The sequence below is a fragment of the Xenopus laevis genome, chromosome 4S (assembly GCF_017654675.1).
Source record: "Xenopus laevis strain J_2021 chromosome 4S, Xenopus_laevis_v10.1, whole genome shotgun sequence".
NCBI lineage: Eukaryota > Metazoa > Chordata > Amphibia > Anura > Pipidae > Xenopus > Xenopus laevis.
Window position 1 is genome coordinate 110,342,512 of NC_054378.1, and position 72,089 is coordinate 110,414,600.

General features: G+C 41.9%; 1 protein-coding gene across 1 annotated transcript; it reads right to left on the reverse strand.

Moving 5' to 3' along the window:
• Positions 1–7,708: 7,708 nt before the first annotated feature.
• On the reverse strand, positions 7,709–46,995 carry oxtr.S (oxytocin receptor S homeolog). Its single transcript, XM_018261350.2, has 2 exons — positions 45,349–46,995; positions 7,709–8,093 (listed from the first exon to the last, which is right to left on the reverse strand). The coding sequence occupies exons 1-2, from the start codon at positions 46,265–46,267 to the stop codon at positions 7,843–7,845; spliced, it is 1,170 nt and encodes a 389-aa protein (XP_018116839.1). The 5' UTR covers positions 46,268–46,995; the 3' UTR covers positions 7,709–7,842.
• Positions 46,996–72,089: the final 25,094 nt, after the last annotated feature.

Sequence of the window (72,089 nt, forward strand, 5' to 3'; positions counted from 1 at the left end):
GTTTGTTAGTGAATTTGCAAAGTAACGAAAATGACCAACGCTAGCGAATTGACGCTAGCGTTAGGCGCTTCGGCGCTTAGTGAATTTGCCCCTTAATGTTTACATTTTCTAGGCAATGGGAACTCACACCAATAAATTTGACCTAACTGTCAATCAGATTTTTGTCTCCTGCATGTAGAGAGACAGATTGCCGAGAGGGGGAAAGTGAAGAATACCTAAGGTATTTCTGAAAAGGCACAGCATTATTTATTGATTGTATTTGGACAGTTTCCATGAGAAGAAGCTCATATCTAATTACCATATGAAGTTTTGCTCTACTGCATTCAATATTTCTCTGCCATCTCTGCATTTCTATTCCTTCCCACTTTCAGCCTCATTCTGCATCCCCCATCTAATTATCACTTTTACTTGTGTGTGTTTGTTCTCCATTACCTGCATGAGAACCAGTGATCAAGCACATCATACAAGAAAGTCATGCTGGGATTGGTTAAACTTTACTGTTTTAATTTCCTCCTCATTTACAATTGTGGTGCAGCCCCCGTGTCTTCTGTTGCACTATAGGAACACTCTATAATGGCCTTAGAGCAGGTCCAACTGGTGGCCTGTTCTTGTGTGCCCCCCCCCCACATGAAAGCCTGCCTGCTGTGTCTGTTTACCATGTATAAATTTTAAAAGGTATCACTACAGAGATTAACTGGCCCCTGCATAGTTTAAACCTCAAATTCAGACTGTAATCCCCTGTATTGTTCACACATGTTATCCGCCTGCATTGTTCATACCTCAATTGTTTATATCCTAAAGGCCTGTACTGTTCACACCTGAGACCCAGACTGAAACTGCCCACATTGTTCACCTGTTCACACACCATACAAACTGCTGAAGGGACACCAGCACTGTATCACTGTATGTAGTACATATTAGAGTGGCCCTGATAGGTTTCCCTGTCTCCTGCTCTGTTCTGTCTTCCCTATGCTCCCAGTGTGTGCCATACTTTGCCTGCTCTATGCTTCTTGTGTGTGCCATAATTTGCCTGCCCTATGTTCCCTGTGTGCACCATACTCTGCCTGCCCTATGATTCTTGTGTGTGCCATAATTTGCCTGCCCTATGCTCCCTGTGTGCCATACTCTGCCTGAAATATGCTCCCGGTGTGTCCCATACTTTGCCTGCCCTATGCTCACTGTGTGTGCCATGCTCTGACTGAAATATGCTCCCCGTGTGTGCCATACTTTGCCTGCACTATGCTCTCTGTGTGTGCCATACTATGCTCCCTCTGTCTGCCCCATGCTCTCTGGGTGTGTTGTGTGTGTGTGTTTGGGGGGGGGGGGTGCTGTGTTATCCACAGGGGAGGAGGAGGCATATGGATTTAACTTTTTTTCACATATGAGTGAAGAGTGATATCCCTGCAGTGAGCACCAACCAGTTGTTTTTTTGGTGTGCTACCACCATTAATGTGGACATGGTCTTGTGGTAACATGGGTGTGGTTTAAAGTAGGTGTGGTTTATATCAGGGTGTGGTTAACACTGGCCAGAAAAATTCTGGCCCTCGGTACAGCAGAAGTGGGACAGCACTGCCTTAGAGTATGAATCAATTGCTAGGGGAAGGAGGTCCCAGTGGAACAGTGACCCACAAGAATATCCCCTTGGTCCAGTCGCATTAACTCACTCATTAGGCTGATCACAACCGCACTAGGTTGGCCACACTGACTTGATATCTAAGCCTATCCCTTCATAGCTTCTTTTATTTTAGATAAGTAAGCTTGTGGCCAGCAATGTTTCAGTCTTTGGCTGTGCAACTAATGATAGTATTTTTTTATTGGTTGATAAGGATTTGTACTAATACTACAGAGCAATACTTACAGATTTTTTCCCCAGAAAAAAATATACAGTGTCTGTGTGCTCTACAAATATTCTATATTCGAAATTTATATTTTTACCCTTTTCTTGCCAATCACCCAGAACCAGGACCACCATCAGAAATCACAGGGCCCCATACAACACAATTTCCTGGGCCCCCTGGGCTGCACCCATCGCCAGCCCTAACTACAGGTTCCCCCCCCCCAACAGGTCCAACCCCGACCACACTGTAAAAAAACAAAAAACATATTGGTGGCTAGGGTTCCCACATGTTAATAAAAAATAAAAAGATATTGGTGGTCAGGGCCCCCCCATTAAAAAATATTGGTGGCTAGGACCCCACATGAGAAAAAATGTTATAAGAAAATTGGTGGCCAGGGCCCCTTAAACGTCCATGCCTTCCCAAATTTAGCAGCTCTAAATTTGGAGGATGGGGGGCTGGCTAATAAAGTAAGTGTGGCGTAGCCGGGCCCCCCTTACCCTCGGGCCCCCTACAACTCTCCCCCCTGTCCCCCCTTGATGGCTGCCCTGCCCAGAACACACACAGTTTGAGAAGCCAAATTATACTTTCAAGGAGGTGAGTTTATTAAAGGTTTTCTTTAAATGACTTTTTTACTTTCATTAACAAGAAATAAAATAAAGCTTTTACATTTACAAATAAAACCGTAAATATTTAAAGTTTCCCGGCGCAAAACATAATATCAAAAAATATATCTATGCGGTGGTGATTTATAAAATGGACCTTATCAGATGGATGGCATGAATTAGTCAAGTTAATTAATTCTCCATAGTTTGACAGGTACGCAAAGTTAAAGGACCGGTAACACCAGTTATTCGTTGAAGTGACATAATGGACATGAAAGCTACAGTATTTCTAGGCTTTACTTGTGAAAACACATTCATGGTAGTGTGTTTGCTGTTGTGAAGCCTGGAGACGTGTGTTGCTGATTTTAGCTCAGTTTTACTACTTGGGTCAAGAAGCTCTGCAGAATGAAATAAAGGTGCTGCTGTGTAATTCTATGCTTTCTTGTTTCACAAGTACTACCTATCGAAAACCTACATGCCAGTACATATATATATATATATATATATATATATACACATGCATTATCTGTTGTTTCCAGTCCTTTAAGTTACATAATAATAATATAATCGCTATGAAACATGCACTAGTGCTCACGGTTTCAATGGTAAAATAAAAACCGACTTCTTGGCAGAAGGTGAGATTCCATATATTTACTTTATGGATTGAGATAAAGCAGTTCATGCCAACTTGCCCAGATGAATTAACTAGGTTTCCCTGCCCTGAAAGCCTTACATACTGCTCCGGTGCCTGATATAACTAAGTGCAACACCTAGCAGTAGGCTTGGTCTGCTAACAGAAAGAAGATCTCGGCCCTTGTACTATTCATCTTTAAATAAACCATTGATTTTTAAATGAATACCTTGAATTAATCCCATCGGAAAATGTCAGTGGTTAAGCAATAATACATCCTGCTAGAATTGATATTGTACTATAACAAATATTATTTGTCTCATTATACACAGGTCTGTGAAAGGACAGCCATGCTGTTTGACCAGGGGGTAAAGCTGAATATCAGTGATTACTGCAGACATCTTGTTTAAATTCAGCTTTCAGATTTAGATTTCAAAATAGTTCTTCTGAAGAGCTGAAGATAGTTGTCAGGTTCATAACTTTAGCACAGGTATATTTAATATATCCCCCTGCATCCCATGACAAGCACTAGCTTTGCCTTTATTTCAGCAGCTCAAGAGCTACTAAAGAGAAGTAATAACCAAGTTACAAATTCCCATAGTAAGTATATTTTCCTGCATATATTCATCCAAAACTATAGCTTTCATTAAATAATAGGTTTATTTTACAGATATTTTATATACATATATATCTATAGAGACATACAAATATACATTTTATAGCTACATTTTCTGGCTGTTTCATTCCTTATGGTAGGGAGTATGAAAATAATGTGCGAGTGCTGCTCTTTTTCAGGCCTATTTCACTGTCTCTGCTTTCTCACACCCACAGTTGCCATAAGTTGAATAAAATTCCCAGAGCATCCAATCAACACGCAGAACTTTCAGCAGTCCGAAAGCAAATATCGGATTGGTTGATATTGGTTACTAGACCCCCGAGCAAACTTTGTATTATTACATCTTGAGGCTGGTGGGACATTTTCAAAAGACAAGCACACTGTTTTTTCAAATATCCAAAGTGTTTTTATTTTTCACATCACAGTGCCTCCAACGCTTCGGCCCGCCTTGGGGCCTTTATCAAGGATAAAGTATATATATATATATGTATATATATATATATATATTCTATTTTAAAAATCTACCTTTGTCATTTCTATAAGGTTTCATAAATAGAACCCTTCATTAAAGGTGACTAAATTTAGTATAAAATAAGAGTGCTTCCATACTTTAATTTACTAAGTTTTTTTTTTTTACATGAATCATTTTAAGGAAAAAGAGCCTATTTCTCTGTGTCCTAGAGCTTTTAACATTGCACAGGCTGGGAGATGGGCTCCAACATGTTCCTAAACTCCTGCTTAAGCTACGGCACAGAAAATTATTTAAAAGCGCTTTTTTACTTTAAAATGCCATATAAATAAGTAGCAAAAGTTTTTTTCCCCGCCATTTAAAGATAGGCATTTGAAGTACAGGTATGGATTCTGTTGTTCAAAAACAGAAAGCCTGTCTCCCATAGACTGCATTTTATCCAAATAATCCAAATAATCCAAATATTTAGCATTGATTTCCTTTTTCTCTGTAATAATAAAACAGCACCTTGTACTTGATCCAAACTAAGATATAATGAATCCTTATTGGAAGCAAAACCAGCCTATTGGGTTTATTTGATGTTTACATGATTTTCTAGTAGACCTATGGTCTGAAGATTCAAATTACAGAGAGTTCCATTATCCAGAAAACCCCTTGAGCATTCTGAATAACAGATCCCATACCTGTATTTAAGAAAAATGAAAAACACTAATGCCTTGATTCTCAGTTGTTTATATTGAGACATGAGAGTTCTGAACCCAAGAAAAAGAGACTTATCAGAAAGCGGGAATGAACCCAAGGAGATGGTCTTGCTGAATCTTGCTGTGGCCAGGGCAGATTAACAATTTTTTATTTTAAATTTTGGGAGGTACACAGTGGTTTCCATTCCGTCACATCCCCCCTCACTCAAGTAGAGACCCTCTTTAGATGTTGAGGATGCCGATAGTTGTAATCTGTCAACAACTCAATACAAAGGTAATCGACCAATTGATATCATGTACTGAAACATGTACATAACTTATATATAACTTATGATATAACTTCAGTTATAGCTTTTGCCCAACTATCTAGATCCAAAAAATTGGATAAAGGAACCCTATCCCAACAATGTGAAAGGCAGCCTAAAGAAGGCAACACTGAAAAGCAAAATGTCGTGATACTATGGCCCCTAACTCTGGATGACTGGAAGCTGCTCAGGATCTCCCTGTCTATCTGCACCTTCTGTACCCATCTGAGTCCATTCCCTTCAAATCCAGTGGCAGCACTCAGTCAATGGGAGAAGCAATTTCAGTTAAAACTCCCCACTGGAACAGAAGTTACTGCTGGTTGGAGTGGGCAACCAGTTGTCTGTCTCTAGGGATGAGCACATTTTTTCGCCTTGTTTTGCCGCATAAATGACACACTTTGGGGCAGATGTATTAAGGGTCGAATATCGAGGGTTAATTAACCCTCGATATTCGACTAGGAACTAAAATCCTTCGACTTCGAATATCGAAGTCGAAGGATTTAGTGCAAATGCTGCGATCGAACGATCGAAGGATTATTCCTTCGATCGAACGATTAAATCCTTCGATCGAACGATTAAATCCTTCGATTCGAAGGATTTTAATACAACGATCGAAGGAATATCCTTCGATCAAAAAAACTTAGGCAAGCCTATGGGGACCTTCCCCATAGGCTAACATTGACTTCGGTAGCTTTTAGCTGCCGAAGTAGGGGGTCGAAGTTTTTTTTAAAGAGGCAGTACTTCGACTATCGAATGGTCGAATAGTCGAACGATTTTTAGTTCGAATCGTTCGATTCGTAGTCGTAGTCGAAGGTCGAAGTAGCCCATTCGATGGTCGAAGTAGCCCAAAAAACACTTCGAAATTCGAAGTTTTTTTACTTCGAATCCTTCACTCGAGCTTCATGAATCGGCCCCATAGACTTGTATGGTGTCAAAAAAAAAAATCACTGCGCGTCAAAAACTTTTTGACTTTAATGGGCGAAGGCAACATTTCGCCGGCGGCAAATTTTATGCCAAACGAATCTGGTCAAATTCGCCCATGCCTAAACTGTCTCCTGAATACTGAGTGCCATGCATGTGACTGATATATGTTATTCTGAATTATACTAAATATACCTCTCTGCTTTAAATAAGATGAACAAAATTTTTTTCTGTCTGCCTAGAAACCAGTGTCACCTTCTGCCTTTCTATTCAATCATTGCAGGCATAAGCAACTTGCAGATCTCGGACAAGGTGTGTATCTTTGAGGCTATTAGGGGCAATTATAAATATTAATATGCCTCAGTTACATGACAATGTCTAATTTGGGAGGGTTGTTGGAATAAACACAGTAGTGCAGCTGGTCAATAGAACACTGTAGTGTCCTGACATGTCCTTGCTAGGAGACCAGCTCAGGTTCTCTTGTTTTGAGAACCTTCTATTCATGTATATTTTTATGGAATTTAAGCTCTGAATATCATATCTGGGTTAATTACAGTGCATTACAGCAGGCAAATCATGTCATGGTTACTAAGGCCTCACACTTTAAACCACTTTTGATGCAGCTCTTTGTCTAAATCAGTGGAATGCAACTGATTCAGATACCAGTCATACCTAATAATATTGTATGGCAGCCACATGGTTGGACAAACGTTGAGCTAGAAAATGAAAGGTGACTCCTAGCTGGGTGAGCGGTAACAAATCATGGCCACTTCAAAGTCAATGCTCATTTTTAACGCATCAACACACAAAAATAACCAATGAGGTTGATATCTTAACATTTTGATGTTATTCATGTAAAACCAGGAAACCCATATTTATTCCACTAATAGTCTATGGTTGGGATGTAACATAGCAGGGGTTGGAATGTAATAGATGGTGGCCAGGTTTCAATTGGGCATGGTAGGGGCATACTTGAGGCCAAAGATCATCTGGATTTAATTCTATAATTGCATCAGCTGTATTATATATACACATCTCTCTCTCTCTCTCTCTCTCTCTCTCTCTCTCTCTCTATATATATTTTGGAAGTGATCCCAACTTGGCTCAGAGATGCAAGGCAATGACCAGAACGTTAGTGACCTGGTACCACAAAGGTAGAAGCATTTGCTCACAGTTGTTAAATAGGATGTTTGAGGGGGGTCAAACTTTTGTTCTGGGACCAAAGATCTGAATACAAGTATTCCCACTCACACAAATTCATAAGGATGACTAAAGACATTAAGTCCCTCAAAGGATAAACTTCACACCATTATCAATGAACTTTTCAACCGACTCTCTAGCATCTGATTTCCAGAATCCTTTCTGCACATTCTGCATAACAGGAGCTGCCCCACAAAGATTGTGGAAGGGCCACAGGTTAAAAAACATCCCCTATCAGTTTTTCCATATCTAAACAGGAGTGTGTGTATAGCTGGCCCATAGTAGGAGCAATAAGCTTGTTATTATAGGTGAATGACAAATCTGCTATACAGTAAGTGATATAGTAGCTTCAGTTACAGGTAGGGTTGCCACCTTTTCTGGAAAAAAAATACCGGCCTTCCTATATATTTATCTTTTTTTCCTATTAATAACATTAGGATCAGCGACCATTTTTATTGGCCAGGCCGGTAAAATATCAGCCAGTTGGCAACCCTAGTTACAGTCCACTGCCAGTCTCAGAGAGAGAGACCTATAAGTCCTCAGGCCTTGTTTGTCGTTCTCAGGCAATAGAGGGCTGAGTGATGCTCTTCTGGCTGGAACTCTTACGGCTGAGCACAAAGGTGGAAGAGTTGCTTTTCCTGCTGGTGCTCATGTCATTGCCCTGCTGGCTGGACTTCAGGTAGTGAGCGGAGCAGCACAGAAAGCGCTGCAGAAGGTCATGGAAGAGATGCCCAGTGAAGAGCATGTAGATCCATGGGTTGCAGCAGCTGTTCAGACTCCCCAGGAGCATGGCGATGATAAACAAAGAGGCTGTGGAGAACAGAGAGAAGACAAGAGAATTACAGTTCTTCGAAATCATCATTACCTTTACATAACACTAAGCACAATAATACTGGGTTTAAAAAAAATGCATTCCTAAAAGAAAAGTAGAAGAGGTAAAAAACCAAACAGGGGCATATGATTGGATGTAAAGCAGTGGTTAACAATGCAGACAATGACTACTGTGTCAATGGCAAAGTTAAATTTTGAATCCAGTGAACTAAATATTAGGGTTGGCTTTCAAGTTTAAATAAAATCATGTTTTTCAGTTGATATCATCTTTTACTAATGCATTCCAAAGTTATTTCATGGTTTTGCTATTGCCAGGAACATTATTAGGAATTTAAAAAAAACTTTCGGTCTGTCATTTGTTATTAGTCGGTCGATGTAACTTGGCCGGGTACCTAGCTGCCCACTGATATGGAGATAACATGAGAATTAATTGGAGATCAGCATTCAGCTAATTACTGCACTTCACATTGGTGTGGGAAAAGGAGGGCTATTAAAAGAGAGAGAAACAAGTTATTTTAATTAAGGGCTGTTAACTGTATGTGCTGCACTCTCATTAAAGGAACCGTTACACCAAAAAGTATAAAGGAATGATAATATAAATCCTGTTGCCCTGCACTGGTAAAACTGGTGTGATTGCATGAGAATCACTACTATAGTTTATATAAACAAGCTGCTGTGTAGCCATGGGGGCAGCCATTCAAGCACAGGATACACAGTAGATAACAGATAAGTTCTGAAGAATCCCATTGTATACTACAGAGTTTATCTGTTATCTGCTGTGTGACCTGTGCCCCTCATGTTGCAAGACTCCCATACTATGGTATAAAGAGCCAATTAACCTGCCATCCAGTGACGTTTGATTAGTTAGTTAGGAATTACTACTATTTGATTGGTGTTTAGGTGTAGATGGATCAGTGGGGTACAGGGGCATGAAGAAAAGGCAATGGATGCTGTAGTAAATAATATAACAAATACAATGCAGTTACAACCTATAAATACAATAAAATATGATTCATTGATAGGGTTGCCACCTGCTTGGTAACTTATTGGGCAGTAAAAATGACTGCTGATGCTAATATTAATAAAAGGGAAGAAAGATAAGACTACGGTTAACATTTCAGTCCCTAAAGGTGGCAACCGTGGCTTTAGGGGTGCCTGAAATTTGATCTAAAAGAGTACAAATTCCCTACCTTTCAAAAGCTTCTCTGTTCTGCCGGCAACAGGCTGCAGCAAAATAAAAATTCCTTCTGAGCCCTGTAGGTGGCAGTGTGCTCCAATTTAATGTTTAGCAGTTCATTCTATAGATTAATCCAATTTAGATAATGACGCATTAACAATGAAACATTTATTATTCCCAGTACTTATTCCATAGTGATAGAGAGAGAGATGCTGGTAAAAATTATTTTAACACACAAACACACAGAAATTTGAGACGGTGCAAGTAAGCTTGCCACCTTTTCTGGAAAAAAATACCGGCCTTTCTATATTCTTGGCGTTTTTTTTCTAACAACATTGGCATCAAGCATCATTTTTACCGGCCAGGTGACAACCCTAGGTGCAAGCCAGGGACTATATATATCACAGATAATTGCTTTTTTTTTCTTCTAGGAAGGAGGATATTAAGAGCCAGTAAAACAATGATGTTTCAAATATGTGTGTTGGACTCTTCAGCCGACACTTTCTCTGGCCAGAGACTGTGCATTCCAGGACCATATGTTCTCCAGGATCTGTGGCTTTAACCATTTTCCCTTCCTGATTTTTTTTTTTTTTGCCATTTGGCCTTATGGTGTCACTGACATAGAGGAGCACCGTAACCATGTCCTTTGCGTGTGTTTGGGAGATGTTAACATGGTTTCTGGTGAAAGGAATATAAATCATATATGGAACGGGCATCACTAGAGAAATATCATTTGTAGGATCTAGAGCCTGTTTGTTCAGATCCTGTTAAACACTGTTAGTGGGTTTAGTTGGGTAGGAGGTTACAATAAACAAGGAAACCACCAGACCAGAGACCCTTTATGTGACTAGGAACCAACCTGCAGAATGGGAGCAGTGCTATATCTGTGTGTTGTGAAAACAGATCCTGTCACATCACTTTTTTGTACCCTAGAGCTTACCTCTCAACATTTGAAAAAGTTTAATAAAACTGCTGAGCTGTTAAAATCAGGACTGTCCCACACAAATTGGGATAGTTGGGAAGTTTGTACATATAGGGGGTTATTTATCAAGGTCAGAATTTATCTCAGTATTTCTAATATCGAACTCCGAGCAACTCCAAATCCCTGAATGGACCTTATTTATGAAGAAAAAAGCCAGAAAAAATAGGTTCGGGCAAATCTTCGAAGCTTTCCCTGAAAACTCCGAATTGTTCCAAGTTTTCCACAAAAACAAAGTTTTTTTCGGAGTTTTCCACAAAAACAATGTTTTTTTCGGGGTTTTCCACAAAAACTAGCGTCAAAACCCAGTAATCATCGGATATCGGTATCAGCACAGACACTGAGACCTTCCCCATTGACTTATACAGAACCTCCAGAGCTTTTAGATGCTGGGGACTTTAATAAATATCAGAAAAATTCTTAGCTTTTTTTTTTTTGCTCAGAAAACGACAAATTATTAGAGGTTCAGATATTCGGAGCTTGATAAATAACCCCCATAGTGTCTACTGCAGCTCTCATGCAGGCCTGTGTGTGACAAGAACCTGAAGTTCTGCTGCAGTGTGGCAACACGGTCAGAGCTAGGTGCCCAAACAGTGGCGGAACTACCGTGGGAGCAGGGGATGCGAGCAGGCCAGGGCTCGCACCCTCTAGCAGCCCGACCGCCACTGAAATGCGGGCCGTACGGAGGGGGGGCGGGGGCCCGGCTGTGCATCACGCACCAGGGCCCGCCCCCCTCTAATTACGATACTGTGCCCAAAGCAATACTGCTTGCCCCATTGTCACACACCTCCCCAATCAGTTGGTCTCACCCTCCCTAATGACACTCACCTCCTTCCTGCCAGTAGCTCACTTCTGCACTCAGAACAGCACCCCAACCCAAACAAATCTGCCTACCTATATAGTTCCTTCACTCCCTGGGCACAGTCACTAGAAGTAACTAAAAATTGGCAGATATTTTGCTCAGGGAGACAAATAACCATACACACACATTTAGATTCAAATGAATATTTTTTTGGTATTTGGTCATATGGATCCAGTGCTTCCCTAGTAATATGCACTGAGGCCTGATTTGGAAGCAATCTGTTTTCCCAGCCTCTGTGATATAAAGGCAATGTAGACCCTGCTGTGTCCCCCACACAATGGAGATACTAACATTGGAGATAAATATCTGGAGAGATTTCCGTGAGGCAACTTCGGGCGACTACGGAAAACGCATTGCCGCGTGTGCTTTAGCGCAGGCGACTTTTCATTATAGCCTATGGGAAGACACGATGAGGCAGTTCGGGGAGATTGTCGCTCAGAAGACAAGGCGACAAAATCTCCCCGAATCTCCTCGTGTGGACTAACCCTAAGTTAGAAAACAAAACCAAAGATCTGATTGATCTCTCCAGATATTTATCTCCAATGTTAGTAAACATGCCCCTTAATCTCTGTTATTGTTCTGCTCATTGTCCCTGACCCGGCACCATAAGGGCAGAGACACGTGCTCAGATTCGGGGAGATCAGTCGCCCGGCTCGCGTGCGCATGCCTAAATTGAAGTTTGCGCGAACGCGCAAAAGGCATGAAAAAATGCATTGAGTCGGGCAGAAAAGGAACCGGACTTGGGGTAGGCGACAGAGGAGGTACATGCCTGGCACCCTCCCAGCTTTGCGCCCTAGGCACATGCCTATTCTGCCTATCCCTAGTTCCGGCCCTGCCTGCTGGCTAGAATGTAAATCGCCAGAAGGGTGGCGATCGGATCGCATTGTTTTCCGAAGTCGCCCGAAGTTGCCTCATGAGGAAACTCAGGCAACTTTGGAAAATAAAGCACTCCAAGTGCCATCCCGCCAGGAAGGCAGGGGTAGGCAGTTGGGGCAACTAATCTCCCCGAATCTGAGCGTGTCTCTGCCCTTAAGCCACACTGGGATCTCTGTGCCTTTCTAGCCTGAATAGAACAGGGCAGACTGGATCAGACAGAACCACGTTTCATGTCCCTCCTCTGTTCAGAGCCAGGCACTGTGTCTATATGCCGCATCCCCAGCACTAATTTAGTATCAGCTTTCACTAGGGAAACATATCACATCCATCCAACGGCCAACTCCAAACATCCTACAATAACTCAGCCAGCAAGCTTGTATTAACACCTTTTTCCAGAGTGATCTCAGTGGTTAATCAGTGGGCGACTGTTTTTATATTTGTTTTTAGGGCACCTGGCTTATACCCTTACATAAGACTGAGTCGTTATTATAAAGAGGAAACTAAAATAAAGTGAAAATGCTGCTATGTGGGTTCATTAGAGCTTTACAAATATTTCCTTAAATGTTAAAAGATTGAGCCTTTTGTTCTTCTCTGTGTATTATTTTAAACAGCACCAAAGCATCAGCACCCCTAGCACCCAGCAGCAAGACTCCCTCACGCTCATTTTTACAAACATTCCATCTGATATTTAGGGATGTAGCGAACGTCGGAAAAAATGTTCGCGAACATGTTCGCGAACTTCCGGACAAAAATGCGAACGGTTCGCGAACGTCGCGAACCCCATAGACTTCAATGGGAAGGCGAATTTTAAAAGCTAGAAAAGACATTTCTGGCCAGAAAAATGATTTTAAAGTTGTTTAAAGGGTGCAACGACCTGGACTGTGGCATGCCAGAGGGGGATGAAGGGCAAAAATGTTTCTGAAAAATACATTGTTGACACAGCGCTGCGTTTTGTGCTGTAAAGGGCAGAAATCACACTACGTCACTCAGGTGATGTTTCTGGACACGGAATGTGAAAAAGCTCACACAGCTAGGTGGCACTTGGTTAAAGACTGGGCAAATAATGCCTGCAAAGGCAACGTATACAGTAGTGGATACGGAATATATTATTGCTGCTGTAAAAACATCACTCAGGTGATGTTTACGGACACGGAATTATTATTGTTATTATTTAGACAGAATGTGAAAAAGCTCACACAGCTAGGTGGCCGTTGTTTGAAAATGAAGAACACACTGGGCAAACAAATTGAAACAATGCCTGCAAGGTCAACGTATACACTACAGCAGTGGATACGGAATATATTATTGCTGCTTGAAAAACGTCACTCAGGTGGTGTTTCTGGAGACGGTATTATTATTGATATTTAGACAGAATGTGAACAAGCTCACACAGCTAGGTGGCCATTGTTTGAAAATGAAGAACACACTGGGCAAACAAATTGAAACAATGCCTGCAAGGTCAACGTATACACTACAGCAGTGGATACGGAATATATTATTGCTGCTTGAAAAACGTCACTCAGGTGGTGTTTCTGGAGATGGTATTATTATTGATATTTAGACAGAATGTGAACAAGCTCACACAGCTAGGTGGCAGTTGTTTGAAGAACACACTGGGCAAATAATGCCTGCAAGTGCACTACTATTGGTGCACTACTATGAAGAACAGCAAACAGCACTGGACACGTTAAAGAACAGTGAGATAAGTAAAATAAAAAAAATATATATATATTAAAAAAAAAAATTACTCTGGTTGGTGCTGAACTACTAGGAGCAGCACACCAGTCCCACTCCCCAACACAGCTAGACTAATAGCACTGGGCTCTTATAGTAGCAAAGTAAAAAAAGAAAAAAGAAAATAAAAGCAGTCCTTACAAGGACTATTGGGTTACAGGCAGCAGTCAGCAGATGAGAGATCAGCAGCAGTGCCCACAGCAGCTACATACAGAGCACTGCAGTAGAAGGTAGATTACTAGCCAGCAAAGCTACCTAACCTAAAATGTCCCTCAAATCCCTGCAGAGTTCTGTCCCTACAATACAGAGCAGTATCAAGTAGATTACTAGCCAGCAAAGTTACTATCAACTGTCCCTCAAATCACTAAACAGCTCTCTCCCTACACTAGCTCTTCCAAGCACACACAGGCAGAATGAAAAAACGCTGCAGGGCTTCAGTTTATATATGGAAGGGGAGTGGTCCAGGGGGTGTGGGGGTGGTCCAGGAGGGAGAGCTTCCTGATTGGCTGCCATGTATCTGCTGGTCTGGGGTGAGAGGTCAAAAATAAGCACCAGCTAAGGCGAACCCAAATTGGCGAACGTCGCGCGACGTTCGCGAACATTCGACGGACGCGAACACCCGATGTTCGCGCGAACTAGTTCGCGGGCGAACAGTCCGCGACATCCCTACTGATATCAGAGCTCCATGGTGGTTTATAGTATTATAGCATGGAGGTTGTGGGAGTTCTATTTGAAATTCCAGCTGGGATAGATCTGCACTGTATACATTGCTCACCCTCTGTTGGATAATAGCATCACCCACTGCTCTATGCACGGTTTTATCTGCAGCAGAAGTCTCCATATATTGCAACTTGGGAACATTGTTGGTCGAGCTTGTCTCATGTGTATTACACCATAGCCCAACATATGATTATTTGGGACCTTTTAGTTGCATTTATGCTATGGCCTAAACAAGTTTCCTAGATACTAGATACTAGAACTTTGTGATCTATTCTGCTAAAATTGAATTAAAGGAAGCCAAAGGGGCATGGCATAATATCACAGGAGGCGTGGCTAACTAAATTAGTCATTAAAGGAACAGTAACACCAAAAAATTATAGTGTTTTAAAGAAATAGCAATATAATGTACTGTTGCTCTCCAATGGTAAAATTGGTGTGTTTTAGAAACACATATAAAGTTTATACAGTCATACAGTGTTTTTATATTTCGTGCCCAAGCAGCACTTAAAAAGAGGCTTCAGAAATCATGGTATAAATTAGTGATCCCCAATCAGTGGTTTGTGAGCAACATGATGTTCACAAACCCCTTGGATGTTGCTCCCAGTGGCCTCAAAGCAGGTGCTTCTTTTTGAATTCCTGGCTTGGAGGTAAGTTTTGGTTCAATAGAATCAAGGTGTACTGCCAAACAGAGCCTCCTGTAGGCTGCCAGTCCACATAGGGCTACTAATTAACCAATATATTATATATAAATGTAGTCCAATTGCCTCTTTTCTGCCTCTTTTCTGTGTGTGCTGATCTGTGCTTCCTCTTCTCTTCTGCAGAGTGCTGTGTGCAAATAAGAAGCTGTATAAATAAATCCAATTACATCTGAACGCTACTGATTCTGGAAAGAGCCCAGCTGTCCCCTAATGCAGAGGAACCTTCTTACGTCTGATCCCATCTACTGAGCAGAACAGGCTCCACTGATTAATCCTCGGAAACACCACCATTCAAAGCAGCAGAAATGTTTTAGCTGATTCGTGTTTGGCTGCCATATTTAAATATGGCCTCAGTGTGTGCAAAGCAGAGCCTCAATATGAGTCATTTGGTATGATGGCTTTTACAGGGATTATTTAGCTCCTCACTTCCAGCTTGTCAGAAATTCAGCTAATTATTACACTAATTACAATTTTTCCTCTTTGCAGAAACTTGTCTGAGAAAAATACTCCCATTAGGGATTAAGAAAATATAATGCTATTTAGTGTTTTCCAGATTTTTTGAGCTCAATCCTCCCCATCCCACATAGTACAGGACAACTTGTTAGAGTTCCTCATATATCACAGCAAATATGAGTCAACACCCTTAGTGGCCATCAGGTTCCACTCTCAGGATTATCCAATAAAGCAAATAAGCATTTATCTCTAATAAAACCCTAACTTCCCAAGTCAATACAGTAGGCCACCTAAAAAAGGACAGCCCTGTTATGATCTATAACTAGCAATGGGCGAATTCCTCCCTTTCGCTTCACCGAAAGCAACGAAAAATTTGAGAAATGCGAATTTTGCTGCCAGCGTCCAATTTTTTCCGACACCGGCGACAATTCCGCCGACGGGGGCAATTCGATGTGCATTACAGTCAATGGGCGCCTTTGTCTAGTGTCTAAATTGTCACCGACGTCGGAATTGTTGTCTGCGTCCAAAAAAATTTGCCTCCGGCGAAACGCGTAAATTCGCCACAAATTAGCGTCTGGCAAATAAAAAATTCGCCCATCACTATCTATAACCTTTTACAAACTTCAATAGGGTTTTGTATTTTGCCTTCCACTCCCCAACCACAATGGCATAGCCTTTAAATACACAGTCTTTAAATCAATTTCCCCATACAGGTATATGATCAGTTATCCGGAAACACATTATCTAGAAAGCTCCAAATTACAGCTGTCTCCCATAGACTCAATTATATCTAAAAAATCCAATATTTTTAAAAGTGATTTCCTTTTTCTCTATAATAATAAAACAGAATATTGTCCCTAATCCCAACTAAGATATAATTAATCCATATTGGAAGCAAAGCCAGCCTATTGGGTTTATTTAATGTTTACATGATTTTCTTGTAGACTTAAGATATGAAGATCCAAATTATGGAAAGTTCCCTTAACAGCCATGCCAAGGTGGAGAAAAAGCAGTGATACATACCTGTGCATCCAATCAGCTTGTACAACAGTAGCACAGTGATATAGGCCCTATGAGTCCAGTTGTGGAGACCCATGAACTGCTACAGTTTCTCCTTCTTCAAATGGATCAATCTAATGTATTTCCAAAGAGCCATGTACAGGTTATACCAGGTTACCCAATCTCTCTTCTACAGGTAAGGGTGCCCAGAAAACACCTAGAACTAACCTAAACTTCACTGTTCACTTACAGTTCTAAAGAGGAGCAAAACTCTTGCCCATGTGTAACAGTAAGGGGGTTCTGATGCTGCATTAAATGCATTCTGTTTTGCTGCTCTTGGTACAAGCTGTGTTTATTTGGTTGGGATGTGCATCAGAACCAGTGTCGAACTGGCCCACCTGGATACCAGGAAAACGCCCGGTGGGCCCAGGTGTCAATGGACCCTCTTGCAGTTTGGCCTATTGAGAGAGGAGAGGAGGAATAATAGTTTGGAAAGTGGGCCCATGATCTAAGGTTTTCTGGTGGGCCCCTGGCATCCCAGTGTGACACTGATCAGAACACGGGGATGGAGGTTACACATACATGTATTGTCCTCTGCCTCACTTCCCCTGGTTGCGGTTCTGCAGTTTCACAACAGACTCATTAACGTAATGAATCTAAAGCCAGCGGTGGAGCACATTGATAGTTATTCACATGAACTGCATGTTTCTCCACCTAAATACAGCTTTTGCTTGACTGGCCTGTGACTAAGGGCCCTTTTTTTATTTCACTCTTATAAACACTGTAAACACTTATAAACACTATAAACAGTGAGGAGGAAACGGATGCGGAATTTGCAAAGAACTTGTGCAAACTTGATGTTTATGGAGAACTTCAACTTTAACCCTCTAATGCCTGCATACGTAGGTAAAGCAGAAATGCCCATGTTGCCTCATTCAGAACCATGGAGAGAAGGCAGAGTGTCTGCATTTCTTCTGCTGTTTTATATCAGGAAATTCCTCTTGACAAGTCCCTTTTGGTTCCCAGTTGATGAACAACTACAACTCCTAGCATGATTTCACCCTTAATTATATATTGAGAGTTGTAGTAACAATTATGACCCCAAGGTTAAGGTCTGAACTCCATGAGCATTTTCCGTCGGATAATGTCAGAACAACAAAACGCAGGCGACAAATCGGATGTAGTGGCACACGCAAAAAAGCAATGGGACTGAACGTGAAATCGCAGGTATAAACTAGATTCCATCCGACATGACATGACTGTTGGATGTGAATGCAGCAAGCTGCGTTTTCATCTGACAGTCTTATCGTGTGTAGTTTATACCTGCGATTTTTCGTTCAGTCCCATTATATTTTGACGAGTGCCACTACATCCGATTTGTCGCCTGCGTTTCATCGTTCAACATGATTTGAGGGTAAACACTCGTGGAGTTCAGCCCTAAGGAACAGGAATCTTGAATTATTTATGCAATAGGTTTTCGTTTGATAGAGGTCCTTTTTTCAACCACAGCAGCTATTTTAGTGAAGAGTGATAATTTATAATCATACTCGTGTGCTCTAAAATGAATGCAATGGAGTGCTGGCATTAGAGTTGCATCAATAGACAAATTGCACCCTATGATTCAAACGCCCTTTTTGAACATGTGCTCCAAAAATGGTCCAACTCCCACTGTAAAAATTATAGATACACCAGATTTGTGTCACAACACAATGGGTTGTTTTCTCTGGAAAAAAGGCGCTTGCGAGGGGACATGATTACACTTTACAAGTACATTAGAGGACATTATAGACAAATAGCAGGGGACCTTTTTACCCATAAAGTGGATCACCGTACCAGAGGCCACCCCCTTTAGACTATAAGAAAAGAACTTTCATTTGAAGCAACATAGGGGGTTCTTCACAGTCAGGACAGTGAGGTTGTGGAATGCACTGCCGGGTGATGTTGTTATGAATGATTCTGTTAATGACTTGCTTGGATGATTTCAAGCATAATATCAAAGACTATTGTGATATTAAACTCTATAGTTAGTATAGATATCGGTATATAGAATTTATGTGAGTGTATGGAGGGGTGTGTGTATGGATGCTGGGTTTCAACTGGGGATGGACTTTGGCCTTTTTTCAACCTGATTTAACTATGTGACTATGTAACAGAAGTGCAATTACATCTGTTTTGATGCACAAATATGGTGTGCAATGATGAAATGGCAAAAAATTATGAAAATTAGAGCATAGCTGCAATCACAATGGAATTATGGAAAAAAGCTACATAATTGGTTAAAAAATAAATTGTGATTGGCATTCAAAATTGCACCTGGCACACTGCCCTTGCAGTCATAAATTACCCCTAAGGTTATCTTTATTTGTAGAGGTAGAGGGCCATACTATCCATATAAAGTAGGCACTGCCCTAGACAACCCAGCTGGCCACCTTGCCCCTACCCAAATGAGCACACATACGAGGGGTAGGCGGCAGAAATGGTACTGCCCCCCCCTCACTGTTGCACCATAGACACGTGCCTCTTCTGCCTACTACTAGTTCCGGACCTGAAAGTAGGTCTAACGTCATCTATGGCTCTTGTTAAACTACAGCTCTCTGGCAGTCCCTATGAGTGCTACTGGATTACAAGTGTTTGCAGGTTGGACAACAGTGATACAAAGTATAACCATAACTTGCTCTACTGCTGCCATTTACTGTATACCTACTCTAACCCCACTTTTCTCACCTACCAGTTCTAAGCCCTGTGCAACACTATGTTCTAAGGTGTAACATAAAACATTTGCAGCATTGTGCATCTGTGCAAGTGCCTCACTGTGCTAATCCCAAAGGACAACACACAAAGAATCTACCCAATTTCACCCAATGTGGTAAGTCGGCTCTGCCATCCTGCTGACCAGGTTGGTGCTGGAGTAACACGACCATCAGACTTTAATTTGCAGTATAATATACTCAACTGCTGACTGACAAATTAATTTCTCTGCTGAACAGAACCAACTCCAGCAGTTGATCTATTTTATACTATTTAATGCTAATGTAGGCAGCTCCAGTGTCAGAAGCAGCAGGAGATGCCATCAAACCAGGATCTTGGTGATTGTCCACCTTAGGAGCCCTGTGAAATAATTAATCTAAGGCACAGAAAATAATCTTGCTATGAGTAAGCAGGCACTGAGAAGCCAAGTGACACCAGCATTTGTATGCATCATCACACCTTGCATGTTGGTGCTGTCTGACCTTGTTGCGAGAGTGTCCTGCAGACAGTACCATTCCCTTCTGTAAATAGCATCCCAGCGCTATTACAATCCCTTACACCTCTGCCAGCCAAGAGAGTCCCAGGGGTGTTTCAGGTACAATGAGCTTGTTAAAATGCAGGATTCGGGAAGATGGGACACGAGTATTCACTGAGTACACACGTTAATGTTACACTCTAGAGAGAGGATCAATGTCAGACCCTTATTACCCTTAATTGCTGCATAAATTCACTAACACGCATTAGGCACGCTCTCACACATATCTAATTTACTGTGAAGCTCAAAGAAAACAAACACATGACTACAGCTTTGACACTTGGAACACATTACATTACTTCACTGACACAAAGATCCCACTGACTGACAGTTACTTCCCTGACACACAAATCACATTTACTGACAGTTACATTCACAAGAACACAGATCCTAGTGACTGGCAGTTACTTTTCCCGGATAACACTATTATTTCATTGACACAAGGATCATATTAACTGACAGTTACTTCTCTTGACACCCAAATCACTGACAGTTGCTTAATTAGCAAAAACATCACACCAACTGACAGTTACCTCATTAGCAGAAACATCACACTGACTGACAGTTGCTTCTGTAGGGATGTGAAGATTTAGATACCCTTATTATTGACAGGCACATCCCTAGTAATATGGACACCTAAACACATTATTGACAGGCACATCCCTAGTAATATGGACACCTAAATGGGTCCTGATGGGGACCTTGTGCTTATGTAACCCCTGTAGTTCTCACAGTGTACACTAGATGGCACTGTGCAGTAGCATAAAGGTTTTGAGAACCATGAGGTCTGGGTCCATTACTTTAGCTTTAGCCCAACCAAGCAGGCTGGAAGGGAATGGGCATTGTGATCCTATGAGCATTGGCCCTAGTTAATAGAATAGCAGTGTCATAGATCACTCTAGGAGTGATAGATAGCTTCGGTAGTTGAGCAGCTCAAAGCTCCAACGACGAGACATTAGAGGGATTAAGATCCTGGGTACTAATAGACCAGAAGTAGGGACAAAGTGCTGAGACTAGGGATGAAAGGAATTCCCGTAGATGCCAACTAAAGAGATCCTGAAAGCTGGTTGTACTTTTTACATTACTGATACCTCTGCTCACATGAACCCTTGCCTGCAGGGATCCAGCCCAATGCATGGTGCTGTGAGTATTTGCTTCCTTTATGCTATCTGATTGTTCTGAATACTCCTTTGGGGATCTGTGCTATCTTTAAATACATATACAGTTCTGGTTAAGCATTAAATAACTATTGCCCCATTTATTATGCGATTGCACATGGTTACAGTTGCGCTACACCCTGTCTCCACCCTGTTGCGAGGGCTTACCCCTGAGAGAGAGGGCCTCATTTGTGGTATTACCCCACACTGAAAGTAGCTAAAACTGACCACAGTAAAGTCAGTTTACTATAGCACTACACTTCATTAGCAGAAACATCACATTGACTGACAAACTCACACCGTTACACACTGACCGTTACTTTGCTCACTTTTACTGACAGGTACTTGTCAGGTACTCAGATAACATGGTTAATTCACTGACAAAAAGGACATACTAACTGACAATTACATCAGTGATATACAGATCAAACTTACAGTTACTTCTTAAGCACAAATCAAAGTGAGACAGACCACACTAACTGACTTCAATAGCACACAGATTTTACTGCCCGACAGTTGCTTTACTGAGTCCACACTGACTGACAGTTACTTCTCTGCAGCAAATAACACACTGACAGTTACTTGTATGCACCAAAGTGAAACACATCATTCTGTTATGTTGTAAATGTAGTGAGCACCACACTGTTTTTTCCCCTGGATCCCACACACAACTAAGAACAGTCCTGAAACAAGGAATATCATTTGTCCCTGGCCTGTGATCAATGTCTGTTTTTACAGCCCACAGGACCCTGCAACACTCCGACTGTGAAAGGGCAGCAATTAAATGGGCAAAGTCTGCGGAAACCAAAAGCACAAGGGAGACATTATTGGCCTGAGAGGTTACTGAGACCCCACTGTCATTTTGCACAGGCCACTCTGCTATTCAGATACCATTTGGGAGGGGTGGGCAGTTTTAATCTGCCCTAAGTATTTTAATTGCAGACTGCTGATTGCACAGTAATGTGGTTTGATCAGTATAAAGACAGGAGAACAAGTTTGTTGATGAAATACTGTTGGAAACAGATCCCGTGGGTAAAGAAGCAGGAAGGGGTTTATATATCTTGCCTTTCCAGGCCTAATGGATCAGCAAAGAGGCTGCCAATTTCCTTATACCCAAGTAGTGTCAGATCCACAGATATCCTGCTGGGGAATAACAACAGAGACAGCAGCCCCAGTGGCTGCCAAATGGCTCTGGTACACTGAGGGACCAGTAGGAATTTTGATTGATGCAACATTTCAGCCTAAGTTTTTAACAAGAAAAGTTTAAACCAACCCCTTCGATGGGAAATACCTGTTCAAGTTGTTTCATGGGCAATTGATATTTCCTATTGGCTCAGGGGCATCAGGTGGTATTACCTGTAGTATATAAAGAAGGAAATCTAGGTTTAGGAATTGTTGGACTCTGCTTAATGTAGGAATGGGAAGGGACTACATCAAGAACATATGAAGTAGGGGTTGATAGAAAATATTATAGCAGAGGGGCAGTAGTCTCTGGGAAGGGACTGTGACTGTGAGATAGCAGATATAGTAGGGAGAGATGATGTCTATAGTAACAGTGGGATAATAGTCTCTGGGAAGGGAGTGTGACTGTGGGATAGCAGGTATAGTAGGGAGAGATGGTGCCTATAGTAACAGTGGGATAATAGTCTCTGGAAAGGGAGTGTGACTGTGGGATAGCAGGTATAGTAGGGAGAGATGGTGCCTATAGTAACAGTGGGATAATAGTCTCTGGGAAGGGACTGTGACTGTGGGATAGCAGGTATAGTAGGGAGAGATGGTGTCTATAGTAACAGTGGGATAATAGTCTCTGGGAAGGGAGTGTGACTGTGGGATAGCAGGTATAGTAGGGAGAGATGGTGCCTATAGTAACAGAGGGATAAGAGTATCTTGGAAGGGAGTGTGACTGTGGGATAGCAGGTATAGTAGGGAGAGATGGTGCCTATAGTAACAGTGGATAATAGTCTCTGGGAAGGGAGTGTGACTGTGAGATAGCAGGTATAGTAGGGAGATATAGTGCCTATAGTAGTAGTGGGATAACAGACACATTGGGAAGGATGATTCACACCACAGTCACTAAAGCTTGAGCTTAACCAATGGATCATGAGCATCATATTGTTCACCAATCCCTTGGATCCTGTTCTCAGTGGCCTCAAAGCAGCTGCTCACTTTTGAATTCTTGGCTTGGAGGCACGTTTTGGTTGCATAAAAACCATGTGGACTGCCAAACAGAGTGTCCTGTAGGTGCCAGATGGCGAATCACAGCACTTACTGTATTTTACACCACCTAGGAACATGTTTCATGCTTGTGTTGCTCCCCAACTCTTTTTACATTTGAATGTTCCTCATGGGTGAAAAAAGTTTGTGGACCTTCAGCTCTAAAAATATATGTTAATTAATAAATGATAAGGGACTGGGGATTTTCTGACTAGTTTACTATGATAGAAAAAAAATAGTCAAAAGGTCAAATTTAGCCTTTTTTAAGTTCAGATTTAGCTGTGAGGACAGTGTCAAATTCTCATGTGACTCAGTAGAAAAGTGCTTAGCCGAGGAACAATAACAATGAAAAATGATGGTGTGAAACCATCTTTGCTGTTCCATGTGATATCATAACATGCATAGTGTTTTTAACCAATTTCTGTTTAAAAGAGGAAATGTTCTATCCTCCTGGACTGATTTTAAGGTAACCCTATTGAGCCATATCCTGAGTGATTTAACAGAATGTAGGATATGGAAGGCTCTTATGTGATATACTCATTATAGGGAAACTGTTTGTTCATTATTCCCATTCCCAGGTTGTGATTGTACAATCGAAATATTACAAGATGAATAAATTAAATTTGTTTAGCTCATTCATGGTAAGTAGATAGGTCCCCCCAGCAACTATGCAAAGAATTATCTAAAAAATATGGAATGCACAACAGATGGCCACTAGCTGTAGCTGAATTGACCAAAAGCAGCTTGAGGTCACAGGTTGGACATTCCTAAGTTACATATCCCAACAGCCCCCTCACCCCTCTGCAATTAGGGTCCTACACTGTATACATTGCCAAGTGTCCCCATCTTCTGCAGCCCTGATCTTATTGCATTATTATTTATGTAATAACCAAAGTATGTCACTATTCTTTGGCACAGCCCTTATCAAGATGCATATCCGTATATGAGAGCCTTATTGGCTGATCTGGGTTATTGTAGTAACTGCATATTAATTCTGCTGGTTGTTAATGAATCTTACTGTTTTGTGACACACTGACTCTATTATTATAAGGATATTAAAGGCCAGTTCATAAGAAATGGCCTTTTAATATCTTCTGTGTCTAAACTGCTTAAATATGTTGGCAATGAAATCACTGCTGCCGAGAATTACTATTTTGACACCCGCCTTTAAGTGCCATAAGAATTTCCAAAAGAACACAAAATCACCCTTCATTGGCCCATATAAGATTTGCCTGAAAGTGCAAGCTCTACCGCCAGCAATTGTCCTCTACTGCCCCATATCCAATCGCACAAGCAAAACTTTCATGCAAGGTTTGGTCTGTGTGTTTTCTGTTGATTCTCATAGGGAGGGCAATTTCGGGGATTTGCCTTTTCCATAGAGAACATAATGTATGTCTCAGCAAATATGTGGTTTGTTTTCTAAAGCAGCCTTGTGGTTGGAGCATGCCAAGGAAACACCAACATGTGAAAGATAGGATAATCCAAACATAATTTAAATATTACACGTAATGAGCTTACCCCCGGCACAAGCCACTTCACAGCAAAAAGGGCACAATGTTTCCTGGTTACATTCCCAAATCCTAGAACCTGTGCCCAGAGTTTGGAGACGTTGGATCTAGATAATGTATCTTGTTGCAGCTTGAAGCTCAGTGCGGTTACACTACTAATACTCAATGAATGTGGGGAACTTCCGTGGTTTCCAGAACAGCCGTTTAAACCAGTTTTTTACTTACTCAAGTCATGTTGTGTCCTGGCCTTAACCTGTTTGGTGAGCAATAAGTTTTGGATTTGTTCTGTGATTAGTCTTGAAGTAGTTGACATTATTCATGTAAGCATTGAGAGTTATGACTGCTGTTACTTTGGGTGAGTTTGATATATTTTTGTGAAGAATTAGGTTAAAGTAATTTTCTTCTTTATAGATTGCAGGGTAATTGGTGCTATAAATATTACTGAAAATATATCATGACAAAAACCAAAGAGAATCCCAAACAAAAGGAACACGTTGAGTACAATATAAGCATTATTTGCAATATGCACCATAAAACATACACCAACGTCAGACTGGGCCAGCGAGACACTGGGAAAAAACCCAGTGGGCGCAGCCCTTATGGGCTCCATCGGCCTAGGCCCACTCCCCTGATCAGCCATTAAGGAGAAAAGGAGATCGCTGTACACAACATTGCTTGTCATGTTGTGGCATGTGTGTATGGGGGCAATTTTTGGACATCAGGGGAAGGGCCATGGTGTCTGCAAGGAGGGCCCTTGGTGTCAGAGCCCCAGTAGGCCCCAATGCCCCAGTCTGATGCTGTATAGCACAATGCTGCCAAATGCAATATTATACTATTGTAGGGGACTGATAAATGTATTCACCAACGTTTGGCCACTAAGGGGCCCTTTAGTTATACAGGAGATAAACTCCATTTCCTGAGTCAAAGCATAAGCCCTAATTATCCCAAGTTTTGCCACTAGATGGCATTGTGTTCTAATAAAAGCTGAGCACACATGTCCTCAGGCTCCATTTTGTGAGTCCCCTTACTTGAGCAGACAGGAAGGATGAAGTGGAACCTAGACAAGGTCAGGTCTAGTAAGTGATAGGCTAGTTCACTTTTATCTTGCTAGGAGTGATAGATAGGGTATTTAGCAAGCAGCTGCTGAGTGTGTGAGTGGGATTATGATCCTGGGTACCAATCACCCAGAATAGGGATTAAGCTTTAGAGTTGGCTCTGTTTTGGGAAAAGCTGGGTGTACCTTCATAGACGCTATAGTGCTAAGTGCATAAAGCTGCATTTATCAACATTGATCAACATTTGCCAGTTTGCAATGATGATGGCATCTGATGAGCTGTATGCTGAGAAAGGGAGCAGGAGACCCACAGCACATCTGTATACAGTAACTGGGTTCCCTAAAATGGTTTGCTTGTACCTACATGAGAGTAACTGCTGTCCTTTTCCTTCTAAAAAAGCACTAAACTTAATTTTTTTTAAATAGAAACTACTATGAATATACAAAGCCCTAGATCTGGGCAAAGCCTATATTTTTCTATTCTGAATGAATGAAACAGAATGGAAAGTATTCTGCTGCTTTTCCCTTTCAAGGGACCTTTTTATCATTCTCCATCTGGACTCTAAGCCGTCCATGTAAAGAGGCATACATTTAGCCTCTTCCAGCAGGGTGTATCATTATCTGCCTGCTCTATGGGCAAAATGGTGTACTGTGTGCTCTGGGGTCCCCTAGGGAGCATTTAGACAGTTCAATGCAAAGTTTTTTCAAGTCTGTACCTCCTGATTTATTATACAGTCAAATAATTTGAGCAGATGGAGCGCTGCGGCATATCCCGGTGAACATGGAAATTCACAATACACATACATTCCTACTGTCTGGCTTCCCTGCGAGGGAGAGCGTGACCTTTAAAATGTGATTACAATGAATGTCATAGTTTTGCTTGTGACTGTTTCCTGGTTCAATTTTAGTTGTTCTCTTTTTATAATTTCCTTCATCTTTATTCCACCTCAAAAACATATATAATAGAAGAGAGAGTTAGGTCTGTAAAGAGAAAGGATAATTCATTACTGCTCCTGTAGGACATTAGTCATACATAGTGATGGGCGAATTTGCGCCGTTTCGCTTTGCCGAAAAATTTGCCAAACGGTGCAGGCGTCTCCTTTTTGACGCCGGCGCCCGTTTTTTCAACACCGGCGCCCGTTTTTTCGGCGCCGGCGTCCGTTTTTTTACGAACTTTTTTTGACGCGGGTGAATTTTCGCCAGCAAATTTTTGTGGGTGTTTTGCTAATTTTTTCGCCTGCGGCGAATCGCGCAAATTCGCCACGAATTCGCACCTGCCGAATAAATTCACCCATCACTAGTCATACAGTCAGCCAGCTGTTAATACTACCTATTTCATGCAGCATTAGGCTAACCAGCTGTGTTTACAATCTGATTGGTGCTGAAAAAGGTAAAGAGTGATTAAGCAAATGATGACAATGACTAAATAAGATAAAATATGCACAAGTCATTGATGAAGCTTTTAGGAAAGCATTAAAAAGATAAATATTTATCAGTACTGATCTCTATCTTTGTCCATAGCCTAGTATGGGATTCAGCATATTTGACCATATCCTGAAAGCTCAGACAATGATAAACATCTATCTTGTTTGTTTGATTAAACTAGTTTATCAAACTGATCAGTAAGTTGAGTTGATTCCAGCAAACAGGGTTGTAACTACAAAGGAAGCAGACCTGGTGGCTAAAGGGGGGCCCAGGATTGTAGAGGGTCCCTCCTCTGCCTGTCCTACTCTACCTGTGTGTGCCATACTCTGCCTGCCCTACACTGACTGTGTGTGCCATACTCTGCCTGCCCTACACTGCCTGTAAGTGCCATACTCTGTCTGTCCTACTCTGCCTGTGTGTGCCATACTCTGCCTGCCCTACTATGCCTCTCTGTGCCCTACTCTGCCTCTCTGTGCCATACTCTGCCTGCCCTACTCTGCCAGTTTGTGCCATACTTTGCCTGCCCTACTCTGCCTCTGTGTGCCATGCTTTGCCTGCCCTACTATGCCTGTGTGCGTGCCATGCTCTATTTGCCCTGCTCTGCCTGTGTGTGCCATACTCAGTCTGCTATACTCTGTCTGCCCTACTCTGTCTGTGTGTGCTATATTCTGCCTACCCTACCCTGCCTGTGTGTGCCATACTCTGCCTACACTTCCTGCCTCTGTGTGCCATACTTTGCCTGCCCTACTCTGCCTGTGTGTGTGCCATGCTCTATCTGCCCTACTCTGTCTGTGTGTGCCATGCTCTATCTGCCCTACTCTGCCTGTGTGTGTCATACTCTGCCTGTTTGTGCCATACTTTGCCTGACCTACTCTGCCTCTGTGTGCCATACTCTGCCTGCCCTACTCTGCCTGTGTGTGTCATACTCTGTCTGCCCAACTCTGCCTGTGTGTGCCATACTCTGCCTGCCCTATGCTCCCTGTGTGTGCCATACTTTGCCTGTACAACTCTGGCTGTGCTATCCACAGGGGAGGAGAAATATGGATTTAAGTCTTCAATCATATTTCAAATTTGGTGGCATATACTCCACATCCTCTTTTCTTAATATTTCCACCAGCACAGGTGAAACATCATAAAATGCTTGAGGTCCCTTTAAGAATAAATACATAAAATATAAATACTGTATATACAGTAAATACATATTTGTACCAAAGGAGTCATCACAGTCATGAATGTAAGCAGTGTCAAATCAATAACATGTGGGGCCCTAGACATGTGGGGCCCTAGACTAAATCTGCACAGGGCCCCCTTCTAGGCTACTTTTGGGTCCGGATGCGTGCACCGATCTCTCTATGCTGGGTCAGTTTCAATGGATCTGAACTCATCTGGTGTTGCCTGTCTCATTGTTCTTGTCTGTTTCTTTCTCTCAGTAATGTAATGCGCCCGACCAGACCCAACAATGCAGATAAAAATATTAAGTAAAATGAAATGGGCCCCTGATCACACTGGATCCCTAGGCTATAGCTTACGGTAGCCTGTGCATTAATCTGTCCCTGATTGCAAGAGCCTAAATAGACTGGACTGATGCATAGCTTATTATAACTGACTTTAGAGCTTCCTTACACCATCAGGTATAAAGACCAAGGAATGGAATTCTCTACTGTTAATATATTTTCCATGGCATACAGAGTTTCTGAGACTGATTCATCTTACAGATCTTGCTCAGGTCTGGGATGGTAGAAGCATCAACTCTTCATGTAGGTGAAAAGTTGATTTAATTTCACCTTTATCAAGTTCAATCTTATCCCGATGGAAAATCAGGGCCAGTAGCTGTATCGTTGTTTCGTCATGTCTCCAGAGTGGCACTGATTGTGCTGATTCAGAAAGTTCTTTCCCTCTTTCAGGGAGGAACATGGAGCTCCTGCTCTGCGGCCTGGATGAATAATGAATTATAGACAGACACATTCCAATCAAATGCTGAGCGATAAAAATCCTCTTTAGAATGCAATGAAAGTAAGTCAAATGAATAAAAGTGCCAGAAGTGAGTGCTTTTATGGTGAATTGGGTATTGCTGTATGGATAACATTGATGACTTGCAAATCCCTATGGTTTTGTTTCCCCAAAGATATCAAAGTCCTGTAGAAATCAGTTCTCTTTATATACACATGCAGCCATTGATTTGTGGGCTGGGGCGGAGAGGGCTGGAGGTTTTTATGTCAAATTAACATCTCTGCTTCCAAGCACTATGTTTACCCATATTTAAATACCACTGTAAATAGAGAAAATTGATAAAGCTTATGGGTAAAAACAGGAAAGTTCAGCCCTTTATTAAAGGTTGTACTGTAAGTGGCAGCATATCTTTGGATATGTCTATAGTCAAAGCCCTATTAAGACAATCATGGTTCCTGTTCCAATAAATACTCTTGATTTGGCGTATGTATGAGCGCTTACATTCAAAGGAAGAATTGTCAGTCTGCTGGGGATTGTTTCCATCCCTTTATTTGGAATCAGAAAGTCCACAGTAAAACTTAAAAGAGTATACTATTAAAATCTTTAATGCATAGTGGAAACTTGTAAGTATGTGTTTGGGGTTTTATAGGTTGGTCTTACTGTATAAGAACCCCGGGCCCCCTTCTCCTTGGGTCTTCTCTTTCTACTGCTGTTTTCCTTGGTCTCTGCTCATTTTCAGAATGACTCCACTAGAAGTTGAAACAACCACCTCAGGATATATATACTGTTTGGCTTTCTCTCCAGCCATCACCGTTCAAAACTCTTCGGCGACCTTGAGGGAACTTGTTCTCTGAGCTGTTCAAGTTCTTAATAATGTCTTCCGTTCCTCGACTATAAAAAAGGCAGACTTATGAATAGTAGTGTATTGCTTACATTTTCTTCCCCTGCCTTTGTTATGGCTCATTGGGCACACATTGAAACTATTTGCCACTCTATAATGCCAAGGGTACACATGTAAATGTAAATATGTGAGATTTCAAAGCCATGCTGGAATTTATTGGAAGCTCTTCCGCTTCTGTTCCATGGGGGTCTGCTTCAAGGAAAGGTGTCTGTAGCATTCCAGGAAAGAGGACTGCTGTCTCTTATAAACAAAGCATAAGAACAAGGCACTCTAGTGTAAGATAAAAACATGTAAATAGTATTAATACTTTAAAATGTAAGGTTCTGGAACCCCAACTTTTCACCAGTTTATCAGTTGGCTAACTTGGCTTATACAGTGAGTTTACTTATAACTACAGCAATACAGAACATCATGTGATTATTTGGAACCCAATATTTTACTTGGGTTCTGTGCACCACATTGAGGTTTTAAATCTAAAGAATCCCTATAGTTTCAGAAAGAATTTACATGGCAACTGACAATCTGGGCAGCTAAGTGGCAAATGAGATTCAATGTTGATAAATGTAAAGTCATGCACCTGGGTTGTAAGAATATCCAAGCCACTTATACCCTTAATGGGACTGCACTAGGCAAATCCATTATGGAAAAGGACCTTGGAGTCCTTGTAGATGATAAACTTGGCTGTAGCAAGCAATGCCAGTCAGCAGCATCAAGGGCAAATAAGGTCTTGAGCTGTATTAATAGGGGCATAGAGTCAAGGGAGGAGGGGGTCATTCTTCCACTGTATAGAGCACTTGTAAGGCCCCATCTAGAATATGCCGTACAGTTTTGGTCTCCATCACTCAAACAGGACATTATTGTATTAGAGAGGGTACAGAGAAGGGCAACTAAGCTGGTAAAAGGTATTGAAAATCTTAGCTATGAGGAAAGACTGGCCAAATTGGGGTTGTTCACGCTGGAGAAGAGGCGCTTAAGGGATAATATGATAACTATGTATAAATATATAAGGGGATCATATAATAATCTCTCTAATGCTTTATTTACCAGTAGGTCTTTTCAGCTGACACAAGGTCACCAATTCCGATTAGAAGAAAAGAGGTTCCGCCTAAATATTCAGAAGGCGTTTTTTACAGTGAGAGCTGTGAAGATGTGGAATTCTCTCCCTGAATCAGTGGTACAGGCTGATACATTAGATAGCTTTAAGAAGGGGTTGGATGGGGTTTAGCAAGTGAGGGAATACAGGGTTATGGGAGATAGCTCATAGTCCAAGTTGATCCAGGGACTAGTCCTATTGCCATTTTGGAGTCAGGAAGGAATTTTTCCCCCTCTGAGGCAAATTGGAGAGGCTTCAGATGGTTTTTTTTGCCTTCCTCTGGAACAACTGGCAGTTAGGCAGATAAAAAAAAACTAAAAGGTTGAACTTGATGGAAGTGTGTCTTTTTTCAACAATACTTACTATGTTACTATATTACTATGTATGTATGTAGATGTCAGTTTCATGTAGAGTGCTAGAAATTATGCAATCAGAACTTTGAAGGACAGGTGCATCCAATTTTGACACATTGCATGCAACTGTGTCAGACATAACCCCCCGAAGACTAATAAGAATCACCAGTCACCATGCATACATTATGTCAAAAGCTGTAGGTTGGGTGCTTTTATACTGCTCATGGAAACCAGAGGTGACTTCTAATACCCTTACATTTAAAAGTAGAGGGTCCATTAAAACAGATATGAGATCGGTTATCTGTTTATCAACAAACCTCTGAATTACAGGAAGGTCATCTCCCATAGACTCCATTTTATCCAAATAATTCAAATTAAAAAAAAAAAAGTTCCTTTTTCTCTGTAATAATGAAACAGTTGATCGAAACTAAGATATAATTAATCCTTATTGGATGCAAAACCAGTCTGCAGGGTTTATTAAATGTTTAAATGATTTTATAGTCGATTTAAGGTATGAAGATCCAAATTACAGAAAGATCTGTTATCTGGAAAACCCCAGGTCCCAAGCATTCTGGATAACAAGTCCTGTAGCTAAATAAACAAAAATTGGTGAGTATGTCTGCTTCTATAAATAAGTATATAAGTGGTTTATCGAAAATATGTCACCAAGTGCTCTTATCACAAAAAAACCCCAGTTCAAGGGTGAACAAAAATGGAGAGAAGATCCGCAGTTAATAAATACAGTAGCAAAATAATAGTAAAAGGTAAAAAGTATTTATTAGGACATATATAGTCAAGTAAAACCCGACCCGCACCCGACCCTAAAACCGTACCCGCCTGAGCTCAACTTCCGGCTTCTATTTCTAGACCTGCTCTGCCCCGCCCCACCAATGACATCACAAAAGGGGCAGGGCGATCTGGCACTTGTCTATAAAAAAAAAGGACACCGGAAGTCGGAAGTCGTCAGTGCAAGGTGCAAGGGCAGGGAGAGTAGGAAGAAGAGATCAACCCGGATCCGCCCGCCACCCACGGGTATGGGGCTGGCGCGCACATCACTAATATATAGCCTAACTCATAGTGAGTACATGCCCATTAGGCACGAAACGCGTTAAGCTATTTAGTATGTCCTAATATATACTTTTTACCTTTTACTATTATTTTTCTGCTGTAATTTACTAACTGCGGATCTTCTCACCCACTTTGAGCTTCTAACAGGTCTTGTACCTGTATTTGTCAATAATAATACACTTGTCAGGGAGTCACGTAACATCACTGAGCCCTGATTACAGCTGGTGACATCACTGTTTCTGAGAATATATTTTTTCAGGATATTATTCATTTTTGTGCATTATACATTCAGTGTTTTTAACAGCTCAGTATTTTCAAGGTTGTTACAGATTTAAATAATGATGATCCAAGGTGATGCCTGACGTCTGCCTTGGAATTAAGAATGAAAGACAGTACAGTATTTACAAATCTAGAGGTTTAAATGGATTGGGTTCACCTGAGAGGATTGACAGCAATTGATTCTTCTATCAGAGAGAGAGAGGATACGTCTCTGCAAGCCCAGGATGTGCATAATTAGTGGCAAGTTAAAAGGGATTTTGCATCTTAATGAAACTACTAAAACTAAAAATGTAACAGTTTACGTCCACTATTGTTCCTTTGATGGAGTGCAATGATTTTACTGCTGCGGGTCAGACTTTCCCATAAAGATTTCCCACTGTGACATCATTGTCAGGGTTCTTTTACAGTTCCATGGAAATTACAAATTAATTACATTCATTAGGAAAATATACATCATGCTATATTTAAACACACAAGAATTTTGCGAAACAGCGCCGGCATCTCGGTTTTGACGCCGGTGTTTGTTTTTTACGCCGGTGCGCAAATTTGCCACGAATTCGCGCCTGACGAATAAATTCGCCCATCACTACACAAGAGTAAAGATTGCTAGGACAGTGTTCATCCCGGCACCTATCAGCTTTGCAATGGAATTGGTCTGGCATGGCACCCACAGGGAACCATTGTGTTTGCCACACACATCACTAGGAGCTGCTCATCTCCATGTTGGCACATTTCAGCTTTGCACTGAGCTCTCCTGTTATAGAAGCGTTAGTAAATAGTTATAAATGGCATATTCTAATGTCAGTGTTGTTTATAAGGATTTTGCATTCACTTGTTCCTACTTTAAGGGTCACTGATGACTACAGAAAGTTAAATCATTTTAAAAATAGGTGCACATATGGTTCATTAAAGGTAATTGCATCCAAACATGCTGCTGGCACTTTTGTATAGTTGCACAAGTGCACCTATTAATGTTGCCAACTGTCCAATTGTCCAGGTGAAAACTGCTTTGTCCAGATTTCCAAATTAGGAACACCAACATTGAATGGCACAGCGATCAGCCAATCCCTGATTGCCACATTATAACATCACTCCTAACATTGTAGACCCACCCTGTCCCTGGCATCATCCTACCCCAATGTCATCAGCCCTGTCTCCCACCCAGCCCATGAAGTCAAAAAATGCCAACCCTAGTGCCTGCTCATGTTGGGTAATCCTTGAGCTACTGGTTGTGTGTCTAGTGCCAAAACAATCATACACTAATGCCTTTTTACACTTTGAGAGTTACCACATGCGTCTGATTCACAAACTCGAGCTATTGTGTTTGTTTTGATACATCAAGAGCATTTTGACATCTGGCCACAGTGATGCTGGAATTCTGTGTTGTTGGTTCATTTTTTTTATTATTGACATCTGAAAATTGTACTTTGCATGCTACACTGCACTTGTGCTCCATTAGGGCTGCTCTTTGTTTCTGTGGCCAGTAGAGAAACATGGCTGTTGTTGACAATGCACTCTGCATATTGATTACCAACCCTAATTTTGCCAAATTCTCCTTAGCTCAATCTTAGATTCTTTTGTTGAGAAAAAATGTCTCTGCCATCCTCACCTTGAAGAACTCTGGTGCAAAAATTGTCATTGGGAGAAATTACCAGCTGCAAAAAAAAAGGAAGAATTCGATCCTAGAAACTAGTAACAGAGCAAAGGAGGGAGATCAGCGAGTACTGTTTTAGATTGTAAGCTCCTTTGGTCAGGGCCCCCAGTACCTCTTGTATAAATTATTTGCTGCTTTGTATGTAAGTCTATCTGTTTAGTGTACACATCAATTTGTGCTGAGGATTATGTTGGTGCATTATAAATGTGTTGAAAATTATTATTATTATTATTATTACTACTACTAATACTACTACTGCTACTACTACTACTACTAATAATAATAATGGCAATAATACTAATAATAATAACAATAATAAAACTGCTGGCACCTTGTTTGCACTCAGCTATGTGTAGTACTAACCATATTATACACTAACTTACCGTTACTATACTTATATACTATACAGAATGTGCAAAGGAAAAAGTGTAAAACATGTTGGTATCTGCTGAGCTGGTTTTAATGCCACGTGTGCCCAAAAATGTTCAAATATGCTGGGAATGTGATCTGCATTCATACCTCTATCAGCTCCTCATCACATGCTCCCTAACTGCCAGCTCTGTGTACATAATAGACATGTTGCTGTGCTGTCACCTGATAATAAGTGTAACAAGTACGGTATGGAATTTCTGTCTTGCTGATTGCATTGCACCAGGGAAGAGCGACATAAAGGGAAAACAAGTCACACGTTTTTTTGTCTCCTTCTTGTGTGCTGAAATCTGATTTTAAATATGGTTGTATGGACATTCTATATAATAGATATTGTTCTAAAATTGTTTTTCTGATTTTCAGGCAATGTTAGCCTGCCTTGATGTGCCACAAAATTATTTTTAAAAAAAATATATATTTTTATATTGTGGAGAAAAATTTATTTTTTATTAAAATATCCATTCAAAGTATCAAAAGTTTTCTTATCAGAATAAATGCATTTATTATGGGCATTAAAAAGAAAGTCTCGTTTGGGAGAGAATATTTCATTCCTTTATGCTCTGGGAAAAATTACACGGACAATAATTTGCATTTTTTAAGGAAAAAGGCTGAGAATGGGCTTTGTGCAAAAAAAGTGCCAGAAGGGGTAAGATATAAAGGTACAAGTGGGCAGACATGCAGGTACAGGTATGGGATCTGTTATTCTGAAACCAGTTATCCAGTAAGCTCCAAATTATGGAAAGGCCATCTCCCATAGACAGCTTTAAAACCAAAAAAATCCAAGATTTGCTTTTTCAATGTAATAATAAAACAGTAGCTTGTACTCTATCCCAAGATCAAAAGATATAATTATTCCTTATTGGAAGCAAAACCAGCCTATTGGATGTATTTAATGTTTTAAGGAAAACCCAGGGAGAATCCTGAATAACATGTCCCATACCTGTAGTGGGTTTGGACATTTACTGGGCAGGTGTATATTGGAAGTGGTTACCCTGACTAAGAACCATGATGGTCTTTAGAGTAATTTAAGGGGAACTTCTCATCCCCACCTGATATTTTATGAAGCAGCGCTACTTGTAAAGTAAGACCATGATGATCTGGAGTCCAGCAAGGTTAAGGAATATAGAAATCTACCCCAACAGCAATGCAGAGACAAATAAACCTGCCCATAAAGTGCTCTGTTCTAAAAACTTCCTGTTATTAGCTTGGTAACATTGCAGCACTATTCTTGCACACGTACACACTAAGGTGTTAGGTAGATCCTATGAACAGCAACACAATGTGCAATGTTGGCATTATTATGCCAATGCTGCTTTTAGAATGAAATTATGACACACAAGGCTGTTGGCACAGGGGCCCCTGAGACTCCCCATGGTGCTTCTTATTGACTTGATTGGGAACTCCCTGACCCTGCAAGTACTGTCAGACTTTAAATAATATCTGTCAGACTGTAGCATTCTATTTCTGCCATGTGGCAGAGCTGTTGGTGTCAAGTGTCTTCTAGGACAGTCAATGAGAAAGTAGCAGGGGCAGTCTCAAACTCTTTTTCCCTAAAAAAAAACATGTGTGCCAAAAACATGATGCACCTCCTTATATAATGTCTCCCCCTGCTGTGTCCCCACTACATGGCAAAAAAAGAAGTAAAATACGTCCTTTATGATTCATTTACTTAAAGGAGAAGGAAAGGCGTTTTCTACTTGGGGGTACCAAAACTTAGGGGTGGCCATACATTATTAGTTATGCTCGTTTGGCAAGATTGCCAAACAAGCGGATCTTAACCTGATATGTCCACTAATGGCAGGGCGACTAAACAATCGGATTACAATGATGCGAATGGGCGACGAAAGTATAGCCAATGCGGTCCTGGATCTAAGATAAAAATCAAACTTGCTCAGAAGATATCTGGACAATTTTTGGCCTGATATCGATCGGGGAGGCCCATCAGAAGCCCCCACCCATGAGCAGATAAACTTTAATCTGACCATGTACGGCCACCTTTAGGCACCATTGTATCTACTTACTGTACCTACTTTATTCATGATGGGTGAATAAATTCACCAGGCATGGAAAATCTGCCGCAACAAAAAAAAAATGGCAGTGTCAAAATTGTCAAGCGCATAAAAATTGTCGCGCTTCAAAATTATTCGGACGCCCATCGACTTTAATTCATTTGGACTAAAAAGTTGTCAAAATTGACACGCGTCAAAATTATTTCGATTATTTCGTGAATTTTCCACTGTTTCGCAAATTTTTCGGTAAATTCCCGAAATTGTCAGCGAAGCAAAACGCCACAGATTCGGCCATCACTACCTATCTGCAGAAAACTGCACCGACCCGAGGTTCTTCCAGCGAGCAGAACAGAGCAATCGATTTCCAGCTTCTCCTTTCTTCAGGAGGGTGTGCATGTGCAGTAGTGCAAAAAGCTGAATTTTAATGGTCGCCTATTTCGTTCTACTTCGTATGCGTCTGCCCTGGGAAATTTGAAGAAAGAAGGAAGCCGATCGCTCCATGGTGCTCACTGGAATAACCCCCAGATGGGTGCAGTTTTTTCCTGATAGGAGCACCGGCCCGGGGTGTCAGGTAAGTATAAAATCACTTGGGGGGTGCCTAACTTTTGGCACACCCAATTAAATTGGCCTTTCCTTCTCCTTTAAATATATAGAATTTATAAGTGTATAGTTATCATATACACAGGAATTCCTTCTCTGCATTAGTATTTTCTAGAAACATGCCATTTTGCTTCAAGACAAAAAAACTGTCCCTAATTTCCAGGGTCAGTTCTTGGAATAGATTCTCAATCCCTAGAAATTTTCAGCCCTGTTATTGCCTATGCTTCAATGAATTTCCATGATACAGAAATTAGATTTCACTGTCTCTCTAACCTATATGTATTATGAAAGGATAGGAAGTTAGATCAGTAATAATCATGCATTTTCCAGGGGGCGCTGTGTTTCTTTTAGTGCATGTCTCACTTGATGGCCATGGGAATTATATTAAATAAACCTGACCTGTCCCATTAAATTCTAGTCCTACCCATCTGTGCTGTCTCAGTCCACCTACAGATGCTGTGCCTGAATAATTCTACGACATTGCAGCAGTGCTGTCACACTTCAGATACAATTCAGTGAGAAAAAGTTATCTTATGGTTTATCACATGAAAACTCACGGACAAGATGCAGTTCGAGTTTTTTCCCATAGACTTCACTAGAGTTTTCATGCAATAAATTGTTCAATTCAATCGCATCTCATATTGAATCTCGCTCAAGAGTTTTCACGTGATAAACCGTTTTCTCACTGAACTGAATCTGGCCCATTGTGTCTTTTTTTTATACCTTTTTTGCTTGATGCTTTCTGTAATGACCTGGTTATGTTTGGTCTTATGGCAGGCAAGGAAAAAGTTACACAGGTTACTTTTAAAGGAGAAGTTAACCCATAAGACAGCCAGGCAGCAGCCATGATGTCAGAATGGAATGGAAGATCCGCAGACGAGAGCGGAGGTCTAAATAAAATTTTATGCAATAAAACAAAAACAAAAAAATGAAACTGAAGCCTCAAGTCTATCTGTTTTTGGTTGCTGGGGATAGCCACCCGAAGGAACATGTAGCAGTTTCATTTGAAGCCTTGGAAGAAACAAGATTTGGAATACATCAAAAGCCATGACAAATAAATAAGGAAGATCAAACTAAAGGCTGGATACTGACGCCATAGAATTTACATTTCTATGTTTTTCTTTGAGCTACGAAAGATCCCCACCATTAAAAGGCCAACCCAGTAGTTGTTGCTGAACTAGAATTGCCAGGTTTTGGTACTTGACATTCATCAAAGAGAATTGCAGATGGAGCATTTCTATTCTAGATCTTTTGTCATCCCCCTCTAGACTGTATTGGTGCCAGAGCCGTTTGTTTAATGGCTGTATAAATAGGTTTTATTTATTGTTTCAATTATCTTGTCCTTTCAGCCTCATAGTGACAAATACTGTGATTAATGGGAAGGAATTTTACCCAGCAAAATAAAACCACAGAGTTTCTTGCACAAACTTCTGCACTGACCTGTGAGTGACAGTTTAACACGTACAGTATGCCATATATACCCGTGTATAAGCCGAGTTTTTCAGCATCCAAAATGTGCTGAAAAAGTCTACCTTGGCTTATACACTGGTCAGCGGTACCCGACCCGAGGTAGCTGAGATTGCAGTCACTTTTAATCATTCCTATACCAACAGTTCACTTGGGGAGAGACTGCAATATCCCACAATGCCCTCTGTTGGTTATATGAAAGAATAATAGTGCACCCTCTGTTGGTTATATGAAAGAATAACAGTGACTACAATATCGCACAGTGCCATCTGTTGGTTGTATGAAAGAATAACAGTGACTGCAATATCACACAGCGCCATCTGTTGGTTGTATGAAAGAATAACAGTGACTGCAATATCACAGTGCCCTCTGTTGGTTATATGAAAGATTAACAGTGACTGCAATATCACACAGCGCCATCTGTTGGTTGTATGAAAAAATAACAGTGACTGCAATATCACAGCGCCCTCTGTTGGTTGTATGAAAGAATAACAGTGACTGCAATATCACACAGCGCCCTCTGTTGGTCATACGAAAGATTAACAGTCATGGCAATATCAAACAGCACCCTCTGCACATGGTAGTGGGACAGTGGGACAATGCACACAGTAATGTTTGGCAATTCTCTGTCACCATCAACTTTGCAAAGAAGTCCGGTTGATCGCTGGGGGGGTCACTTTGTCGGAATGTGCGCTGCTGGGAGACAGGGCTGTAGTTGTGTCTAGGCTTATACTAGAGTCAATAAGTTTTCCCAGTTTTCGTAGGTAAAATTAGGTACCTCGGCTTATACTCGGGTCGGCTTATACTCGAGTATATACGGTAATAGTGTAAAAACATATGAAGACAGATATGAACCAATCACACCCAGTCTGACCTCTGTTCTGCACAAACAACTGTATGGCAGTGCCAAGTTGATTGTGACTCCTGTGGCAGCCAGTCTCCTTTCAATAACTATTACTGGAAGGCAGGGTATGTGACCATTGAATCCTACTTCTTCCTACAGGACCCTGTGGCTCCAGCCCACTCTTATTTGTGGATCTCCCAGCAGCCACTGCTAAACTGTATGCCACAGTATCCCAAAAACAGTCGCCACAAACTGCCTCAATACCTCTAGCAACTTCGCTGGTAATGGGATGAGGTTGGGTTCTAAGGGAACTCCTAGGAAATATCAGCTCCCCAATTTCCTGCACTTGCTAATTATATGCAGTGTATCCCCTTGGGACCACACATATTACATTTGCTCTAACATACTGGCATTGACTACAGGTGCATCTAATTTAGTTAGTAATACTTTACAAATACTAATATTTAGGGTTGGAATCACCCCAAACTAAAATGGGTACTGAAGACCTACCTTTTTTTCTCCCTGCACCCATGGAGTAATGAAGGGCAGAGCTAGAGAATCTAAGAGGAAAACACCAGGTAAACAGGTATCCTCCTCAACCTGCAGCCCTCCAGCTTTGAAATGACACCACCATCAAGAGGCCATGCACTGATAACAAATGAAGGTGGGGGCAGCTTAAAAGTGACAGAATTTGAAAATTCCATCCATCGGCCTACACTGCTCACAGCCCAAGCACCAAGACACTACAACTAGCTACATTCATCATTTAAATGGAGAATTTCACTTTAAAATGGGCCAGAAATGACTGCATTTAACCGACTTGGCACATGCACAAACCATGTAAAAAACCACCAACAGCTGTTTTTTGAAAATTCCAAACCCTACGCTAATGTCAGAGGTCTGTGCTCTTCAGGGAACTCCACATAAAAATCATCTATAAAACTCTCCAGAGTTATGTAGAAAAAGACCTACTGGTATTGGCTCATGAATATGGGTCCAGTATCTGGTTGAAGAGATCTATTAGGAAGGAAAATGCCACTGATTGAAGGTCACATTGGCCCATGGTTGTAGTCCTCTCATAACAGGTCTGCATTAGATTCCATTTGTTTGCTATGGCCCAGTTTTGACCATTGGTTATTTGGCAATTTTGCCAAGTCCCAGCTTTAGTATCCTGCCCCCTAAATCCATCTACCATAGCCAGGAGAATTACATGTTCTACCCTCAGAAATTGCCAGTGTCTGCTAAGCTGGACAGAAATGTAATGGGCAGGCACAGCAAAGTTTATACCTATAGCACTGATGTTTCCTTTAAAAAGCTGACCATCAAATGTCATCTGTTGTGTCTATAGTTTGGAAAACTGGGAGTCAGCTCTTCTTATATTATCCCATCACAGTTGGTAGATGTTTTCAGTATATTAGGTAACAGCTGTTGACTTCTCCCAGTGCCCACTGACAGCCAAGGGTAAAGAAAAAGTTATAGTCTCCAAAAAAAGAGACACCAAACAATAAAGATTACATTTAAGCCAACTGTTTTGACTTGTGAAAAAGAAGATTATATGCACCATGCCCAGCCCAAATAATGCAGATAGAAAACACTGATAGAGAGGTTTATCAGTTCTTAGGCTGTGTTTGTTGCTTTATGTACCAAGCACTAGCACATCAGTCATAGTTGGTGTGACAACCTCTGTTCAACCGGCTACAAAATGGAATGCAGCATCTGTGACGTTGATCAGAATCACCACCCTCTACAAGCCCAACAAGGTGCCGTTATATGCTGTCGCCCTCTGAGTGGGAATTCAACAAACAGCATTCTGCCCTTAATAATATCCTCACGTGTGTGTGTGTATTGTATTGGGTCAGGCAAGTGACCTGCTTTATACAAACCATGAGTGGTAATTCTACATGAAATAAACAGAGGATTATCAGTAATATGAGATTACTTTTCAGTTAGGTTTGCTGCTGGCGCATAGCCTCTTGGTTTAACACAAGTCATGTCATTCACTCACTGCTTCAGCCTGAAGCTCTTTAATTGTAGTTAATCTATACTTCCCTCCAAATGCTGGTTGGGGATTAGACTATTTCTTAATCAGAATTGCCAATCAATAACTTTTGGAGGACTAAAAGTTCTGGCTTTTTATTATATTCTAATACACTCTATTCGGGCAGTGGCATAACTACAGAGGAAGCAGACCCTACAGCTGCAGGGGGCCTGGGCAGTATAGGGGCCCCCATGAGACACTAAGTAATGAGCCATTTCAATATATATTCTTAAAACAGGACAGCCTCTGGCATCGTCAGACCATCCCCCGGGCCCCCCAGCCGCAAACCCCCCCCCATTAAAGAGAGGAAGTGCAGGGAGCGGGTCTGGGCCAACCCTGGCCTCTGGATATTTGGAGGACCCTAAAATGTTTTTGCTATGGGGCCTAATAACATCTAGTTCCAGAACTGTATTTGGGCTTTATTTATTTTACATGAGTCACATCACGAGACTTTGGCTTTATGTTTTAAATAGGGGAACATTATTACTGGTACTATGTGAGTGATGCCACAATTGTCAGCTGTAGCTCTGCAACTGCCGAATACTGCAGGTTCAACAAACTTTTCTGAACGCCTTATATACTGTACATATTATTCCTTTATATACATATGGAGTACTAGCTATCCCAAATAGATTTTGTAATCTGCATTCCTAGACGTTAATTTGATTAAGATGTCTTAAGATGATATGAACTCTTTCTGGGAAAAATATCCGCATATCTGGAACCTTAATAACATTACCTCCCCAGAATTTCTTTACATACACAAGTGATGTCACAACTGTAACATAAACCTGTTTAACTCAAGTCAGAAAGAAAATAATAACATTTTTATTGTATAGTATAACTAACTGACAAAATCTGGACTTGTACTATAATCAGTGACGTCACAACTGTAATAAAAAAAAGATGAACTGAAGTCGGAAAGACAATAATGACACTATTAATATACAGTATAAATAACTGCTGGAAACACTTGTACCATAAGGGATGCCACAAGTGTAATGTCATTTTTTTTAACTGAAGTCAGAAAGACAATAAAGACACTATTAATATACAGTATAACTTATTGATGAAATATGATGTACTATAAGTGACGTCACAAGTATAGCATAAATTTGTTTAACCAATGTCAGAAATACTATAATACTGATTTTAAAGTACATTGACTGAATATGAAATATGATGTACTATAAAATGTTATACCGCATGATTACAGAAACAGACGTAAATTAATATAAATATGTGAATACTGAGGCTCATGCCAATTCTAATTCTAGAAGCTGCCATCACAACCAGTGCTAACACAATAATGTCTGGTTATTCTTGATGAGACGAGAATCCTTGCCTGGAGCTATGATGGGAAAGGAACTGCAGAGCTTCTTTGGGTTAAAGAACAGGTTAAACAGCTGCAACAGCAAGAGAGATGCCCTGGATAAATCGTGGTGAGGTACAGGACTAAGTTTGCTTCCAAAGTATCTATCTGGAAGTGCTCTTCCCCTGAGGAGATTTCTATCTAGAATCTTATTATATAAGGTCTTTCTCACCCAATTGTTTTGCCTGGTGCCTGTGATGGGTCTGGGGTTATTTGTGATACTTTCTATTGCTCTTCTTAATCAGCAATCAGGATGCTTTGGCCTTAAAGGAAACTAAAGAAGAAACAGACAACTAAGACATGTATTTGGCTAGATGATTGTGTTTTATGCATCTACACTAGATGACTAGTCATGAATCACAGAATTGTTGCTGTCTCTTTGCTAGGGAGCTTTATGTGTCCAGTTGGAAAACACTGTGAATAAACAGCATGGAATAAAATGTTGACTTTATTTTTATTCATAATTTCTATACATGATATGATTTGGTCAATAAAAACTAAGATCTTAATTTATAATTTAGTTCATTTTTAATTAAGGACAGAGGTGGATCACTGGGTTTTGCTGAACTGCAGCTCCCAGCTGCCTGGAGTGCTGGGGATATTAGCTGAAGAACACTTGCAGGTCCGTGGGTTGCTCAGACCCCTTTCTGCACAGCTGGAATCTTTCATTAAGTCATCCCTCTGTTTATATTTGTTTGTAAGAGGGATCTTATTATTGTGATTAGCCAGTGCCAAAATCCCCAAAATTTCGTGAAATTCTCAGCAACAATCATGAGAAACTAGCTGTTAATCATTAGCCTGCAGGGACTCACTGCATATTTTTCTCACAATCATATCCATATCTAAAGGTTTTTGACCACCACATTTAACTCCTTACACTGATCATTCTTATTAGCTCCTTCTGGATTTAAAAAAAATGTGTGGTTCTGAAGCTTCTTCTGGATCCACAGGAAGGTGAGTATCTGAAGCTCCTTCTGGATCCACAGGAAGGTGAGTATCTGAAGCTCCTTCTGGATCCAGAAGAAGGTGAGTATTTGAAGCTCCTTCTGGATCCAGAGGAAGATGAGTATGTAAAGCTCCTATTGGATTCAGAGGAAGGTGAATACCTGAAGCTCCTACTGGATCCAGAGGAAGGTGAGTACCTGAAGCTCCTACTGGATTCAGATGAAGGTGAGTATTTGAAGCTCCTCCTGGATCCAGAGGAAGGTAAGCATGTAAAACTCCAACTGTATTCAGAGGAAGGTGAGTATGTAAAGTTTCAATTGGATGCAAAGGAAGGTGAGTATGTAAAGCTCCTACTGGATGCAGAGCAAGGTGAGTACCTGAAGCTCCTACTAGATTCAGAGGAAGGTGAGTATTTGAAGCTCCTCTTGGACCCATAGGAAGGTGATTATATAAAGCTCCTACTGGATTCAGAGGAAGGGTAATACCTGAAGCTCCTACTGGATCCAGAGGAAGGTGAGTACCTACAGCTCCTACTGGATTCAGTGAAAGGTGAGCATTTGAAGCTCCTTACTGGATCCAAAGGAAGGTGAGTATATGAAGCTCTTCTGTATTCATTACAGGGTATGAGTGAGACACCCATCCCTATATCACTGTGCCCATGTCCCTGCAGCACTGTGATCATTAATTACCCCCACTGTGATTTAACAAGTGCGGTCTCCTGAAACAGCACAAAGACTGACAGGCAGCTCTTCATTCCCAAGAGACATAGTTACAGTCAGTATTTCTCCAGGCTCTGTAATATAATAACTAGATTTTTATAATACCCATGAAAGTACTGACAAATCCTCAGCAGCTCTGGGTGCAATGGTGCAAGGCACACAATCTGCAACTGATTCTAATCTACTTAATATACTGCACCAGTGAGATAAGACTAACACAAGTTATGTCTGTAACTGCACTACAACTACCAGCAACCCCTTGAAATCGTGGTTTAAAAACATTAGTAGGAATAAGGCTGAGAACCTCAGTATAAAGGTAATGGAGACAGATACTTAGTTATTCAGAAAAACCAAGGGAGTTAGTTGAACCCTACCTTCTTTTGGTGCATCGGGGTCCCACACTGACCACATCTGGACAAAGAAAAAGGGAGTCCAGCACACAATATAAGCCAACACGATGATGAAGGTCATTTTCACTGTCCTGATTTTAGCTTTGGAGATAAGCCTGACACTGCTGACTCTAGATAAGGTGGCCCTCCTGTTGGAACTCAGCCTCACGCTGCTCTCACACATGGTCTTCAGCCGTATATTCTGCCAGATCTTGTAGCTGATGAGTCCGTAGCACACGCTGAGGATCATCACTGGTAAGATGTACACAGTCATGGTTATCCAGGTGATATAGGTTTTCAGTCCCCAAGGTTCGATGAAATCGGCGGTGCAATCATACACCTTATTCCCTACATCCTTAAGGGAGAAGATGTGCATCTGAGGGACACTCAGAAGAAAACTTAAAATCCATGTGAGAACCACATAGACACAGTCTGACCTCCTGTGGAGGGACCTCAGGGGCTGACAGATAGCCAAACACCTGTCCAGGGACATCAACAGGAGCATATAGGTGGAGGCAAACATCCCCACCACCTGCAGGTACTTGACTATCCTACAGACAAAGTCAGGTGCATAGAACCTAAAGGTGATGTCCCAGATGAGCTGAGGCAACACCTGAAACAAGGCAACCACCAGGTCTGCTATACTCAGGTGCTTCATGAAGAAATACATGCGAGAGTGCTTGTGCCTGTTAATGTGGATCGCCACCAGCACACAGATATTACCTGCCAGGGCCAAGAACAAGATCAGGGCTAAAACTGCTACCTCCACCTTAGCAACGTCCTCATTCCTTTTCAGGGGGTCCCTGGTGGCATTGGTGGGACTGCTCCTGTTCTCCAGGCTGAAGTTGCCAAAGGAGCCATTGAGCAGGGGAACAGGGCATGCAAGTTGGGTGCAGGGCTCCATGTCCAGTGCTGTAGAAGAAGATCTGACTTGGAGGAAACACGTGGAGCCTGGTTACATTGTATCATTCCTTGGAGACAAGATTCCTTTTTGCAACCGTGTCCAATAAGAAAGTCCACAAACTGCAGTGGAGCACTTGTGGCTGCTCTCATCAAAGCTGAGCTCCCCTTGAAGATGAGGAGGTAGACGTGGTCTTCTCTGTCAGCCCCTCCCTCCCCCGGGGCCAGATCCCCTCCTAAATCAAGTGAGGAACAGGGAAAATGGAATATTCATGTCCCTCAGCCCAGTAACGTCTCATTTATATCTCAGGGTCCATTGACCTTCCCTGGGCATAGGCAGGCAGCTCCCAACTCCATTTCCCTGGGCAAACACTCATATCCCCCTGGATCTCCTCTCCCACTTAAAACTCCTATTAACTCAGTTCTAACGCTTGAGAATCGCTCCTACCCGCTAGTCCCAGCTGCAGCCCCACCGTGCGCCCAAGTGCTGCTCCCTGTTTGGAGGGAGATTCCTCATTAAAGTGAGATTTGGCAACGCGGGTCCAACCTTCCAGCACAATAAGCTACGAGGCTGCGAACACTCGGCTGGGAGAGAGCGTGAGAGGGAAAAGCAGCGGCAACAAAGTCTCCAGGAGATTAATAAACGCTTATTGCGAATGAATTAAACTGTTCTACTCGATGGCCACTAGATGGCGCTGCAGGACACGGGCGTTTAACAACGAGACCGCAGAGAAACAGATGGAATGGAATTAATCTCTTCCATTCACTGAATTGAAAGGCAATAAAAGCAGAGAATTCATTAACTTTGCTGCACGAGGTGAGATTTTAGTTCGATTGCAGAAAGACAGGAACATGAAACAAGGTTTTCTCAAGGGTTAAACAGATCCATGGGCTGCAGTGACTCTAGTCTCAGGCTGGTATAGGCACAGCTAAAGTAATTATAAGGATATGCATAGGCAGGGCTTCTGGGAAAAGTTCCCCAGATCACAGAATGTCTGTAGTTATAATAATACAAATGAATACCAGGTTAATTAGCAGCCTTCAGTATGCAGAATTTTATAGAACCTATTTCTATGTTTTAATCCAAATGTTCCCAAACTAGATGAGTGGTCTGGTGATGACCCAAAACTCATGATGACACAAAGGTTGACCACCTATTGGGTGGGTTCAGGTTGGAATTTGGGTGAAACCATCATAGGTTAGGGTTGGGTACAGGTCAGAATCTGCACCCAGAAATATAGCGATGCACGAATAAATTCGCCAGATGCGAATTCATGGCGAATTTCTGCGTTTCGCCACTGGCGAATACATTTGCGAAAGTGCTGCAAAAATTTCCCACCGATAATTCGCCGGCGTCAAAAAATTTTGGACATACGTTGGAAAAGTCAGTCGAGTCAAAAATGTTGCGTGTTATTCGTACGCCCATTGACTTTAACGGCGGCGTCATTTCGCGTTTCACGAAATTTGCAGGAAATCAAAAACAGGAAAGCAAAACAGGACAAATTCGGCCATCACTACAGTAATGTCTCAGAAGCAGAGGCACGCAGAAGTAGCATGCAGAGCGAGAAAGCATGGGTACAGGTTGGGCGTGTGGGTCCTACAGGGGTAACATTTTTTAGGTTAGGATGGGGTGTGGGTTAAGTTTAACAGATTAGGATGGGGTACGTGCTAAGGTTTTGCAGGCTAGGATTGGTTGCGGGTTAGGTTTTGTAGGTTAGGATGGGGTGCAAGTTGATTTTTTTCTAACCCACACAAAAGTACAGATGGTCACCTAACAGGGCCAAAGTTAAGGATGGGGAACTAATCTTAGACACTAAATGGATGGATATTTGCAACAGGATCTTGACAAACTGGCAATCTGGGCAGCTAAGTGGCAAATGAGATTCAATGTTGATAAATGTAAAGTCATGCACCTGGGATGTAAGAATATCCAAGCCACTTATACCCTTAATGGTACTGCACTTGCCAAATTCATTATGGAAAAGGACCTTGGAGTCCTTGTAGATGATAAACTTGGCTGTAGCAAGTAATGCCAGTCAGCAGCATCAAGGGCAAATAAGGTCTTGAGCTGTATTAAAAGGGGCATAGAGTCACGGGAGGAGGGGGTTATTCTTACACTGTATAGAGCACTTGTAAGGCCCCATCTAGAATATGCCGTACAGTTTTGGTCTCCATCACTCAAACAGGACATTATTGTATTAGAGAGGGTACAGAGAAGGGCAACTAAACTGGTAAAAGGTATTGAAAATCTTAGCTATGAGGAAAGACTGGCCACATTGGGGATGTTCACGCTGGAAAAGAGGCACTTAAGAGGTGATATGAATGATAAATATATATAAATATATAAGGGGATAATATAATAATCTCTCTAATGCTTTATTTACCAGTAGGCCACCAGAGGCCTCCCCTTTAGACTAGAAAAACAGAACTTTCATTTGAAGCAACGTAGGGGGTTCTTCACAGTCAGGACAGTGAGGTTGTGGAATGCACTGCCGGGTGATGTTGTGATGCTGATTCAGTTAATGCCTTTAAGAATGGCTTGGATGATTTCTTGGACAGACATAATATCAAAGGCTATTGTGATACTAAGCTCTATAGTTAGTATAGGTATGGGTATATAGAATTTATGTGAAAGTAGGGAGGGGTGTGTTTATGGATGCTGGGTTTTCATTTGGAGGGGTTGAACTTGATGGTCTTTTTTCAACCCAATTTAACTATGTAACCATGTCTTTCCAGCTGACACAAGGTCACCCATTCCGATTAGAAGAAAAGAGGTTCCGCCTAAATATTCGGGTTTTTTTACAGTGAGAGCTGTGAAGATGTGGAATTCTCTCCCTGAATCAGTGGTACAGGCTGATACATTAGATAGCTTTAAGAAGGGGTTGGATGGTGTTTAGCAAGTGAGGGAATACAGGGTTATGGAAGATAGCTCATAGTACAAGTTAATCCAGGGACTAGTCCGATTGCCATCTTGGAGTCAGGAAGGAAATTTTCCCCATCTGAGGCAAACTGGAGAGGCTTCAGATGGTTTTTTTTTTTGCCTTCCTCTGGATCAACTGGCAGTTAGGCAGATTAAAAAAACTAAAAGGTTGAACTTGATGGACGTGTGTCTTTTTTCAACCTTACTTACTATGTTACTATGTTACTATGTTCTTTATATTGATGGGACCATGAGGAGGTCTGGTACATTGTGGAACCCCTTATCTAAAAACAGAACTTTGATACCTGGGAGTCAAAGTTAAGGATGCTAGGAGCTTTGACTAATAGGAGTTACACTTCAAAAACCTAAGCAAGAGTCAAATAAAGAGTTTCAGCTTCTATCGTGTCCTACTGACCCCATCTTGCCCTGCTCTGCCTAAAAACAGAATCAGATTTGTGGGAAGGCCACAAAGACCCCAGTGTACGGTGACAAAGGTTTAGAAGTATTGTGCTGCTAACTTGCCACATTGATAGGGAGCTGTGCCAGCTTTCAAAGCTCTTGCCCCTAGTGTGGGTCCTGTTTCTTCAGATAGGGTGTAATTCATGAGTTGGAGGGGTAGGAGGTGGGCACAACTTCTGAGTGGTTTGTGGCTTACACATGTGTGGGGTGGGGTTGATTAGTATGTGCAATAGCAGGCTGGCGTGAGAACACATACATGTGAAATGTAGCCCTGCCTGAAATCTGCTTCTTTTCCTAATTGCATCTGCTTGATAGAGATTTAGCCACTAAGGGATTCATCAAAATGCTTTTCTTGGCACTAAGAGATGTATGAATTAAGCATATTCTAATCAGCTTTATCTATGCTGTACTTCTTCTGGTAATGGGGAAGGACATGCAAAGAATCCGTGGCTGCCCCTTGTAAAGCTAATTGTGCATTTTGAGATCCGTTTGGTTGGTCCTCAGATGAGCAGATGTTTATCACTATTCCCCCAGAGTTGGAAGCAGAGAAAACATCATATTAGTATCAGAAGGGTTAGAAAGGAGCCAAAAAGATAATGCCAGAAATACAGTGAAAGGGTATTCAGTGCCCTCATGCTACAGAGCCCTGGTGGGAAACAACACGGCTGTCCCTTTAAATCAGCGTTGGCTGAGTAATTATTAGAATGTGCAGAATTCCAGTGCTGGCTGATTCATACGAATGTTATGGGAGGAATAGAAATTCAAGGATTAGAGAGAGAGAGAGAATCACACAGGGCAGGAATTGCGTTATCACTTCATAGAGAAGCTCTTGACCATTGAACCAAAGTCAATATTTCCCATGGATCTGTTATCTGCTATTTCTGTTCCTTATAATCCTCACCCACTGCTACTTATCAGAATGCACTGCACTATCCAGCCAGGGGCCCCAGGGCCCTAATATTACCTGCCAGTCTCAGCATTCTAAGACATTTTTTGTTTAGAGTTCCCTTGGGATCATTAGGGCTATGGAATTATGAATCCAATGTTGAAATTGTAACTCTACTGTTGCCATAATAAAATCCAACTTAGTGAGTAACTGTGACTATGAAGATTTTCATTCATCCAGGTCATGGTATATCTAGTATAGGTAAATCTAAAAACAACTGGACTTGCTGAGTAATCAATGAATATGTTTCGCTACTCATCCGAGCAGCTTCTTCAGTTCAACTGACTTGTGTGGGAAGTTCTCGGCATATAAACTCTTCCACTAATCCCACAGCCACAGTCCCTTCCCAGAGACTATTATCCCCTTGTTTCCTGTTCTAACTCAAGTCCATACAGCAGGAAGTGAAACTGAAACACTATTAATTGTTTAAACAGTATGTCCAGGGTGAAGGCCCTGTTAAGAAGTCAGCAAGGAGGCTTATGGCAGAATGCATTCACTGAGGTTACTATATCCTGACACACTGCTTATAGATTGCCTACAACAGTTCACCATCTCCAGGTAGTGGATAACTCAAAATTCTTGGACATTCTGAAAACCAGAACATTGAATAGCTATGAGCAACTCAACTTGAACCCGGTGATTACCACCACCTCGGCATTAGATACCATTATACATGACTTTGTGTGGGCTTAGGACCTACTTTTAAAAACTACTTTGGGACACAGAAAGAAATTAGTGAAAGGATTAAGAACCAGGACTATAAACCTCTGTAGACGGAGGTTAACTTCCCACCTTGTCAATCTGTAGTACTGTATACAAAGGCTATGGGGAAATAATTTATTACCGTGTACTTTTATAGTGCACCCTAGAGTTTCCCCCTTCCTTTCTGCAACCAATGCAGAGATTCCTGGTACAACTAGAAACCATATATCCCCTCTTAAATTGGTATGAGCATATAAACAGTATTAAGTGTTGCTGAAATCTAAAAATGTGAGGAATTCTGGGGATTCTTTGTAGTCCGGTATCAATGAAAAAGCCTTTCCTGATGCTCCTTTTGATGATGTGATTGAAACTAGTTGCTCAGCCTTTGGCATGCATGGGGATTATGTTAGTGCACCATTTAGGGCAGGGGATAACAATTGTCTCCTCTTCCTATGCATGGTATTTATATATAAAAACAGGGAAAAAGGTGCTGGTATAGTTTCTCAAAGGGATTTAGTATTGGAAACATTAAAGGGATACTGTCATGGGAAAAAGCATTTTTTTCAAAATGAATCGTTTAATAGTGCTGCTCCAGCAGAATTTTGCGCTGAAATCCATTTCTCAAAAGAGCAAACAGATTTTTTTATATTCAATTTTGAAATCTGACATGGGGCTAGACATATTGTAAATTTACCAGCTGCCCCAAGTCATGTGACAGGACCCCTTTAAGGAAGACTTGCTTTTCTTTCCAGCCTTCCAGTTAGGCTTCACTCACCAGCTGAATTTTATCCTTATCAGAAAAATGTGCTTTGAGTTTGCAGGCATGCTAAAGGGCAAACATATTCTATTTTCTGAATTTTTGCTCTTTTCAGTGACGAAGCTTGTGACTTTCTCTGATGCTGTAGTTCACAAGAGCACTTGAATGAGATCTTGGAACTCTAATGATCGGGAACATAAATATGCTCTTCCTGCAGTAGAATGTCAAATAACGTAATTTGCAAAATATATGTCAAAAGACAAAACATCAGTTATACTATATTAGACTCATCATGCCCAGTATGAACCCTCAATATTTCTCTTTGCACTTTACCCCCCTGACAAATTAGCCTTTAAATCAGGAGGCTTGAAACCTCTTCCTACTCCTTCTTACACCTGCTATTATGAAGGGACCACAGTACTCCCCATACCCCAGGAGAGCTCTGCCAACAGACAAAAATTGAGGAAAGTAAGTGCCAGAGATAGGATCCAGTGCAGTGCTAGAGCAGATGCGGGATAGGGGGTTTGATTTAAAGAAAAACATATATGAGTCCCCTCTGCAAACACTGTCACAGCCTTCCTGCTATTTTATATTTAATCAAAAGGCTGCTCCGTCTGCACACAGACACTTTTATAACTGTATAAATTAATGCACTTGTACTGTGTCTGGAAATACATTATAAGTCAAACATCTGCCTAATTTTTATAGGCCTAGAAATATTTAACAGATATTTGGTTGCAAGGATTATGCTGCTGCCTGCAGAACTAAATGGAGCAGCCCAAGGCAGCCTTTTATCTGTGGCATAGCCCAGGGTTCCCAAAGCAGAGTTTGTGAGGCTTGGGTATTTATATATTGTACAGTATATATATATCCTCAGTGTTGGACTGGCCCACTGGGATACCAGGAAAACTCCCAGTGGGCCCAGGTGTCAGTGGACCCTCTTGCTTCTAACCATTTGGCCTATTTCATGGTCATTCCCTATTTCTTTAAGGGGCTTAATAATGGAAGACTATAGTATAGTATATAGCGATAGCAGACTAGGAAAAAAAAAAGGTTGAGTGAGGAGAGGAGGAATAATAGTTTGGAAAGTGGACCCACGGTCTAAGGTTTTCTGGAGGGCACCCCAGTCTGAAACTATATATCCTGAAAGATGCTTTGTCAGGTGAAGGGATGCAGGTTGGCCCTATAAAACATGGCTCTTTCTTATTGGCACCAGAACAAGGGTCTTAAAACTAGGGATGCACCGAATCGGCTATTCTGGATTCGGCCGAACCACTGAATCCTTCGCGAAAGATTCGGCTGAATACTGAACCAAATCCAAATCCTAATTTGCATATGCAAATTAGGTGTGGGAAGGTGGAAAAATGTTTTGCTTCCTTGTTTTGTGACAAAAATTCATGAGATTTCCCTCCCTGCCCCAATTCGGTTCAGCCAGGCAGGAGGATTCAGCCGAAACCGAATCCTGCTGAAAAAGGCTAAATCCTGGCCGAATTCTGAACCAAATCCTGGATGCTTAGCACCTCCTATGGACACTTTCTAGCTTGCATGTCTGAAGTATACACGAAGTATAGTGCTTACTACCAGGGGATGCTTTTGTGCTGCCCACCTAATGCCCAGTCTGGATTCTTTGAGAAACACAGCACTCTGAGCGCCATTCTAGGAGCTGCACCTCAGGGTACACTTATGGGGCCTCATATATGTAAACAGATATTCACACACAGTGAATGGCTTGCAAAGGAGGTTGTCTTCTTTCAGAAAAAGTTGTAGTGCCCTAAATATCATTTGGCTTTAACTAGCCATAGCCAGCAGCTGCTGTTATACAGTGCCCAATTTAAGTCACTTTGCCAAGTCTAAATTTAGGCCTGGATCTACTCCTACCACTCTGGATGGGCCTGACAGCTACCTGAGCTCTAGGGTATGCTCGAGTAGCAAAGGGATCAACCCCGCAGATAAACTGAATGTTGGTGCCAGGTCTGAGCTAGGATTCAGAATAGACCCTGGCATTTCAAGTACACACAGGCCCAAACAGCCCCCATCATCCCAATAAATAGTGAGTGTCTATGGCATCTTACAGCAGCCCCTCTGGTGTTTGCCAGAACCCACAGATTGCCACCCCAGGGATTCTTTGTACTGGTCACATAATAGATACATTTTAGCAGTACCTAAAAACCTTATCCATCTCTGTAACTATAGTTTATTAATAGGTCCCAGTGTCGGACTGGGCCAGCGGGACACCGGGAAAATACCCCGCTGACCCAGACCCCCTCCCCTGATCTGCTGGCCCCCCAAAGAAATAGTTTTCACTGCGCGCAGGCATTCACACATCAGTCGCATGTCCGCAGGGGCCTTTTTCATGCTCCTTCCTGCTGCGACCAGCGTAAAACATGGTGCTCCCGCGCCTGTGCACATGCTCATCGGAGCGGCAGGGAGGGTCTGCGTGGGCTCTACAGCAGTGGGAGTCAGGGGTCCGGAGGGGGCCCTGGACAGCAGCCCGGTGGGCCCCGGGCCCCCCAGTCCAACCCTGATAGGTCCCCTCAATTTCTTATTAAGTCAGTTATTAGCATTCTGTGTAGATTCATTAACATGGTCATTTTGTAAAACACACACTTTCTTTCATTAAAATTCTTCTTAATGTGTCCGTGTTATTATGAAGCCTATTAATAAGGTACTATTCACAGCACTTATATGAAATGGGCACCAGTGTCAGTCTCTCTCATCTCTCCTTAATTACGCACTCTCTCTGTACTCTCGTTTTTTTCTAAAACAAATTAGTAAACTCATTAGTTAATCTTTGGTCCACATGGTTCCAATAATTTTTGTTTCATTAACAACTGGATTAATCATATACTTATGAAGAAGCCATAATATTTGTATTAAAGGCTTATAACCTTAAACATTAAAGATTAGTGATGGGCGAATTTGCGCCATTTCGCTTTGCTGAAAAATTGGCGAAATTGTGAAAAATTCACAAAAACGGCGCCGGCGTCCATTTTTTTACGCCGGCGGCCGTTTTTGACACAGGCGACCGTTTCTTTCTGCGCAAATTCGCCCATCACTATTAAAGATCTATGCCATTGTGCCATCCGTTGTTCCGTCGATCGAACAGGTTAGAAAATTGCTTTCGGCTGCCGATAATATCTCTGCATGTATTGCCGATCTGACGATTATCAGTGGGAGACTGTCACCATACGATTGCTGTCAGGGCGTTCTTTTATGGCTTTATTTAAACTGAAGGTAAGTGGCAGACCGGGAGAAGGGGACGTCACCTTTAGTCTTCAGAGATAGAGGGAAGGTATTCTGCGCATTGGTTCTACTGCTTCACTACTTTTGACCATTACCCACTTGGACTTTTCTTGGGACTGTGGATAGACTTTTGAACTGCTTTTTTTGTTATCCATAGAAACATTTGTTACTGCTGTGTTACTGCTGGACTAACAAACTAAAATTGAAAATAATCCACTAGGCTGCATTAGGGTCACCCACCCAGTTAAGAAATGTCCTACTGAAGAGGTTGACCCAGCAGGCGGGTAACTAACTCTCCTTGTATGGGCATGGGATGGTGAGATGGGGAAATGAAGGTTCTGGCATGTTTCTGATAAACCTGTTCCCAATTATTTTGCACTAGTTATGCATAAGGGTATTAAGGCTGTAACTTAATTTTGCAGCCTGGGGATAGTGGGGCACTAGTTCACCTAATCGGTCTGTTACAGTTGCCACCTGCCTGAACTGAGGCTATAAGAGATGTACTAGTTCACTTCAGTAAATCAGTGCAGCTTGGGACAGTGAAACATAAGAAACACCAATCCCACCCACCCTATTAATTTTATGTTAAAAAAAACAAAAGTTGCAGTTGGTTTGTCTATTTTAGAGGATGTCAGCTTGGTAAGATGATAGTTCTGGCTGGTGGGCAGGGCGGTTACACATAGGTACAGTCCCTACCTGAAATGTTAATGATCTTAAATCTAATAAACTCAAGCTGAGCTGGAATGTTATCTTCTGTAAGTTTAATGATTTACTAATAAAACTGTTCTGACCTTTCTCAGCACATCTTCATGGCCCGGTGTTGGTTATTCATTTATTTATTTCATAATTAATTGGCATTTTGTTTGGTATGTATTTATGGATTTTATTTGGGGGTAGTAATGCATGCCTACCAATCTAATCCCATGGGAGTGTGAGCAGAGAGTAAAACGCTGAATGTATTCAACTAAAAACAGAAGTGGAATGTTGTGCCATACTGTTTGGCAACAAGAGAGCAATGGCGGTTTTTGGTCTTTTCTTGGAGAGGATGAGGAATCACTTGCCTTAATGAATCCAAATCAAATAAACTCCCACATAAAGCAGAATGGTCAAAACTTGGTCTCGCAGTTTGTAAGTCCAACACTGTATCGCACCACATACAATACTGAATTCTGTTGCTTCTTATCCCCCCTTTTCCCCTAAATGTCTTGTTCTCTTTCTTACTCTATCTCTTGTGCAAGTTTTGTACCCCTCATCCTTTCTCTCTTTCTGACTTTATAAGGTTCCCTGGAGGGGGGGGGGGGCAAATATACAGCTGAATCTTTTATTTTTCCATAAGGAGATCAGCTAATCCTTTGCCATGTCACTCTGAATACTCTTAGGATTCCAAATTAACAAACAAATGGCTGCACATGTCGCATTATAAAGGTACTGTGGTTTTATCACAATAACTGTCCCTTTTGGAGGTGCCTGGTCCTCAGAAGGCAGGTTTTACCTGTCAGTTGTGCCTGAGCTCATGTGAGGATATCCTGAATTGGGGCCCTCGGGACTGAAGCTGAAGGCAGTGGTACAAGATATTTAATGCTGAACATTCCGGTGTTGTGCTAAAATTAGCCCAGTGATTCTGTTTATAGCCCGATGATTAATTATTGGTTCTTTGTAGCACCTTCACAGGCCATTGCAGCAACAGGACATTTTTAAGGCACCTTTAAATTCTGCTGTGGCACAGTGAATGGAGAGAACATTCTGGAGAAAACAGAACACCATCTGGGCTCAGCCATCAGGGTTCAATCATTTCAATATTTATTCAGTGAATATAGGGGATTAATATGATTATTACAGGCCTGCACAAGTGAAAGTCAAATACAGCATGAATAAATATATATATAATATAATTAGTAGGTCACATACTTTTCTGGAACAATGAAATGTAAGGAGAGGCAGAATGGGCTCATGGGCATGATTACAAAACTGACATTTTGATCTGATTTTGAATTATTTAGCTTCTTGTTCAGCAGCTCTCCAGTCTGGAATTTCAGCAGGTGTCTGGTTGCTCGAGTCAAAATAACCCTAGCAACCATGCAGTGGACTGAATGAGAGTCTGGAATGTGAATAGGGGAGGGACTAATGAGAATGATAAATAATAAAAGTAACAACAACATTGTAGCTTCACAGAGTAATGGTAATGACTGCTGGGGTCAGTGGCCCTCTTCTGACAGTTGAAAAGAGGAAGAAGAAACAGAAGAAGAAGAAGGAGAAAAAGGCTAATAATTCAAAAATTATGAGAAATAAAAAATGAAGACCAATAGAAAAGTTGATAAGAATCAAACTTTCTACAACGTACTTACGGTTAACTTAAAGGTGACCCACCACTTTAACGAGAGTGGAGCAAGACTTTGCTGGGGTTCTATAATATGGACTGATCTCCTAAATAAGACTTACTAGCCAGAACATTTGCTTTATGACGTTGTTTTACAGAGCTCTTTACTGACTGCCGCCTGTAATGTGTGTGCGTGTTTAACACAAGTCTGTTTTTAGCTACCGTAATAAAGATATCAGGCCCATGCTAAACCCTTGTCTTATTGCTTAGCACGGCTTTGTGCCCACAATCTGAAGGTTTTGTATAGGGACCGTGGCCGTCCCTGCCACAAGTACAAATTACAAATTATTGAGGGATTATCAGACAATAAGCTAGGCCTTGGTGCACCCATCGCATTTGCATGTTAAGAAATAAAACAAATCTTTTATTATCCTAAGGATTAGTGCACCTTTACCAGCTGGATAATATAAAAGAATAAGCCTAAGAGACGATTTACATATATTTAGGATATTTGATTACACGTTAACTTAATATATTTTGAGAAGTCTTTTTAATATCGCGTGTGTGTCTGTAAAATGCAATAATCTGGAAGCATGCACATCTTTCTAAGGTTGCAAGAGTTCTGTTTAGGGTTAAAGCTCTTTTGCCATAGTCTGGAATGCACTCAATATGCTCAGTAGTGGGCCCAAAACTGCACCCAATGTTAAATACATAGATAACCTGCTCATGGTTAATCTGTGGTGCACCCTATGCATCATGGGTAGGGTATCTAGCACGAGGCAAAAGTTAAATACAGAATACAGAACACAGAACAGGCAAGATGCATCACAGATGTGATTCCCCTTGAATGGAGGTTTAACCTTAACAGCATTCACAGTTGGGCACAACTCAACCTCTACACTAGAGGTGCCTGACACTATGTGGACAGCAAGCATTATAGCCAAAAAATATTTTCATCATCCCTCCCATTGAAAAGGAGCTCAAGTGAAGTTGTAGAGAGAACTGAAAGCAGAATCAACACAGCTGGAAACAAAAGCATTGGCAATACTGATGGCAATTCATTCAGCTAAACTTATTATTGGTAGTTTGAACTAAATACTTGATCATATAGAAATACCTTTTAGATAAAGAGCAAGAATGTGGGAAGTTGCCAACCAGGCCAACCAGTTGATAGGGTTCTTGGCGCACTAAGGGCACACGTTCTGATTCGGGGAGATTAGTTGCCCGGCGACAAATCTCCTCTTCTTTGGGGCAACTAATCTCCCGGAACTGCATTCCTCTGCCTGGCACACGAAGCGCTTCATTTTCCGAAGTCGCCCGAAGTTTCCTCATGAGGCAACTTTGGGAGACTTTGAAAAATGAAGCGTTCCGAGTAAAACATATAGGAAACGTGCATTCTGATGATGTGTTGGCAGTTATATCTATAAAAACCTACAGGTTGGGTTGGTGCCAAGTAGAATTGGTTCTTTTAGTTCTGGAATGAAAAGACTGGATTGACATGTTCCCCCTGGGCAATGGCATAATGGCTCTGTCTCCCTCCCAGAGAACATAATGGCCTAGAACTCCCTGTCTATGAAAAGTTTTTCTTGCTTCTAATGCTTATAGACTATGATTGCACTAACTTGTGGTTAGACTGAATAGCAAACTGTGACACACAATATCATATAATATTAGTGCAGGATAAGCAGACACTGCTCCCAGACTTCATTCATACTATGTTGCAACTATGTCTTAAAGCTGCTAATAAAATCACATCACAGGGGCTGAATTTCCAGCAATAATCTGCCCGTGTATGGCCACCTCTAAAGAGCAGAGAAAGATTTCACTGATTAAGCAGAGCATCAGTGACGTAACTAGTGGGCTGCGGGCCGGGTGCAAAACCTGAACCTGCCCCCATCCAGTCTGAATCTCTCACTGGAACATATAACAGGAGCAGAAGATTACCCCATGGTGTTTCAGTCATGCTGCAAAGACTCCGGTGGGCCCTAGTGCAGTTACACCCCCAGTAGTTATGTCACTGCAGAGCAAAATCACAAGACTTTCCTTTTCTCACTGACATCATTTTCTACTGACTGTGGCAGTGGCATAACTAGATATTACAGGGCCCCACAGCAAATTAATTTTCAAGCCCCCAAAACATCTAGCGGTTAACCTGTTATATCAATATTTATTGAGATTGAGACATGGGTCTCATGGGGCTCCTATACAGTGTCGGACTGGCCCACCAGGATACCAGTAAAACTCCCGATGGGCCAAGGTGTCAGTAATATAATATATAGTATAATAGATTATAGTATGTAAAGAAAAGAGATTAGGAGAATAGAGGTTGAGTGAGGAGAGGAAGAATAATAGTACTGAGAGTGGGCCTCTGGTCTAAGATTAACTGGGGGCCCCTAGTCAAAGGATTTTTGGTGGGCCCCTGGTGTCCCAGTCCGACACTGCTCCTATACCTCCTGGGCCCCCCTGCAGCACAAGGTCTGTTTCCTTTGTAGTTACACCCCCGGGACTGTGTCTAGTTGGAATGAACAGATGGTGGTAGTGGTGTTTCAAAATCATTATATTAGCAGTAGATAATAACTTAACGGGCACATTGAGCAATGTTTTGTTCATTTGTTCCAAGGGTTTACATTTCCTTTTAAGTTAACAAAATTGACTTTGTGGTATCTTTGCCTCATGGGCAGCTGCTTCGGGCACGCTTCTCTAGGGTACTTCCTGGGCAAAGTTAACACCAAACTGTAATGGATTTGCTGCTCAAGGCAAGCTATAACACGGGGCTGACAAACAGATTACTATGCAACTTCAGCCTTTGCTTGTGTTCTTGCTCCAGTTTTACACCCCTTATGAGTAATATTAAACTTATTGCTGTATTAATTATGAGGGACAGGAAGTGCTGCTACAACCCCAGGACACCCTACACCCCCTCAGGGTACCCCGATAATCACTCACCTACCACCAGCCCCTTACCTGCCCACCTTATACTTAACTTTGCCATGATTGGGGGAGGGAGGTCAGCAGGGGAGCAACAATATTGCAGGTGGGGATCGGGTCTGGGTCGCCAGAGTGGAATGGGTTTTTTCCCGGTGTCCTGCCAGTCCAGTCACTGATAATTGGGGCCATTAAGAAACATAGACGCAAGCCACTCACTCTAAAATGAATGGAAATATTATTCCAACTGATGCTATTAATTAAAGGTATTTTCATCCAAACACACTGTTGCTTTCAGGTTTCTGGTCTGGTCTGTTGCATTGCTTCTGTCATGCTGAATGGCACAACAGGTTGCCTATTGCTGATGTGGAATCCAGAGCTACCCTTATAATTGTAGGAAGGGGCTGGTGCTAGCTACTAGCTACTGTATGTATGTATGTTGTTTCTAAATAAATTAAATTGTTTACCAAGAGTTGAGGGTGTGATGGGAGCACGTGCATCCCTCAGTGAAGTTGGTAGAGAATCCTCAACCACATCAGTGAACGGCTTTTCTAGCTCTGGGGCACTGCACCCGACTATGCACTCTGCACCATATATCAATGACTTCACCAGGCAACATTGCTGCCAAATCCTACCTGAAACATTTGCTCATCATGATTCTTATTTGAAATAAAGTTCTTTTGTGCTGTTTTTTATTCTGTTCTATTTAGTCTAACCGAGTGCTGTGTTTATTTTGTATAAGGAATAGTTCCAACCCAGAGCAGAACGCAGACAAAGCACAGGTTCCATGGGGAGGACTCCACCTGGGGGGGAACAGGTCCCTTCTGGGATACCCTTGTACATCTGGCGATACAGTCATACACTGACACAGAGTTGTACAGTATAAACTGTGATATCATAAACCCACCATTTTCACCCCACCCACCAGTGTCATTTTTTTTTAAATACATAAAAGGTCACTTCCTTACACAAGTGCAGTGTGCAAAGCGCAATTGCAGGCACAATTTTATCATGGTTTTAACCTCAAATTCCACTATTCCAGCATCAGTGTGGCCAAGGGCACGATTGCCACCAATTAGATGTAACAAAAAAACCAAGAGATGTTAGCAAATAGAAGGAAAAGCCATTTTTATAGAAAAAGACACTGAACCTGCATAGTCTGTGCCACTTCTCTTACTCATAGCAGAAGAGGTTAACAGCCAGGCCCAGATTTGTGGAAAGACCACCTAGCTCCGGACGACATGCTGCCCAACCACACCCATATTGGTTCAAAAACACTGGGGATTCGCTGGAGATACAATAGTTTTTTAAATTTCCCAAGCGCCCAATCCCCATTGCTCCAGTCCAGATGATGAAAGGGGAGGGGACAGGGGCGACAAATGGCAGTGGGCCTAGGGATGCCCAATATGTAAATCCGGCCCTGTTAACAGCTCCCATTAACGCTGCTAATACTTCCCTGGGGTTATAGACAGTGTTCCAGTGATAAACATTATAAATGGATAACTGCAATAGAACATATAACATTGCATGAACCCTGACATTCCAAGATGGTTTGGCCGAGAAGCCCAGGGACACGTGTGTGTTTGTTCACGGGGCAGACGTGAGCTCATACACTGACATGAATGTACAGACAGGGTGAATGGGAAACATTAAGTGAGACGAAACCAGAAGAACGTTAGAAAGTTGTGCCCTTGGAAAGCCAAGGAAATGTCTGGTATAAAAGGCATTTTTATTGTAGCCCAGAGCCAGGAGTTTCCATGACATTTATAATATGATGATTAGTAGGACAAACACAATTAGATCAGAGCAAATGGAAATGTTCTGTCCTGGCAGTATATTTACAAAGCTGTGTAACAACCAGGCAGCAGAGAAATACACAGGCACAGTACCAACCTCCATAGTCCAAATAAAAGCACCGAATCAGCTGCAAAGTAAAGAATAGAAGCTGGCACAGACCTTTGCCAGTAATGTTAAATACATCCCTGACTTGCTCTAGTTTCTTCTCGTGCATAATTATATCAGCACATTAATAAATGCACAAAGGTTCTCCTATGTACACAATACATGGTGCAATTCGCAGTTTTCAGATGTACAGTTATTCGCCATGCATCTCAGGTTTTTCCCAGAATTCCAATATCATTACAGGTAAGTTGTGCCCAACGCAATTGTATGTGATATTCTACAATGTGTGCGGAGACATGAAGACACAGATTTACTCCAATAGAGTCTCATACAGGCTAACAATCCACATGGGGCTATCACTTAGACCAGTGATCCCCAACCGGTAGCTTGTGAGCAACATGTTACTCACCAACCCATTGGATGTTGCTCCCAGTGGCCTCAAAGCAGGTGTTTATTTTTGAATTCCAGGCTTGGAGGCAAGTTTTGGTTGCATGAAAACCAGATGTACGTCCAAACAGAGTCTGCCAGTCCACATAGGGTCTACCAATAGCCAATCACAGCCATTATTTGGCACCAACCAGGAACTTGTGTTGCTCTCCAACTCTTTTTACATCTGAATGTTGCTCACAGCTGAAAAAGGTTGGGGACCCCTGACTTAGACTATCACAGCTCTTATTTGTCATCCCCAAAGATTTTTTCTTGCTTGTGTGGCTCCCCAACAGTTCTTACATTTAAATGTAGCTCACAAGAAGAAAAAGGTTGGGGACCACTGAGCACGAGTATTTCAGTTAATCAGAGTAAGTTGCCAGTAGCATTGGCAGAGGATGATGGCAGTGGGTGATGTCGTAACACTGATAGCATTTCATTTACTTGCTACAAGTCATTTCATGGCTCCCATGCATCAATACGTGCATGTCTCTCAGTAATTCAGGTGCAGACTCTAAACTGTTACAATTTTGCAACATTTAGTTGATCCATTTCTCAGCAGCATCTCTGGAGTATTAGCAACTATTGTATCAATTCTAACAGCTGACTGTAATGAAACCCAGAGATTCTGCTCAGCAGGGACAAAGATAAGAAATGTATCAACTAAATGTATAAATTTAGAACAATTTACAGGGTCGGCGACCCCCCTTCCCAGTGCTGCTTTAGAAGGTGAAAAAATGAAACTTTACACTTTAATATTAGAAAAATGGTAACACGTAGAACATAGAAAGTAATTGGAAAAAGTCTTTATTTCTTGTGATCTATCTGAAACCAACTCAACTGAAAAAAGTGTTTGAAGGTGAATATCCCCTTTAAAGAGGAAACTTGTGGTTGCATATAACCAGGTGTATTGCCAAACAGAGTCTCCTGTTAGCTGCTAGTACAAAAAAGGGCTACCAAATAGCAAATCACAGCCCTTATTTGGCACCCCAGGATTTTTTTTTCATGCTTGTGTTGCTCCCCAACTCTTTTTACATTTGAATGTGGCTCACTGGTATAAAAGGTTGGGGACCCCTGCCCTAGCAAATTAGGGAATGCTAGCACTAGATATTGGGCTGCCCGTATAAATTGCCAAATTACAAATACTGGCATTTTCGGTCATGCCCCTGGTGTGTGTGCTACACAAATGATCAACTAGCAGTTAGGTATGTTTTGCTAGGACAAAAGGTTGAATTTGCCAGATGTATTTAATCACAGCTACTATGATACAAACTCATCAATCATTTTACTGAAAAACAGCAATGTAACTACAGAAGAAACAAACTCTGCAACTGCCGAGGGACCCAGGAACTATAAAGAACCTAGTGGAACAGATAAGCAAATTTAATATATGTTCATGGAAAATGTCTTGTTCCCTGAGTTTAGGGGCCCAATGATGTTGTTGTGGGACCAGGGTCGTACTGGCCCGGTGGGAAACCTCGGAAAAAACCCGGTGGGTCCCGACCCTCATGGGCCAGACTCCCTCTCCTGATATAGCGCCATCTGTGCATGCGCGCCGACCGGTTCGGTGTAGAGGAGCCCCTGGACAGCAGTCCCCGGCCCCCCAGTCTGACCCAGTGTGGGATCCAATAGCCAGTCATTCCACTGCTGAAAAGTGTAGGTAGAAGATTCTCATACACAGTCATTCAGCAAATAGATTCCAATAGAAACAGCTGATGTTACTCTATAATAAGAGGTTCATGTAAACAGTTAATGAAATAGTTATTTAATGTACTAATAAGTCAGTCAATTTATTGGGGGTCACTGGAATTTACCTTAAGCTTTACATTCATTGGGGGTCACTGGAATTTACCTTAAGCTTTTCATTCATTGGGAGTCACTGGAATTTGGTCTGTTGCCATTGCTTATCTGTTGCACGGTCATGTTTTAAATGTTATGACAGTTTTGCTAATGAAGGTGAAATTGGCCTTTAAGCTGTGAGTCACATTTTCCCCAAAAGACCTGGTGCCCTTAAATAGTTATAATTGTATCTTTATTTATCTTAAATAGCTACAAATGTAGTGCAGGTGGTGAGTGTTCTGGGCTCTCTGCCAAGAGTCTCTTCGTTAATTAAATTTCTGGCATCAGTGCAGGAGATCAAAGAGAAACTTGGATATTTCAAGTAAGAATCTGGGACTGCTGACCGAGCTGTCAAAATCGGGACTGTCCCTCGAAAAATAGAACATTTGGGAGTTATGTTCCTCCTCTTCTACACTGATGGCAGCTCTGAAAGGTGCCTAATAAATAGGAACAGAGACAAGAAGATTGTTTTAGAAGGGTTATTGCCTGCCTTGCTTTAATTTGCCCTCTAGAATTAGGGCTTGATAGCACGGGGCCTAATATATAATAATATATATAGGGGTAGAGATGAGGGGAAAACAGCGGCGATTCCGGTGAATAAGCCACCTGAGGCGGCTCCTCATAATGCCGCTTACCCTCTCGCCAGCTTACCCATCTGCAGGGGAGGCATCTGAGTCAGGAACACTAGTGTGGAAAGCGCAACTGCGGACAGACATAATATCAAAGGCTATTGTGATAGTAAAATCTATAGTTGATATAGGTATGGGTGTATATAATTTGTGTGAGGTATGGAGGGGTGTGTGTATGGATGCTGAGTTTTCATTTGAAGGGGTTGAAGTTGATGGACTTTGTCTTTTTTCAACCCAATTTAACTATGTAACTGTAACAATTAGAAACATTATATAGCTACCTAATATTCAGTGATATACAACAATATACATGGTGTACTTTTTTCTTACTGTACTTCCCATAGCATTATAAAGTTTATATAATAGTATAAAAAAAATCTATTTTATTTTCCCATAATGCTACACTTTTTTGCTAAGTAATGCGACACACAGGGGCAGATCTCACATTTACGGCGCCAACAACAGCATTATTGCCCAATGCACTTGGCTGTATTTCTCCCTAGTACTCAGAAATGCAGTTGTGTGCGGTTCATCAGAGACGGCTGAACAGGCGTATTGTTGCTTCCAGTATGTATGGGTGCCAGGACAAGTGTGAATTGTATTATTGCATGCTCAACTGTGCGTCCATCCTAGCGGTTTGCACTTAGATCCGTGTTTGTAAATGAGCCCTGAAATATATTGCTATTTTATGGTTTAAGGTAAACTTCCAAAGAGGAGATTAATGCATAAACTTGCAGCGAGAAATGGTTTAGGTCGGTGAAGTTTCACATGGATTTACTAGCGCACTGACTTATATTGGTTACTGTTGTAAGTCCAGTCCATGGCCAATTGAACAAAAAATAACATGAAAAAGCATGAAAAAATGGTCCCTGCACCTGTCGCTTTATGTCTATCAAGTTAAATGCTTTGTTTCTTTTTATGTAAATGTACCATGGAGGGAGCCTGGGAGAGATGTGATTTTGATATGCTGTATAACTGTATATGGTCTGTATTGACAAATAAAGGAATCTTGAATATAAGGTTCGCAGGCACGTTTCAGGGGCTGCTGCCGCCTGAGGCAGCAGCCCCAATGCCGCCCCTCCTCCTGCTCCGCTCTTCTAACTACCAGCGTCGGAGCGGGTGGAGGAGGGGCCGCATCGCTAGTGCAGTGAGCGCTATTGCGCTCGCTGCGCTAGAAGAGCCGAATTTCCGTTTTAAAAAACGGAAATTCGGCTCTTAAAGTTACCAGAGGCGGCTTTTTGCCGCCCCTGGTAACTGGCCGCTCCGTGCCGCCTGAGGCAAGATTCTCACCTTGCCTCATGGCCGGAGCGGCCCTGAAGGTTCGGGTAACTAGTGGGTGCCACAGAACTTATAGTGTAATATTGTGTGAGCACCCTAAAGTGAACCTTTTTTTTGCGCATTTTCTTATCCTTGTGTCAATCAATCACTTTAGATGACCAAATTCATACTTAGGGGTAAATTTACTAAGCAGTGAAAATTTCCCAGCGGCTTCGCAGCAACACTTCGCCAGGCGAACATTCACTCAGACAATGTTAATTTACTGAAATGCGAAGTTGCATCCAGGGCGCCGAACTCTGACGAATTTTCTCTAGCGTTACTTCGGCAATACAAGCAAATCAAAGCAAAGATGTGCTAGCATTCAATTCTGCCTAGTGCAACTTCGTTAGAGGTCTTCGCTCAAGCTAATTTGCATATGGCGGGAAATTTAAAGTGGAATGGATGTATATGTTGCAGCAAATACATTACATTACACGAGTCCAGGGAACATTAATAAAGACAATAGAATTGTTATAATGCCCTACACATGAGCCCACTGTATAGTTTATGTTCCATATGTTAGAAAATGTATGGGGGGAACCCGGTTACCCCAAAAAAAATTTAAAGGGATACTGTTATGGGAAAAAAAATTTTTTCAAAATGAATCAGTTAATAGTGCTGCTCCAGCAGAATTCTGCACTGAAATCCATTTCTCAAAAGAGCAAACAGATTTTTTTATATTCAAATTTGAATATCAAATCTGACATGGGCTAGACATATTGTCAATTTCCCAGCTGCCTCAAGTCATGTGACTTGTGCTCTGATAAACTTCAATCACTCTTTACCTTTGTACTGCAAGTTAGAGTGATATCACCCCCCTCCCTTTCCCCCCCCCAGCAGCCAAACAAATGAACAATGGGAAGGTAACCAGATAGTAGTTCCCTAACACAAGATAACAGCTTTTTGGTAGATCTAAGAACAGCACTCAATAGTAAAAACCCATGTCCCACTGAGACATATTCAGTTACATTGAGAAGGAAAAACAGCAGCCTGCCAGGCACAAGTCACATGACTGGGGGCAGCTGGGAAATTGACAAAATGTCTAGCCCCATGTCAGATTTCAAAATTGAATATAAAAAAATCTGTTTGCTCTTTTGAGAAATGGAGTTCAGCTCAGAATTCTGCTGGAGCAGTACTTTTAACTGATTAATTTCGATTTTTTTTTTCCCATGACAGTATCCCTTTAAGGACTTTTGTAGGCTATCACTCTGAAAAAAGGAAAAGACGCCAGCGTTTTTTGGACTTTTTCCACTAAAAAATATGATGTAAGTAACAGAAGAATGAGGAGGATCTATGCACTCCAGTGCACTTCACCTGGTCTGAGCTGATGAACGCAAGTCTGGCGAAAGAGTAACGTCCATTCGACAGAGCGAAAAATTTGCCTGGCGATAGAGTGCGAATCACTGCTAGCGTATATCTCCTTCGCTAGCAAAGTGATGCCTGCACCCGTTAGTAAATTGGCAAAGTCCCTGAAAACGGTAACGATGGCGAATTTCCTGCAGCGTTAGTCATTTCGCCCTTTAGTAAATCTGCCCCTTATTTTTTTCAATTTTTCCAATGTAAGTGAAAGGGACCCAATGTCACTATGCTACTCTTCCATTTCTGCTCCAGTGACACCAGCATAAAAAGGACAGGATAGATATCTTTACATACACAGAGATACTGTATGTGAGGATTTGTACAGCAGCCCTGCACACTACATTTAACCTGTATCACACAAAGCAGTTAAGGTTTTACTTGCACTTAAACAGGATAATCCTGGCTTTAAAGGCCTTAGCTAAATGAAGCTTGCAGTGTGTGTGCCTCCTGCCATAGCTACACCGACATGAAATTAATTGCCTGCCTAATATTTCTGTAAATAATCCAAGCAATTCATCCGACTCGCTGTAACCAGTGGTTTGCAGGCATGTGTGTCTCACGCTGACACGGCTGCTCGGTGGAATTTTCCTTTCAGCGCTGTGGGTTTTGTCACATCAGTACATCTACTTCATAAGCTCATAGCAAAGGCAAACACACATATATATATATATATATACATACAGTATATACTGGATTTGCTCCTAGGATGAAATAGAGCAGTTATTTGGCTGATGTCCGTCATTGTTAACTAGGGATGTAGCGAACGTCGGAAAAAAAGTTTGCGAACATATTCGCGAACTTGCGCAAAAACGCGAGCGGTTCGCGAACGGTTCGCGAACCCCATAGACTTCAATGGGAAGGCGAACTTTAACATCTAGAAAAGACATTTCTGGCCAGAAAAATGATTTTAAAGTTGTTTAAAGGGTGCAACGACCTGGACAGTGGCATGCCAGAGGGGGATCAAGGGCAAAAATGTATCTGAAAAATCTGCCTGTGTGTGCTTGGAAGAGATAGTGTAGGGGGAGAGCTGTTAGTGATTTCAGGGACAGATGATAGTAAGTTTGCTGGCTAGTAATCTGCTTGATACTGCTCTGTATTGGAGGGACAGAAGTCTGCAGGGATTTGAGGGACATTTTAGCTTAGGTAGCTTTGCTGGCTAGTAATCTACTGTTCTCTTTAAACAACTGCCATACGTTGACCTTGTAGACATTGTTTGCCCAGTTTTTTTGGTTGCAGCCACTGAAGCACAGTTGCCAGAAAAAATATGCCATATAAATGCTGAAAATAGTCATTTTTTGCCATACGTTGACCTTGTAGGCATTGTTTGCCCAGTTTTTTTGGTCGCAGCCACTGAAGCACAGTTGCCAGAAAAAATATGCCATATAAATGCTGAAAATAGTCATTTTTTGCCATATACGTTGAGTCAACGTATGGCAAAAAATGACTATTTTCAGCATTTATATGGCATATTTTTTCTGGCCTCTGTGCTTCAGTGGCTGCGGCCAAAAAAACTGGGCAAACAATGCCTACAAGGTCAACGTCGTTGACCTTGTAGGCATTGTTTGCCCAGTTTTTTTGGCCGCAGCCACTGAAGCACAGAGGCCAGAAAAAAATATGCCATATAAATGCTGAAAATAGTCATTTTTTTGGTCGCAGCCACTGAAGCACAGTTGCCAGAAAAATTATGCCATATAAATGCTGAAAATATGCATTTTTTTGGTTGCAGCCACTGAAGCACAGAGGCCAGAAAAATTATGCCATATAAATGCTGAAAATATAAATTTTTTTGGTTGCAGCCACTGAAGCACAGAGGCCAGAAAAATTATGCCATATAAATGCTGAAAATATGCATTTTTTTGGTTGCAGCCACTGAAGCACAGAGGCCAGAAAAATTATGCCATATAAATGCTGAAAATATAATTTTTTTTGGTTGCAGCCACTGAAGCACAGAGGCCAGAAAAATTATGCCATATAAATGCTGAAAATATGCATTTTTTTGGTTGCAGCCACTGAAGCACAGAGGCCAGAAAAATTATGCCATATAAATGCAGAAAATATGCATTTTTTTGGACGCAGCCACTGAAGCACAGTTGCCAGAAAAAATATGCCATATAAATGCTGAAAATAGTCATTTTTTGCCATACGTTGACCTTGTAGACATTGTTTGCCCAGTTTTTTTGGTTGCAGCCACTGAAGCACAGAGGCCAGAAAAAATTAAACCAGTAGGGTTTGCACCCTAGTTTGTAACGGTGGCGGAGGGAGGAGGAGGACGCTAAAGGACAGCTGTGTGTGGAGTCATGAGGCTTGAAGAGAAGGACAGCTGCATAGAAGTCAGAACAAGTCTTCCGGCGTGCAGTAACCCTCCGAGATCCACCCCTCATTCATTTTAATAAAGGTCAGGTAATCGACACTTTTGTGACCTAGGCGAGTTCTCTTCTCAGTTACAATCCCTCCTGCTGCACTGAAGGTCCTTTCTGAGAGCACACTTGAGGCTGGGCAAGACAAGAGGTTCATGGCAAATTGTGACAGCTCTGGCCACAGATCAAGCCTGCGCACCCAGTAGTCCAGGGGTTCATCGCTCCTCAGAGTGTCGATATCTGCAGTTAATGCCAGGTAGTCCGCTACCTGCCGGTCGAGGCGTTCTTTGAGGGTGGATCCAGAAGGGTTGTGGCGCTGCCTTGGACAGAAAAACATTTGCATGTCTGACGTTACAGACTGGCCAAAGGGCTTTGTCCTTGCAGGTGTGCTCGTGGCAGGATTACTGGCACCTCTGCCCCTGGAATGTTGATGAGTTCCTGAAGTGACATCACCCTTAAAAGCATTGTACAACATGTTTTGCAGGCTGGTTTGTAAATGCCGCATCTTTTCGGACTTGTGGTATGTTGGTAACATTTCTGACACTTTATGCTTGTACCGAGGGTCTAGTAGCGTTGCGACCCAGTACAGGTCCTTCTCCTTAAGCCTCTTGATACGGGGGTCCTTCAACAGGCATGACAGCATGAAAGACCCCATTCTCACAAGGTTGGATGCAGAGCTATCCATCTCCGCTTCCTCATTATCAAGGACTGCATCATCCACCGTCTCCTCCCCCCAGCCACGTACAAGACCAGGGGTCCCCAAAAGGTCACCACTAGCCCCCTGGGAAGCCTGCTCCTGTTGGTCCTCCTCCTCCTCCTCCACAAAGCCACCTTCCTCCTCTGACTCCACTTCTGGCACCTCTCCCTGCGTTGCAGCAGGTGCCTGGGTTCGTTCTGGTGATTCCGACCAGAAATCGTGCGCTTCCAGCTCCTCGTCACGCTGGTCTACAGCCTCATCTGTCACTCGTCGCACGGCACGCTCCAGGAATAAAGCGAAGGGTATTAGGTCGCTGATGGTGCCTTCGGTGCGACTGACCATATTTGTCACCTCTTCAAAAGGTCGCATGAGCCTGCAGGCATCGCGCATAAGCACCCAGTAACGGGGGAAAAAAATCCCCAGCTGTGCAGATCCAGTCCTACCACCCAGTTCAAAAAGGTACTCGTTGACGGCCCTTTGTTGTTGCAGCAGACGTTCCAACATAAGGAGCGTTGAATTCCAGCGAGTCTGGCTGTCAGAAATCAAACGCCTGACTGGCATGTTGTAGCGCTGCTGAATGTCAGCAAGGCGTGCCATGGCTGTGTAGGAACGTCTGAAATGGGCCGACACCTTTCTGGACTGGGTGAGAACGTCCTGGAATCCTGGGTACTTGGAGACAAAACGTTGGACTATTAAATTTAACACATGTGCCATGCAGGGCACATGTGTTAAATTGCCTAGTCTCAACGCTGCCAACAGATTGCTTCCATTGTCACACACCACTTTTCCGATCTGCAGTTGGTGTGGGGTCAGCCACCGATCGGCATGTGACTGCAGAGATGACAGGAGTACAGATCCGGTATGGTTTTTGCTTTCCAGGCACGTCATCCCCAAGACAGCGTGACAACGGCGTACCTGGCACGTCGAATAGCCTAGGGGAGCTGGGGGTGCACAGGTGTGGAGGAGGAGAAGGAGGACCCAGCAGCAGAGTAAGAAGAAGAAGAAGACGAGGTAGAGAGCGATGGAGGAGT

What these genes read in the sequence shown, in the direction of transcription:
- oxtr.S (XM_018261350.2), bottom strand. Translation starts at nt 46,267, where the DNA reads ATGGAGCCCTGCACCCAACTTGCATGCCCTGTTCCCCTGCTCAATGGC. An exon ending in CCCCGATGCACCAAAAGAAG is followed by an intron (nt 8,094 to 45,348) that starts GTAGGGTTCAAC and finishes TGTTCTCCACAG; the next exon opens with CCTCTTTGTTTATCATCGCC.